Raw genomic sequence first — 72,089 nt, 5'->3', positions numbered from 1 at the left:
AGGACTGCATTGTTCTTTTGAAACTCCCATTCTTGCTCCGTCAGACTCTCACCCATTCTTAGTTCCTTCAAAAGACCTGTGCGTTCCATCAAAAGACCTGTGCGTTCAACTCATCTTATTGCAAATGTTCATCTGTTAGTCCACCTATTCTACAGCGCTGTAGAATCTGTTGGTGCTTTATAAATAATAATAATACTGGTTTATTCTATAGTTTCATAAAAAAATCTTAGGTTTTATTTTATTCTGGCTAAGTGACGGGACAGGAAAAATGTATGCTTGGAAGTATGTTGAAAATAGTCTTTTTCTGCTCTCAAATTGGTGTTTAATATCACAAATTGGATTATGCATAACTACCATGTTTCCCCAAAACACACACAAGGGCTTATTTTAGGGGATGTTTAAGTTTTAATGTATGGTACAACAATAAATGTACAACAAAACATTTATGCAAAAACAATCATGTCATCTTCTAGAACATCATCATAGCTCTCCAAACCCTGAATTCCAGCCTGAGTTCCTTGCGACTCCATTTCCTGTAGAAGCGTTGACCCCAATCTCTCATGTTCAGCTATATAGCTCTCCTTCTTGTCCATATAGCCTGCCCTTAGTGCATTGGCAACACAGCTGTCGGTGATTTTATTCCATGAATTCCACAACCTCTTGCAGACTAGGCTTCACAAAGTTTCCACGCTGATTTCTCTCCATTCTTTTTTCAATGTATTGATTTCCATGCGCAAATGTCTCTTGAATGGCTTGTTTATTGCAATATCAAGAGTCTGGAGATGCCAGTCATTCCTGCAGGAGTCATTACTTGATCTATTCTTTTCTCTGCAAGGAAGTTCTTCATATCTTTAGCATGGTGAGTGCTGGCTGAATCCGAGACTGGTAGACCTCTTTGGCCACCTCGCAAAACAAGTGGCAACATTAAATCGACCCACTTCCTTATAACTGCTTGTGTGCACCAGGCTTTTTCGGTTTCAAGAATATAAATTGCCTGAAACACGTTCAATCATCTCTTTCTTGCCCTTAGTGATGAGTAGAGGTGGGGCTTTCTTTCCATCCAGACGAATTGCCAAAATGCAGGTAACACATGCACTTTTGTAAGCAGTGGAGGGAATGTAGATTGACGAGGCATCCCTCTGAACAATTGTCATATGAGATCCTTGACCCCTAAACACTGCAGTTTCATCCATAGCAATCATGTTGAAGAGCTGGTACTTAGAAAAGTCGATGCGATCAGCAAAAGACTTGAATGCAAGTGCACGTTTAATAATTTCAGTATCTTCCAGCCTGAACAGTGTTGTCAATCTTCTTAGCGACAGTTCATGTCATCCAGCCAATGTCATCCAGCCAGTGTTGTGATGCTTTGGAATCTTCTGTGGATAATTCAAACTGTGGTGCCATTGCAAGGGCAAATGCTTGAATGTCAGACATGTGCACAACAAAAGCCTTTGCTCTCCTGTCAGCAATCCATTCACAGATCATGTGACCGTTTTGAAACGTTTAAATTTATACTTTCCCACCCTCGTTTTTGATTTATATTAATTAGAATCATGTTGCTATATTATAAACAAAGCTTTTATTAAGTTATTAACGTATTTTAAGTTTTAAACGTGCTTTTAATTCTGATTGGATGGACCAAGTTTTGGCGCCAAAATTCAAATAATTATGTTCCTATATAATATCTACCTGCCAGGTTAAACATGTTATTCCATTTGAAAAAGTCCTTGTGTGACGAAACGCGTTATGGATATTTAAAAATATTGTGTTTTATATATTAAAGTATTTTTTGGTCATTTGCTTGTGCCAATTATCTTTTTTATAGACACATAACTTCTATTTTACCCTGGCTTTTTATTGTTATTTTTATCATTTTTTACTGGTTTTATAAGAAACCTTGAACACTCCTGGAAGTTTCCTGTACCCAAAGAAATCCTTAGGTGGGGATCAATCCACCCAAGCTGTCATCAAAGAGCAGTGTGTCTGCTCTTATTTTGTAAGTACATTTTTTTATTATTCTTATTTATATTGCCATACAGTGAGCACTATTGGCTGTTTCTTCTCTTTATCCCGAGAATTGAAAACCATTCACGGAGAGGAACCTGCTTTATATCCCATAAGCGGGGATTAAACCGCTGTACGCACTTCACTCCAGAGCTGGACATTAGCTCTGGTAAATGTGAGTTTTATACTATTATTTTTCACGCCTATATCTGAATTTTACGTACTACACCATTGGTTGTTCCTTGTTCCTTTTTATCTTTCATATTAAGTGATACCACTACACAAGTAGAAGACCTCAACATCCAAGGACACTTGTAAGGACATAATAGCTGGACTTATTCTCTCCTTTTTTGTTTAACCATTGGATTTTATATTTGTGCGCAGCCTTTTTTATTGTATTCATTCACAGATGATGCCTTCCAGCTCAGGAAATAATGGTTGCAAACTTGATCCACACTTGTGCTTCTTCTTCATCTCTTTGCAGAAAGCCATAGGATTCTTGCACTGGGACTCCTCCACGATTCCTTTCTTGTACGCAACGGAATATCTTTTTTCTTTTTGCACTCATTTTGTCTGGGTGTCAAAATATTACAGACTTCCATTTTTACAACACTGTCGGTAAGCGAGGATGCACTACTGTAGCAAGCATGTGCAAAAAAACAGGTCTACGTTCAGGGAAATTCAATAGTGCATGGAATCCCGCAAATCTATGTTCGGGGAAACTTTCCTGAACATAGATTAGCTTACTCGCGAATGGAATCCCGCAAACCTATCTTCGTGAGATGTCCCCGAACATAGATTAGTTTACACGCGAATGGAATCCCAGGAATCTATGTTCGGGAAACTTTCCCGAACATAGATTAGCTTACTCGCGAATTGAATCCCGCAAACCTATGTTCGTGAGACGTCCCCGAACATAGATTAGTTTACTTGCGAATGGAATCTTGGGAATCTATGTTCGGAGAAACTTTCCCGAACATAGATTTGCTTACTTGAGAATGGAATCCCGCAAATCTAAGTTCAGGGAAAATTCCCCGGACATAGATTGGCGAACGCCGACAACGGCTTATTTTCGGGGTAGAGCTTATATTACAAAAGTGAGTGCATTAAGGTCAGTCTTTTAGAAACGATTATTGTCAAATGCATTAAAATGCTTAACTAACTTCATATAATCATCCCATCTGCAAGCACTTAATTAATAGGGGGTCCTGTTCAATGATGGATGGCTGACGTTGCTGCAAGTGGTTTACAGATACATTACCCAGCTCATTAACTTGGATTTGGCTTTTCTCGGGAATGAAAGTCTAGTTTACTGTCTGATAGCAGCACTAGGTTTAGAACTCTTAATATGTAACGTAAGCAAACAAAAGGGACTTCAGTCTACAAGAAAACAAATATAGTTACATTTATGCTGATCTCTGTGAGTTCATGTTAGCTAAACAATGTAAGAAAAGGGATATGAGGTTGCGAGAAGAAGACCTGGCTCAGTGTGTGACATAACAGATGCGTTACAGAAAAGACAGTTTATTCATTAAACTCAAAAATTTTAGTAAATTAAATCTGAATGGTAAAAGATTGAAGACTAGACTAGAGACTAGAGTTAAGCTGAAAAATTTACCAGATCAGTTATTTTACCCAAATTTTGCAATTCAGATTTGATTTGCAAAAACATATTTAGTAAACAACAGTAATAATAATAATAATAATACTGCCCTACTTGATCAACTCATTTAGGACAGTATTATTAATGTTATTTATACCAAATTCCCCTGCACTGTATTATAATAATTAAGTATTTTAGATGCCCCTAAACATTGTTACATTTTAATGGGGTTAGTGTTAGACACAGTGTACGTAGTGCAGAGATTAAAAAGTCTTCTGCGTGACACGAACATTATTTTACTTTACAGATTAGTTTGCAGGTCAAAAGGTCAGGCTACATTGTGTTCAGTTTTTCATTTACCTATCCCCCACGGGGAAAGACATGCAAAACATATGAGAAATTGGTTTCTAAGAGCACCCTGTCTTCAGATTGATAACAAGGAAAGCAGAACCCATCTTTTAGCATTTTACACAGTAAGTATTTGTATAGGTTGTTTGAAACAGTTTTTAGGTACTGCAATAAATTTAAATGTTATACATTTCTCCCTTTTATGAACTGTTCAGTAAACAAACATGTTTGTCTGCTTTTATTAAAACACTCCAAATTGCATATTAATTATTCTATTATCTCTCTCTTTGTCTGTTTGTTGAGACCATGTATGGGGAGGGGTGGTGGTAATGTTTCAGTGGATAAAAGGCAGAGTTAACACAAAGGTGAGGCTGATGAGATAGTGATGTTCTTGAAGATCTGGTCATATCGGAGAGTGAAGGGTTGGTGTGAATGAGATACAGAGTAGGGTAGGAGGATGATGGAAAAGGAGACCTTAAAACCCTGGGATAAGAAGATTGATGCAATTGAAGGGGGTGTGGGGTTGTAACAATGAAGAGGTATGGGGAGGACGGGGGATTCATGCGGTTGAGCTTACTAAACAGTGAATTGAAAATCTAATGGCAAAATTTAGGCTAAATAACCAATTTGGTGTTTAGGGTGGATCCTCTGGGAGGTCTCAACATGTTTTCCTTTGGGGTACAGCCCAAGGTAATATTGGCTCCTAATAATGGCCCTTGTGTCCTCCTGATGTTTTGTTTTTGTCTTCTTTTTTTTAATCTTTTTTATTTATGATGGCTATTAGTATCCATAATAGCATAATATGGGTGTATGCAAAAGCATTAGTTAGTGGTAGGAAACTAACCATCCCCTCATTACTGTCCACGAGCAGGGCTATCATTAAATAAAGCACACTGAAAACAGACATTTTTTACTGTTCATATTTTTATTGGACTGTACTTGTATTTATGGTTTTTATGCAGTTATTTTTACTATTGTGTTATTCATCAGGAAAATAACAAAAATATAAGTTTGCTTCCGAACCCCTGCTGCTCCCTCTTTCATTTTAATATGTTTTGCTTATTGGTTGAGCATTGCATCTATATCATGTTGGAGAAAATTGTTATTATCAACAAGAAACTGACAAGGAATTGAAAAGGTAAATTGGAAATCAGAGATTAAAGGATAGGAGTTGAGGGGAAGTGGGAGATGGAAAGTTATGTGAGAACGGTTCAGTTGTGTCCTGCTGTGGCTAAAGAAAATTTACTGTTTCCACATCGAATTCCAAGCCAGAAAAGAATTTGACATTTATATATCTGGAAACCTCTTGTCTGTTCTCCAAGACTGAGCCTGTTTGCAATTATAGAACAAGGAGGCAAGACATTGCAAACTAGAAAAAAGACATGAGGAGGAAATGTGCTGAGGGCATATGTTGGATATTCTCTACAGAGCAGAGAGAAATATTAAAATTCTACAGACAAGTAGAGTATGATAAATGTGGAGAAGAGTTCTCTTAGGTTAATTTAAGAAGATATGAATATGGTATAACATGATATACTGACATGAGGGTTATGCCCCCTTAAATATCCATCAAGGACATAGCTACGTGTTGACAATGTGGCAAACTCAAAAGATATTGAGGGCAATTATAATATTTTTATGATATGGGAAAAGGTGTCCTTATAGGATATGTCAGATCTCTTTCACCATTTATCAATGAGCAAAGTGAAATGTTATAATGATATTACGGTGTGTGGTTGCAGCCCTGTCTCTCGCCCCTCTCCTCCACCACTCAGTACACGTGAGCAAGTTCTTTTCCCATATCTAGCACTGTTAAAGGACCACGTCAAGCCTCATAACAACTCCGTCTTAATGAAGGCATGAGGTTTGGAGGTCTAGGGCCTTTATCGAATGTTTTAAATCCAAATTTGCCTTGACAGTGCCCTCTGAACAACTTTTCTGTCCCCTTCTTTGGCCCCTGCACCAATGCGAAAGATTTTACCTTGGGCACCAGTGATACTTTGAGAGCCTCAGCTAACACTCTTAGCCTATCACTGGACACCCATTGAGATAAATGCTTTAGAAAGGTACAGCAGAGGGGCAGAGCAGACAGGCAGAACAAAACAATGTTGGGTTAAACCATTCAAACATATTTTAACCTCCTCAGGTAAGATGCTGTCCCAGACCTCCAGACTCCATAACAACTCAGTGGAGATGAACTTGTTATGGAGCCTAGAGTGGTCCTTTAAGAGAAAGACAGCATAAAAGACAAGAATATTTAGTAGCTTTATATTTCTTTCTTTATTTAGTAACCTGATTGCCAGATGAGTGCAACATTCAGCCCATGCAGACTGATTAATGGGGAGGCTTTGCTTTTCTGATTGAATGGAGACAAGAGCTTTTTTTTAACAGCTGCCACCATGACTGGGGAGTGAGTGTTCAGAAGGATAATGTTTGTACTAGGCTAACTTCTGAAACATAGGATGACACATTGAAAATGAACTGGTAAATGTGCTTCTGTGGATTCCTTATGTATAAGGTTTTTAATTTTTTTTATATTTTTGTTTTTATTGTTGCAATATTGATATTTTTGCTGTATGTTTGTTTCGTAATCATTTTCCTCTGTCATTATACATGTCCATGAACAAATGTGTTGAGGATGCTAATTTAGTAAATATGTATACGAAAATATGCAGTGTGACAGGATAATACGCCTAAGACGTCTCAGTATTGATCACTTTACTTTATAGAATTTGAGCTTTAGGAAGTGATAAAGGTTCCTAAAACTCCCCTGGAGATCTGTTGTCAAAGCCAAGAGCTGCAGAAACCAGAACACCTTTGGAAACATGGTGCCCCAGGAGACCCAAAGGTGCAGCCAGGTCTGTAAAGGGAAAGAGGAAAATTCAAAGTGTCAATTCAAGCAATTTCATGTAATAACATGGTTAATCCAATCTGATGGTCAGGGCATGCAGCAACAATTCATAAACGGGTAGTTAAATCCAAGTACAAAAATCAGGGAATCCAATTTTGAAGAAGGAAAGACAGATAGAAAAACACATAAAACAGAAGTAGGACACATGATTTTGTTGACTGGTGAATTCCTGGAGCAGGAGTGTAATGGTATTTATTAATTAATGACGTTACAGCATAAAGAAAGCATAGTTAGTGTAATGCTTTGGAGACACCACTAGGGGCAGTGTGTAGGAAGACATGTGCTTCTGGCAGTGACATCACAGGCCAGCCTACTTAGGAATACACGGAATAAAAAACAGATGTAGGAGGAAATCTGTCTCTTTATGGTTTTTTTTACCGGACTGAAGATGTAGTACCAGCTCTGCCTTAACCCCAGCCAAAGGGCTGGGGCCTTGTAAGTAATATGAATCCATTGTAACATTTAGCAACTGTTATAGCCTTTTGTAAGTGATATGTTGTAGTTTTGTATTGTATAATTATTGTAGTAAATTGACATTCTGCTAGCATCTGTTTATTTATTATAGTTATATTAAATATACATTTAATATTGCACCATTTTGTGTATTTTCTATCCACATATTCGACCATAATACCACGAGCTATAAAAAAATATTAATGTTGTTCCTTGTTGCTTAATTATTATATATTAAAAGATTAATATTCATATTTAAGTCACGACCACAACAAGGAGCCAGAACATAACTGATTTATATAAAGACTAGAACAAGTAAGTATGGCGCTAAACATTATTTCACTAATATTGCTATACAAAACTGCACCTTACAATGTGTAAAAGCTCAAAACACACATAGTAATAAAAAATAAAAAATAAAGCATGCTGGGTCTTTAAACTATTAATGTATATCAGCTGTAGCATCAACCATATGCAAGTGCATATATGCTACAAACAAAAGTGCATCACATAAAGTGACATATACTCAAACTTCTATTAAAATGCATTGTGTCCAATTCAAACTTATAATGTGCAACACTGCAAAATACATGAAATAATAAAGTGCTACCAATATTGTGCAAAAATACAGTTTAGAAATTTACTTTCATATATATATTTTCCCAGATATTAGCTATACTATTCCATACAGCACATAATAGTGTAAACATAGGAATATCACTCACAAGTATAGAGCAGTTGAAGTCTGCTCTAACTGTAAAAGCTTCCACCTTATATTCAATAAAGGTGTAGAGACTGCAATACATTTGTGGAAAACCTTATTAACTTATCAAGCTGATTAAAAACTGCAGCAGGTAGGTAAACCCTCTCTAGGCTCTGTACCCCTCCGGTTCAGCTTCCCTTATGGTCCTCTTGTTAAAAGCCGTCTTCTGATGAACCAGGAAACGTAGCGTGCAGTGATGTGTTTTGCCGACACCTCAGCTTCCTCAGATCTGAGTACATAGCCTATGGAGAGAGTGCCAGCACTGAGGCTTTGGTTCTTGGCATCAATAGAATCAAAGGCATACAGTGCCAATGTTTAACATCAATGGAGACATTTAGGCTGCATCCCTGGCTTTTGGCACCAAAAAAGCTGTGTTCTGCAGCTGACCTAACCAAATCAGGGCCTGTATACTTGGCATTAGTAGTCAAATAAAAAACAATGAGAACACTGTATAAAACTATATTTTCATTCAATTCATGCTAAAATGTATTATTTATGAAAATACACAATATCAATACTAGGAACATGATAATAAAATACATTACCGACACTTAATGGAATATAGGCAATTTGTGCAGAAATCTGATCATTGTGATAAATGATTAAATAGGTTAGAACATTAATATATCAAGCCATGAAATTGATAAACATCACAGATAACACACCAAAAAGTATTGGCAAAGTCAGTGTAAGAGAAGAAAAGACGAACACCAACAATTCACCCCCCCCCCCCCCCCCCGACCCCCAACGTTTCGACTGTGAGCCTTTCTCAAGGGCTCAGATAGTAACTTAAGAGGAATGAGCTCAAGAGCCAAACAAACGTAGCACAGATTTAAACTATTAATCTTTGGTTAGAACATTGTCTATGGTTGTGTTCAAATCCCAACCCGCTACTTTCACAGCAGCAAAATACATAAGTCATAATAAAGATAAGACCCACTTTGCTCTAAATTAGTGCATTTTTATATTGTTAATATTTTAAGATGGTGATACAATTACTATCAAAAGTGCCTTATATTTCAAAGCTATGATACATCCAATCTGACAACCAGCTATTTTTCTTAATAAAGCCCCAGAGTCAAATTAATAATTTATTACAACATTATAATTAGCTCAATTGAGTTCTAATTGGGATTCTACCATTAAATGTGTGTTATCAAACCACATTTCTAACCATTACTCAGAGCACTAAAATATTGGTTTCATATCAAATTTCAGATTAGAGTACTGAATATCTAATGACTACAATTGTTTTTGAGATTGGTGTCTCCCTCCCAACAGTCCCATTTGTTTTTAAAGGGTTTGCAACAGGTTCAGTATGGTCAATTTAAAAGCAGTAAACAATAAAAAACATTTAAACACATTCATTTATGTCTTGGGCAAATCAGACAGTGAAGTTTCACATCATTACACACAGAAGAACACCGAAAGAAGACTATAAGTAATATTCCCCCATCTTCTGTATTAGATACGTAAATATACTACATATATTGACATCTAGTTAAATTCTTCTGCTATCTTCTACTGAATTTATTTGCACTCTTTCTATTTTAGAAAACATATTAAATAACATATGACCACAGTGTTTGATGGAATGATAAATTAATGACTAATGAATTAATAAACAAACGTTGCATGAGCAATCTTTAATGTTTTATTAGATGTTATTGGTTCCATGACATGACAAATTGTCAATAACGTAACACTAAACTGTGATGCTTACCTTATATCATAAAAAAGTATATATGAAATGCTTTGGATACTCCCTAAATTGGGACAAATAAATTATGTGTAATATTTTTATTTAGAAAGCTAATTGTTTACCCATCATAATGAAAAAAAAACAGATGTAATTTTTTCTTAAACAATGTTTTTATTAAGACTGTAACCAGTGCTTGCACATTGTGGGGGCCCAATGGCCATTGCACTTGCCACCCACTGGGTGTTATTGCTGAACAAGGACCCGATTGGGTGCTGGGACCATTAAGAGTACAACTGGTATCGCCCAACTGTCCTCCCAGCTTAAATAGAGAGTGCCACCCAGGAGGTAGAAGGTAGCATGGGGAAGAGAAGCAGGAGTTCGCTGCAGTAGACCCTCACACTTGCTCTCATCAGCCTCAGCCAGCAGCAGCAGGACCTCAAGCAAGCCCCAAAAAGGTATGCTAACAGGGGTGGCTGCAGAAAACTATGACATGTATATGTTTATGTATGTCAAATTGTGTGTGTGTATCTGTGTCAAGGTGTGTATATGTATCAGTGTGTATCTGAGTGTGTGTGTGTGTGTGTGTGTGTGTGCATCTGTGTGTCAAGTGTGTGTCAATACACATTTTCTCTCATTGTTTTGCTCTACATTAACTCCTATTTTTGCAGTGATTACACATTAATTAGTTTTACCTCTTATTCTCCTGCCTCCATCAGGTTTATTGAATTTACCCTGCACCTTCCTCTATGCCCAAAATGTAACCTTTGTGTATGCCTTGTTCCCAGAAATGTTCCCTTGTGTATGGGCTGTAAGGGCAAAGACAACTCGAGCAGTTCATCAATCACATCTTTGTATGTACCAGGTATATTTGTTCTGTGGAGTGCTATGGTGGTTCAGGACAGGGGGGTGGCCTGGGCATACATTGATGAAGTGGTGTGTTTCTCTGAAAGGTTAGTTTACTTCTAACACTTGCATTGTGTTTTTCCCATTTTATTTCTAATATTTTCAGCCAATTATGCAAATACAGATTTCAATACACAAATTAAAAATAAACAATTAAACTCGGTGTGGAAAACAAATATAAGTATATGGTGGTCATGATAGCCTACGCAAATTCTGAAGCGCTCAACTGACAGATGAGTGTTTGATATTTAATCATCGACTGAAATAAAAATGATGCCAGAAACTCATATGATATATGTCTCCTTTATGGAGTAGTTTCTTCAGAATGAAGTCACATCCACCTGTCCCTTGGTGAGCTTGGTGAGCTTTCTATTATTCTGTAAATCAGCCAGCTTGCTTTCTCTTACCCTGTCTATCAGCATAGGGAGCTGGATGAACTGAGGAAGGGAAAGTGCGACCTTAGGTTTATAAGAATGGGGGAAATATGTTACTAAAAAGGCAGGGTAACCAAAATGGAACTAATAGGAAACAAGATGGATAGAGGCAAAAATGGAGTGAACATAAATTATGGGGAGGGTGAGAAACATTATTTATATGGGTGATGGAGGGAAAGTGGGGTGTGAAAAAAGACGGAATGGGTGTAACATATGTGAAATCAAGCCTTATTTTAACAAGTCATACCAAGAAACCTCTGAAGTCAAGTTTTTTAAGATGTATAGATATACAACTGCAAGTGATAATCAAAAAGATTGAATCATTATTTAGTACTGAAAAAAATATTTACTATAAAACATAAATATGTGAATATAAATCTGGCATTCGATAATGTTGAACTGAGTACAATAATTGAACTAATAACAAACTGATTATGAAATAATGGCAATTTCAGAGATTGAAACTATGTTTTTCTTTTTTTTTTCTTTTCTGAATCAATAGAGTCAATAGAATGCCAATTGTAAAAGTCTGCGTTTCTCTCGATTTCTCGATCATGTGCTCTTGTGTACTTACCTCCTGAAATGCATTTCACCCAATCACATGGGCCTCATCTGACGTCAGCTCTCCATCCCTGTTCTCATTATAAGGCTGCAGTTCTCCATCAGCGCGTCTTCAGTCTGTTCCTAGTTGGGCAAATCCCGATGTACAATTATTAATCCCTCACTGGCTTTCAACCATTACATTCTCTCAACTAGAATGTAATACTAGACACTAGACAGGTAATATTGTACTTGCTCCATTTATAACATATTCTGCAAGGAAAATACAATGGATGCTTTATGCAAATGACTATTAAAAGCAGTCTATCAGACCTACATCAGAGATCTTTCAGGTTTATCAAACCCACATCAGAGATCTTTCAGGTTTATCAAGCCCACATCAGAGATCTTTCAGGTTTATCAAACCCACATCAGAGATCTTTCAGGTTTATCAAACCCACATCAGAGATCTTTCAGTGGTATTAACAGGATTCTGATAATCCTATTGTTCCTGTAACAATCTGTAATTGTCTCATTTAATTTAAATGTTAAATTTCCCCCTTTATAATATTGTAAAATTCTGCGGAATGCGTTGGCGCTATATAAATGCCAATAATAATAATAATAATTAAAAAAAAAAACAATAAAGTACAGAAGGCTGATTTTCCATGAATCTGCATGAAATGAAAACACAATGTCCAAAAATAAAACAACACCACAGTTGTGTGCTGCTCTTGCTCTCTTGTAAATGGAAGACATTTGTGTGCGCTAGCATTGCTGATTGGGGAAACATAAATATTTAGCACACCTTGTTACTCCATTGCACCAGGGCCTCGAGCATTTTTCATTTGCACCTTTGTAAATGGAAATCTATCAAACACATTATCCCTTCTCTGAGACTCTCTCCCAGCGTGGCTGAGGAATGTCACCTTTTCTGTTTAAATCAATATGCATGTGTTGTATATAAACTAGTTGTTTTCAGCCTTAAACTGTCTGTTTACAATAAGGGGTGTGATTGATGCATAATAGGGTGGACGAAAAGCACATTTTTTTCAGTATTCAATCATATTGTGCAAGGCATTTCTTTTTTCTTTTTGGTAGTTATTATAAAGTGAGGATAATATATACTGTCTGACATTGCTGATGAAAAGGAATGTGTGAATGTCTGTGCAAGGATGTAATGGTGTGTTATAAGCTAAAGGCCATTGATAAATCAATGCAGGCTGTTTGAGAAACTATATGGCAGCCAAACGTAATTAAAATAAATGAAATACTTCTGAAGCAGTTTCCAAAATAAATAATCTCGACTTCCACGGCTGAATAGTGACTTGAACACAGCGTAACACAAGATGGTTTTAATTTACAATTCATAATCTTCATTAAGAGTGAGTAAGGATCTGATTAACATGTAATGACAGTGTTACAAGCCATTTAGGTCATTCAGGTTTATGGTACAGGTCCATGAGTGGCTGATAATCACACCATAAATAAATAGAAACATTCCCTGATTAGTTAGAACCCATGAGAGGTGTGATTGGCTGCTTTCGACCCCTGTATTGTGTAATGGGTGGTGTGATAGGTTGGGAGTGGTCAGCTTACACTCTTAGCCTATCGGTGCAGCCAATCACTGCTCAGGCTAAAACAAAAACATTAGTCCAAGCAGCAAGAAGTGTTTCACTATGCAAAAACAATTAGACACTTTAACATTCTCTGTTAGCTATGGTTGCATTTTGGCTACTCTTAAATTTGAAATACATACTTTAGTAAATAACCCTGTAAATGGTTATAGTGCCTAGAGTGTCCCTTTAAGTAATTTAAACCTTACACAGGTATTCATTCATAAATAGTGATGTCGCGAACATGAAATTTTCCGTTCGCAAACGCGAACTTCCGCAAATGTTCGCGAACGGGCGAACCCGGCGAACCGCCATAGACTTCAATAGGCAGGCGAATTTTAAAACCCACAGGGACTCTTTCTGGCCACAATAGTGATGGAAAAGTTGTTTCAAGGGGACTAACACCTGGACTGTGGCATGCCGGAGGGGGATCCATGGCAAAACTCCCATGGAAAATTACATAGTTGATGCAGAGTCTGGTTTTAATCCATAAAGGGCATAAATCACCTAACATTCCTAAATTGTTTGGAATAACGTGCTTTAAAACATCAGGTATGATGTTGTATCGATCAGGTAGTGTAAGGGTTACGCCCGCTTCACAGTGACAGACCAAACTCCCCGTTTAACGCACCGCAAACAACCGCAAACAGTCCGTTTGCACAACCGCAAACTCCCCATTTCCTTGTCCTCACTGATGTCATTGAAGGTCTCTTCCTCCACCCAGACACGTACAACACCAAGGGTCCCCGAAAGGTGACAACAAGCCCCCTGTGTTTTTTTTTTAAATGTACACTACTGTTACACCAGATAATGTATAATAAACACAGGTTACTGGCTATGGAGGGATAATGTATAATAAACACAGGTTACTGGCTATGGGGAGGATAATGTATAATAAACACAGGTTACTGGCTATGGGATGATAATGTATAATAAACACAGGTTACTGGCTATGGGGGGATAATGTATAATAAACACAGGTTATTGGCTATGGGGGGATAATGTATAATAAACACAGGTTACTGGCTATGGAGGATAATGTATAATAAACACAGGTTACTGGCTATGGGGGATAATGTATAATAAACACAGGTTACTGGCTATGGGGGGATAATGTGTAATAAACACAGGTTACTGGCTATGGGGGGGATAATGTATAATAAACACAGGTTACTGGCTATGGAGGATAATGTATAATAAACACAGGTTACTGGTTATGGGGGATAATGTATTATAAACACAGGTTACTGGCTATGGAGGATAATGTATAATAAACACAAAAAAAAAGACAAAAAAAAAAAAGACAAAAAAAAAAAAGAATGCAGCTTCAGAATTAACCTAAATTGTATGCTGTCTAGGAGGTGGGAGGGTCTGGGAGGGAGAGTCTGCTGCTGATTGGCTGGGATGTGTCTGCTGACTGTGTGGTACAGGGTCAAAGTTTACTCAATGATGACGAATAGTGAGCGGACCGAACATCGCATATGTTCGCCATCCGTGGCGAACGCGAACATGCGATGTTCGCCAGGAACTATTCACCAGCGAACCGTTCGGGACATCACTATTCATAAATATGGGTTAATAAGAATGTATTTCTTGTAAAAAGTAATTAATATTACTTTTTTTTTCAGTAGGGTGCGCATGCATTTCCACAAAACGCTCAAGCACATAGACAGGGACATTTGATAATATAAAAAACATAAATTAAGGTGGGAGCATCCATGAAAATTCAATTCTGCAAATGTTTCCTTTTTTGTCAATGTCAATTGACACAGTGAAATAGTACAAATGATGCTGGTTTACTAATACAGTCAAGTGCTATTTTGAAACCTATTGTCCATCTATAGTGGTGAAGTTTATTTCATTCCGTGATGGGTTATCCCTGGCCATGTGTGTAGGTATCATAGGGGATGGAGATGATATGTTTTATTGTTTAAGACAGATAAGAAAGACAAAACATGGTAGAAGAGTTGGTTATCCCATACCACTATTAGACTCCCTAGTTATAATATATAATTTTGTCTTGTATAAACTGCATGCTTTAATTAATGCTCCCTAAGTGGTGCTGGGATTAAAAAAAAGGCTGCATCCTCAGGCTCTTTTTTTTGGTTCCTGTACCAATGTCTCTGACACATATCATTGATAACTAGGCACGATAAAATAATATGTAAAGTGGTCAGAATAAGACATTTGTATAACGGAGACTTTTATCATGACTATACGGTGGCTTGCATACATGTAATCTGGAGCTCTTTACCAGCATTGAATATGGACTAGCAGAATACACGTCCTTCTCTATCAATCTAATAGAGATCTCATTTTACTTAAGCCTAAAGTGGAGAGCTATGCTAACCAAAGGTTAAATTGTTGAGTGTTTTGGCGGTGACTAGACTTTTACACAGAGAAAACATTTTTGTTAGGCCATACAAAATTTGGCTATGTGGTGTTTTTGTTTGAATGCATTTTAACCATGCAATCATTTAAGGAAAACGATTCGAACAAACCAAAGGGGTAGGAAATGGGCCTATCAATGTACTGCAAAAAAAAGAATATTATGTATGTATTTTGTGGTACACTGTTGCATTTGAATGTCATTTGGTACATAGATCAAAAAAGAAGTAAGTAACCAATATAGGTAAGAAGGTGGAGCCGTAAAAAAATTACCCTATATTTATATACGATATATTTATTAAATATATACTTTATAAATATAGATTTTCTTTAAGGTTGCTATTTTCCCCCCCACTCTTGGTCACATGATCTGTGAATACAATCAGTCACTTTTTTTTCCCCGTCAGATGTCTCTTTTTTGGCACCATGGGCGGAAATCTGAATCACGAATCAAACAGATTTGTCTATTGTCCACTTTGGTTGTTTAATGATATGTCCAAATGGTGAGTTAGAGTTACGGAATTCGGACTTCAAATACATTCACTATCCATCATGTACAGTGTGTTCAGGCTGCAGTAACATTTCTGTAGTATTTCCATAGTTTACCAAATGCTGTGGTTGTCAAACATAAATTCACTGACTTGTCAAACATGCTTTTAAGAGAGTGGAATTGTTGCCGATCATGCTGTATATTTGTACAAGCCTGCTGTAGATTCTCTAATAGATTATTTTAACAATGTAATATGCTTAGTAAAATGAACAAGAGCATGTTTTTTTGCTGTTAAGAAATAGAGTAAATATATATTTGTACCCTGCGTAATATAGACAAGCGGATTTGTGATAGAGCTCTGATCATACCTGCCAATGTTAATGAGACTCCTCGAAACAGACATGACATAGACAGAATAGGCTGGCAGGTTCATGACTTTGGGGGATCAGAATGTCTCCATAATTGTTAATGGTGCTTATTAAAGTGCTGACTTTATCTCTTAATCAGGAATTTATGGGCAAAGCAGATGTTTTTGGAAGTTGCATTTATTAGTTGCAGTTATTGGATAAATCATGTCATTATGAGCTGTCAGGTTTTCTCATCATCATTGTTACATTGGACATTGCCTCTTCAAGGGTCAGGTTTTGGCATCATCATTGTTTGATGCCCCTTCGGCTCTCAATTATGACATCATAGTCTAGGCCTTAAAAAGGAAGCCTCTCCTCTGGTCCTTTGCCTGTTCGTGGTCCTTTCTATGATGCTTATTTGGTGCACGTTTGGCTCATCCTGTGTTCTTGTACTTTTGATATTGACCATCCCTGCTTGCTGCCTGTCCTGACCTTGGATTGCATGACCACCTAATGTCCAGAATCCTGTATTTGGCACATTTACTGTTTTGTCTAATTAGTTTATACCTTGTTGGTGCCTTTTTTCTTGTCAAGCGAAGCCACTGGAAGATTTGGTAATACATTTCTAATCCTGTTCTATATCTGCAGCTAGGGATCCTCTTTGGAACTGACAGAAACCGATAGGAGACTGGGATCCAAGTACATTAGCCAGTAAGAATGAAATGTCATAGCATGGGGACAGATGAGGCCAGGATAAGAAGAATGTGGCAAAATACTTTTTATTGATTTTTTGCAAAAATGAAGGAAAATTGAGCATGCAAAAAATACACCTAATTATTTAAATGTGATTAACTGTACTGCTCTGTGTCACATAGCACTATAAACCAAAGCCTGACACTGCTTTAGTTATATTAACAAGAGGGTCTCAGTCTGGATAATGGCGACTCTTGTGTCCTTTATTAGCCCCCAATATTTTACGGGTTACATAAGTGGGGGAAGGAGTAGGAGGATTAGCAACACTCCTCACTCATTTCTTATTATGCTTCCTATTTTGGCAAACATGTGCAAAATTCCCTTTAAATTTATAAACTCCTGTGTGTATATCTGTATGTGTGTGTACAGCATTATGGCTTGACTGTGAATGATCCAGTGCATTTGGAATTTGAGTAAAATCAATGTTAATCCCAATCTATCATTTACACGGTGAGATATTCTGGATGTTGATGTGATTTTGTGCTTTTAGTTTGTATGTTACAATTCATAGGTGTAAATGAGCAAGTATGTAAAAATACAAAGCGTGTTTATGTGTGTGTCTACAGTCTGTAAATGCGGAGTATATTTGTGCAGTGTGGGAGTGTTTATGATGTCAGGAGTATATTTGTTTGTAGTGTCAGAGTGTTCTTATTTTTCATTTTTTTCCAATACAGGGTTGTATTAGCTAGTCATTGTGATTTTTTTTTTCAAACTTTTATGTGTCTCCCTTATCCCTGGTTTTCTTTGTCTCTCTATATTCTCTCCCCCCTCCCCCCCCCATTATTTGTGTATTTGTCCCCTCCTGTTGTGGACCTTCTTGTTTGTACCTGTCCCATTGTTTTTGTGGTTTCTTTATTTCTGCTGGGTCTGAGTGTACCTGCCTCCTTAATGTTGTGGACTCTCTTTGTGCCTCAAGTGTACCTACCCCTTCAGACTTGTGACCTTTCCATCCCCCAATTTTGTGTGTACTTATCCTCTCAATACTGTGGTATTTCTCATACTCCCATGTCCCAATTGTGTTTACATCTCTCCTTACCGCATTTTCTTGCATCACTGGTTTCCTAGTTTTGTGTCTTTGTTACCTTCCCTCCCTAACCCCTCTTTCAATACTCTTACCTGTATTTTGTTCACTCGCATCACTAATGCGCCTTAGTTCCAGGATTCCTCTATGAGAATCCAGTTATTTCCCCGTGACTAAGCAAGGCCATCCTGGGCCACGTTCATTGGTTGAGAGTGCCAGTTGAGCAATCCCAACCAATGAGAATGGTCCGGTAATGAATATACTTAGCTCTATGGAGACTTCAACTTTCTCCTACAGGAGAAGACTGAATGCAGAACAATAGGTAAGTCATCAACCATTTTAAATGGCGATCAGCAGCAACAGTGTGTGAAAATATGATCATATGTTTTGTATGCGGTAGGGACAAAAATGTAGACAAGAAAACTAAGTGGTTGGCAGTTTTTTCGCCCGCTGCGTACAAATAGCAATATATGCACAGCCGAGAAAACTAACATTAGCTGTTAAATTGAGAAATGTAATGTTACGTTTGTTGGCTGCACATATGTTTCTGTTTTTACCCAGTGGACAGGAAACTATGGCAGGATGGTTGCATAGTTGGAGGGGTCTGTCATTGCACTCTATCACCCTCCCCCCCACTGAATTATCTGTTATGATCCATTATCCTTGTCTCTCCACGCTTTAAACATATACTATTTGAAATATCAGAATGATATGTGTCTTCATTTAAACACATCTTTTTATTCTTCCTTTTGTAGAAATTAAGAAGTTTTTATTACGCTTTAAAGCATCTGTAATATTTTTTTCCCCAAACTTTTTTTAATTAATTAACATTTGCTTAAGCATATGTTCTAATGACTCCAATCTGTGCAATTATACTGAAACGAACAGGAGAAATTCTCAAAATCTGTTTGAAGACATGTTGATAATGATATATATTTGAATTCCCACCACTGTGCTATTTTAACATGCTACAGATGCTAGATTGAAAATGAACATATCTAAATTCCCTATAAGTTAGTTGTCCCTGTAACTGTTTACGGCAGCAGCTTTGCCTTGGAGATCGTTCTGACCCTGGGAAGAGTCCAATGAAGGTACTTTGCAGAATGTATTTAATTAAATATTCTATTACAAATGAAGAGTGGGAAACTGAGCTAATTTTATTGAAGTATAGATTGCTAAGAGGTTTAAGAAACACTGTTTTTGTCAGAATAACCTTTCCTATACTGGTCCCACCTAAAAAAATGAAGAAAAAAATAAAAAAAATAACTAAAACTAACCTCTGTTCCAGGGCTGAGGCCACGTTCTGTCTATCACCGAATCCACCTGGGCTGATGTCACTTCTCCTTGGGGGGGGGAGGGGGAGAGAAGTCAGGAAGGCGGGTTGAGGGGAGGACACAGGGACATGCCACCATTGACTGTCTGGCGTCAGCACTTTTTAAGGGCTGGCTAATGACAACCCAGTAACCAGTGGCGTACACATAACCCATGGGGCCCCGGTGCGAAAATTGATCCGTGGGGCCCCCCCCCCTCGCGCTTACTCTGCGCGGGCCGGGGCAGCAGCACATGGCGGCGGGCACCTGGTCGCAGGGGTTGCAGGGCTGCGATCGCGGTATGTACGCCAGTGCATGCAGATGCACACACACTTAAAGGACCACTACAGACACCCAGATCACATCAGCTCAATTAAGTGGTCTGGGTGTCAGGTCCCTCTAGTTTTAACCCTGCAGCTGAAAGCATAGCAGTTTCAGAGAAACTGTTATGTTTCACTGAGGGTTAATCCAGCATCTAGTGGCTGTCTCACTGACAGCCGCTAGAGGCACTTCCGCCATTTTAAGACACTGAATGTCCATAGGAAAGCATTGAGTAATGCTTTCCTATGGGCGGTTTGAATGCGTGCGCGGCTCTTGCCGTGCATGCGCATTCGGAGCTGAGAGGCGGAGGGATCCCCAGCGCCATGGGAGTCCGGCGCTGGAGAAAGGTAAGTGCTGAAGACACATACACACATACACACTCTCACGAACAAATGCATACACACTAGCTAACAGACACACACATTTACTGACAGAGACACACTCAGCGGCAGACATACATACACACTCACTTACAAAACATACACTCTCACTGACAAACACACACTCACTAACAGACATCAAACAGACTCACTAACATACACACACACTCACTGACACTCACTAGCAGACACACACACTCTAACACAAACACCAACACTCACACTAACACACACACACACACACACACACACTCACACTCACACTCACACTCCCACTCACACACACTCACACTCACACTCACACACACTCACACTCACACACACTCACACTCACTCACACTAACACTCACACTCACTCACACTCACTCACACACTCACACACACTCACACTCACACACACTCACTCACACACACTCACTCACACACACTCACTCACACACACTCACTCACACTCACTCACTCACACACACTCACTCACACACACTCACACACACACACTCACTCACACACACTCACTCACACACACTCACACACACTCACTCACACACACTCACTCACACACACTCACTAACACTCACTCACACACACACTCACTAACACTCACTCACACACACTAACACTCACTCACACACACTAACACTCACTCACACACACTAACACTCACTCACACACACTAACACTCACTAAAACTCACTCACACACACTAACACTCACACACACTAACACTCACACACACTAACACTCACACACACTAACACCCACACACACTAACACTCACACACACTAACACTCACACACACTAACACTCACACACACTAACACTCACACACACTAACACTCACACACACTCACACACACTAACACTCACACACACACACTAACACTCACACACACACACTAACACTCACACACACTCACTCACACACACTAACACTCACACTAACACACACTCACTCACACACACTAACACTCACACACACTAACACTCACACACACTAACACTCACACACACTAATACACACACACTAACACACACACTAACACTCACACACACACACACACACAAACACTCACACACACACACTAACACTCACACACACTAACACTCACACACACACTCACTCACACACACTAACACTCACACTAACACACACACTCACTCACACTCACACTAACTCACACACACACACACACTAACACTCACTCACACACACACTAACACTCACACACACTCACTCACACACACTAACACTCACTCACACTAACACACACTAACACTCACACACACACACACTAACACTCACACACACACACACTCACTCACACACACTAACACACACACACACACACACACACACTCACTCACACACACTAACACTCACACACACACACTAACACTCACACACACACACACACACTAACACCCACTAACACTCACACACACTAACACTCACACACACTAACACTCACACACACTAACACTCACACACACTCACACACACTAACACTCACACACACACACTAACACTCACACACACACACTAACACTCACACACACTCACTCACACACACTAACACTCACACTAACACACACTCACTCACACACACTAACACTCACACACACTAACACTCACACACACTAACACTCACACACACTAACACACACACACTAACACACACACACTAACACTCACACACACACACACACACTAACACTCACACACACACACTAACACTCACACACACACTCACTCACACACACTAACACTCACACTAACACACACACTCACTCACACTCACACTAACTCACACACACACACACACACTAACACTCACTCACACACACACTAACACTCACACACACTCACTCACACACACTAACACTCACTCACACTAACACACACTAACACTCACACACACACACACTAACACTCACACACACACTCACTCACACACACTAACACACACACACACACACACACACTCACTCACTCACACACACTAACACTCACACACACACACTAACACTCACACACACACACACACTAACACTCACACACACTAACACTCACACACACTAACACTCACACACACTAACACTCACACACACTAACACTAACACTCTCACACACACACTAACACTCTCACACACACACTAACACACACACTAACACTCACTCACACACACTCACACTCACTCACACACACACACTAACACTCACACACACACACACACACACTAACACTCACTAACACTCACTAACACTCACTAACACTCACACACACACACTAACACTCACACACACACACACTAACACTCACTCACACACACTCACTCACACACACTAACACTCACTCACACACACTCACACACACACTAACACTCACACACACACATGTTTTTTTTTTTTAAATTTAATCCCCCCAGCCTCCCTACCTTTTGGAGTGCTGAGGGGATTCCCTGGGGTCCAGTGGTGCTGCTGGGCTCCTGGGGGGCGGTCACCGGGCGGGCAGTCAGGCTGGCCGGTGCGCGAGGGAGCACTCTCCCCTGAGTGCTTCCTCTTCAGCTCCCTCGCGCGCCGCGTAGGGATGCCGGCGCCGGAAGATGACGTCATCTTCCGGCTCCGGTATCAGTGCAGTGCGCGAGGGAGCTGAAGAGGAAGCACTCAGGGGAGAGTGCTCCCTCGCGCACCGGCCAGCCTGCCTGCCTGCCCGCCGGGTGTAAGCAGGGCCAGCCTCTGGGGGGCCCGGAGGTGGCCGGCTTCAGGGCCCCCCAGGAGAAGAGGCTGGCCCAGAGCGTACATACAGGGTCGCAGGGCGGCCGGGCCCCCTGGTGGGCCGGGCCCGGTCGCAGCCGCGACCCCTGCGACCCTGGTATGTACGCAACTGCCAGTAACCTCGGGTACCATAGAAGTGTTCATGGTGCTTGGAGTAGCCATTTAATACTAAGTATGTAATTTGGGATCACGCAAAAAAAAAAAGAATGAACTAATTGGTTAATATTGAAGCACAAATTTTATTTTTATTTTTTTAACAAGATATATAATGAGGCTATAAATAATTAAAGTCACACAATAACATAAACTAATAGGGAGACCAATTAGACACTTAGAGGATAGAAAATGTTCTTTTCACTTACAACTGAATTTTTCTTGTCGCATATGTTGGAAATATGAACAATCAATAGAACATTTTACATATCTGTTGAAATTGTGATTTAATTAAAACAATTATTGCAAAAATAAACACATTTTGATCCTCAGTGTGTGTCTTGCTGCAGAAGTTCTTTTTTTCTATTGATAAGTGGCAAAGCTCAAAAAATTCTATAGTTTCACGATTCTAAGTATAGCGACATTTTCATTTCAACTACATAGACAGCCAAAACCCTAACAACATTCAAAACATGAATATATTCATTTACGATTTCTTTATAATATTATAACATTTTCTTTTGCATAATTAATATTTAACCCATTACCTGTTTTTTTCTAACTGTAGAAAGAAGTACCTGACAAACACATAACTGTGTCCAAAGTGCTGTACAACTGCATGCTCCTTTTCTCCATAAAGGTCTATGTCAGTCTATGTCTATGTCTATGTCTATATGTAGGTGATGGAAGTGCACTCAATCCTTCGTCTGGAATTCAGGGTGCTCTAGTGGACAAGTCTCAGTACCAAAAAAGGACCAATTGAAGCATTTAAATATAAAGAATAATCCAGGCACTCCAGCATATTCCAAAATGTAGGCAATTTTTATTGGAACAAGGAACCAAAAGGCAACGTTTCGACCCCTTAGCTTGACAAAGGCCCTAAGGGGTCAAAACGTTGCCTTTTGGTTCCTTGTTCCAATAAAAATTGCCTACATTTTGGAATATGCTGGAGTGCCCGGATTATTCTTTATACAGGGAGTGCAGAATTATTAGGCAAGTTGTATTTTTGAGGATTAATTTTATTATTGAACAACAATCATGTTCTCAATGAACCCAAAAAACTCATTAATATCAAAGCTGAATATTTTTGGAAGTAGTTTTTAGTTTGTTTTTAGTTATAGCTATTTTAGGGGAATATCTGTGTGTGCAGGTGACTATTACTGTGCATAATTATTAGGCAACTTAACAAAAAAACAAATATATACCCATTTCAATTATTTATTTTTACCAGTGAAACCAATATAACATCTCAACATTCACAAATATACATTTCTGACATTCAAAAACATAACAAAAACAAATCAGTGACCAGTATAGCCACCTTTCTTTGCAAGGACACTCAAAAGCCTGCCATCCATGGATTCTGTCAGTGTTTTGATCTGTTCACCATCAACATTGCGTGCAGCAGCAACCACAGCCTCCCAGACACTGTTCAGAGAGGTGTGCTGTTTTCCCTCCTTGTAAATCTCACATTTGATGATGGACCACAGGTTCTCAATGGGGTTCAGATCAGGTGAACAAGGAGGCCATGTCATTAGATTTTCTTCTTTTATACCCTTTCTTGCCAGCCACGCTGTGGAGTACTTGGACGCGTGTGATGGAGCATTGTCCTGCATGAAAATCATGTTTTTCTTGAAGGATGCAGACTTCTTCCTGTACCACTGCTTGAAGAAGGTGTCTTCCAGAAACTGGCAGTAGGACTGGGAGTTGAGCTTGACTCCATCCTCAACCCGAAAAGGCCCCACAAGCTCATCTTTGTTGATACCAGCCCAAACCAGTACTCCACCTCCACCTTGTGGCGTCTGAGTCAGACTGGAGCTCTCTGCCCTTTACCAATCCATCCATCTGGCCCATCAAGACTCACTCTCATTTCATCAGTCCATAAAACCTTAGAAAAATCAGTCTTGAGATATTTCTTGGCCCAGTCTTGATGTTTCAGCTTGTGTGTCTTGTTCAGTGGTGGTCGTCTTTCAGCCTTTCTTACCTTGGCCATGTCTCTGAGTATTGCACACCTTGTGCTTTTGGGCACTCCAGTGATGTTGCAGCTCTGAAATATGGCCAAACTGGTGGCAAGTGGCATCTTGGCAGCTGCACGCTTGACTTTTCTCAGTTCATGGGCAGTTATTTTGTGCCTTGGTTTCTCCACACGCTTCTTGCGACCCTGTTGACTATTTTGAATGAAACGCTTGATTGTTCGATGATCACGCTTCAGAAGCTTTGCAATTTTAAGAGTGCTGCATCCCTCTGCAAGATATCTCACTATTTTTGACTTTTCTGAGCTGTCTTCTTCTTTTGACCCATTTTGCCAAAGGAAAGGAAGTTGCCTAATAATTATGCACACCTGATATAGGGTGTTGATGTCATTAGACCACACCCCTTCTCATTACAGAGATGCACATCACCTAATATGCTTAATTGGTAGTAGGCTTTCGAGCCTATACAGCTTGGAGTAAGACAACATGCATAAAGAGGATGATGTGGTCAAAATACTCATTTGCCTAATAATTCTGCACTCCCTGTATTTATATGTCTATGTCTATGTCACTTTAACAGAGAACCCCACACTGCATTATGTGTGTCAAGGCTATTTACATCACATGCCACACTATATATATATATATATAATATAATATAATGTAATTTAAATAAATAAGAAAAAAATGGCACAAGCTATGCAAAACTGTTGCACTTTAAGCGTTATATCTAAGACATTTGAGATTCAGAAAAGTTCCATTTTATGACCCCTTTCAATTTTTTTAGAGAAATTCAGGACATTCTGAACATAGTTCGTGGTCGTGGAATTAACAGGCCAAATTAGCTTCTTAATAATTATTTTTGTGGTGTCTTAGTGATTTTAGCTTAATATGTTTATAAGTACTCTATGTGGACAGTAATTGCTTTATGGACAGTGCAGTACAAGTGCTCATCTATCACCAGTTTAAAGTGCTGGGAAATGTTATTCACAGAATTTGTTTGTTTCTTTTTTTTTTCCATTGTTCTTTTACTATTATTTTTCAATTAACTACTTCACGACTAAGCCATTTTAATATATATATAAAAAAAGAAAAACAATTATTTTTGGAAACCAGCATGAGTAAGTAGGACAATAATAAAATGCAAAGCTTCAGCATAAAAAAAAAAATGTAGATATTTTGTGAGGTGAGGTTATCGCTGTTTGGGAAGGCCAGTCCCTATTTTTGGACCAAAATCCCTCTGTCTCTCGATGTTATCCTAATGTTCCTCTTTGCTAAGAGGTGTTTGTTGGTGTATCTGAATGTAAAACAGAGCTTTGCAGCAATAATACTCATAATAATGTGTCTGTAAACTACAATAAATGTGTTTAGAAATCAATCTGTACATAACATACATTGTTCTTGTTCTAAATTATATTTTAGTTCCATATATTAGTAGATCACCTAAAATTTCTTAGAGCAGTCCCACCCCTGGCCACATTTTATTTCTTTGACAGTGCACACTTTTTGCATCTTCCAGTCAGGGGTGAGCCAAGGGTCTGTTACTCCAGGAGGCAAGATTTTTTTGATCTACCTTGAGAGGGTAGTCTGTCAGTCAGCCACCCTAACCACACTATGTAGGTGCAGACTAGCCCCTTTCACAGACGTCTTGTCCCTTGCACTGTGCATTGTGCAACCTGGTCACTTGCCTGCCCACCTCGGTCAGGAATGCTGGTGTGCAGACTGGCAATTTTAGGGCAGCCCACTGGGACTCTAATGACAATGCCCCTTGTTTGCCAGTTTGTGAACCAGAACATATTGGGGAAGTTTTTGTGTTACCGACACTTTTACAGACCACTGTAAATCTGTCTATAAAATCGGACCTTCAGCACAAACTGGCATAATTTACTATAAAGCAATCCTTCATCTCTTAGCTCCATTTTATAAGAAGATCACTTCTTTAAACATTTTGTCAGATTGTTCTCCCTCTCTTGGTTATTGCATCATAAGGAAGTAATGTCAGGCAGGCTGTGTGCATATCGAAAACATGACTGGTACCTATTCCCTCCTGGTACCATGTATAAGAGAGGGGCCTACTGAGGAATGTACAGGGATATGAAGTTATAAACCTGACTTTTCCCTCACTGGGCTCCCTTCTACACACTTCTAAGTGGATACCTGGGAAGCTGGTCTGTACCCAAAAAGATGAGCATAAGTCAGCACCCTCCCTGCAATAGTGCCACTAAACCACCAAGTGTAGGGTGTTTAAAAGACTGAAGGACTGTGGATGATGAAAATTCTTAAATTAACACTTTAGGTACTATAAGCACTTCAACAGATTAACATGGTTATGGAGCCTGCAGTCTAATGGCGCCAGGTCCCGCATTACTACTAAACGGTTTACCCATGCATTATCACTAAATGGTTTACTTACCATTTAGTAGAAATTATCAGTCCTCGGCAGCCTGAAGATTGGCCTCCAATAACGAGGTGCGCCATACCAATTCATACCAGGGATTTTGGCAGATATCGGCTCAGAGTTCTGCTGATGTTCACAAGATATCACTGCCCCGCTAGGCTTGGTATAGGGTCAAATGGAGCACAGCTCAAGAGAACATTTTAGCCTTCACTAGGTCTCATCAGTGAACCGGCAGCTGATACTCCTCTAAACACAGTGAGCAATGGTTGACACTTTTGACTATAGAGACCCTAGCTATATGTAAAGAGCCAGGAGAAAATTAATGAGAGAACTGAGAAAAGAGAAAAAAAATCTCCAACTATATTTTTATAAATATAAAGTTTGGTGCATATACTGAAGTTAACGGGTTACTTCAAACCTTTTAAAGGGGGACAGTATCCTGTATAAATTGCCTTATTGAGCACCATGGAAAGCCCCCCCCCCCCAACCCCTTCCTGATTTACAATAAACCTACAATAAAAAAAGATTTACTTACCTGGAATCCAGCGCAGGGGGAAGCTCCCAGCGCTGACTTCTGCACTTCCTCCGATGTAACAGGGGGGCTGTGATTGGACAAATTTGCCGGCTCAGTGCACATGCGCGCGCTCCTTGACGGCAAGGGTAGGGGGGAATTGGGAAGAGGGATGGAGGTGTGCCCACAGAGAGTGATGGTGGGAGGGGAGAGCTAGTTCTGTCTGCAAAAGGAACATTTTCGAGTCTGCCGTGTGCGCTGACGCCAGACATTTTTTATGTACAGAATTTACATTGACATCTCGAAAACAGAGTTCTGGGCTGCCATTGTCAAGCATGCTGGGGTGCAACTAACCCCCGGCACACAATTTCTAATACCTCTGCAGAAACACTGCACATATATATTCCTACCACCATTACAATTTCAAATCATTGAAGTGGTCGTGGTAGTTGGAGTAACCCTTTAAGTATTTTCTCTGTTACAATCCACTTAATATACAAGAACTGATCATTTATAAATTGCAATCTTTGATGCATGTAAATATAAATGTTTGTTTCACTACAGTTTTACAGCAGAGGCAATACAGGAGTTAATAGTTTGACTAACAGATTCCATCAATGCCCACAAACCACTCTTATCTCAGCAAGAAAATGATAATTAATTTGTGAGAAGCATAATGTTTATTAGAGCAACAATTAGGGTTTGTTTGTTTCAGTGGCACCAGCTACACCCTTAATACCTCAATAAAGACGATTAGAACGCTAAAAAACACACATTAATCCTAATATGCGGTAAAGTGAGGAGCCAATATACCAGTGATCTTCTTCATTTATTTAAATCAATTTGATATGAAAAGGAGGTACATTTTATAAAATCAGAACATTTCCACCTACTGATTCTTTCCAGTTCTTGTATTTTAAATTACACTCTAAAGGGCTTTTACATGCTAACATAATAACTCTATTAAAGCCAGGGAAAGTTTTGTAATGTGAAATTAAATTCCCCTTATCAATACAGACCCCAAAATGCACGCTAAAATGCTAAAACCATCTTGCCGTGGTGACAGGACCACCCTTAGCATTTGCTGGTCCCGGGGCATGATAATTTTGTTTGCATCCATCACACATCCACACAAATGCACACATGATTTGCAGCACTTACGTTACTAGCAAAAAAACAAGTGTGAGGAAGGCTGAACTTGATGAACACATGTCTCTTTTCAGCCTATATAACTATGTCATATATGTATGTAACTAGTCACACATGCATACATAACCTAAAACGTACACCAACTAACAACACATTCACATATCTGTACAGACACATCAGTGTCCAGCCAAACAGTAGAAAATCTACAGATTCATAGCAGCATGCAATAATTTATAGGTACACACACACACTTACAGAATTAGCAAATTGTCAGAATGTATAAACTGAGCACACACAATCCGAGACAGTGCAGTGGAAGAAAGGATGGAGTGTATTACCAGTCCTTAGAGGTTGGTAGATGAAAACAAACCTGAAGATAGGTGTAGAAAAGTCAGGTAGACGGCGAAGTCAGGGATACTTGAGAAATGACAGACAGATAAACAAAGATAAGGTCAGGAGTAAAGACAAATGCTTGGAACAACAATAACATTTAAGATGCACTCTCAGGCCCTAGAAACATCAAAAGGGCCTCAATGAGAGTGTGGAAGTAACTTAGAAAGGTAAAGGCAGGATCCTACAGGCCCAAATCGAAACTAGCTCTAAATATAGCTCCCGACTGATTCTTCTCTTGCAACTGTCACTAGTCTAATACTATCCTTACCTTTTGTGTCACTTTACCCTACTCCCTCTAGCATGTAAGCTCATTGAGCAGGGCCCTCAACCCCTCTGTTCCTGTGTGTCTAACTTGGTTACAATTACATGTCTGTTCGTACACCCACTGTAAAGTGCTGCGTAATTTGTTGGTGCTATATAAATAATAACATAATAATAATAATAATTATAGAATGACGCACAGCAGTGATATAAGAGAATATAGTCCATCTGAATTGACGCACGGCCAGACAATGCAAATGCTGAGGGGGAGCAACAGGGGCAGGTATTGTGGCACATGTACACACACTATCACATAAACATAGACAAACACTAACACATACAAGCCAAACTCTCACACACATAGGTACATAGTTACATAGTGACATAGTTACATAGTTACATAGTTACATAGCTGAAAAGAGACTTGCGTCCATCAAGTTCAGCCTTCCTCACATTTGTTTTTGCTGTTGATCCAAAACAAGGTAAAAAAACAAAACAGTTTGAAGCACTTCCAATTTTTCAACAAACTAGAAAAAAAATTCCTTCTTGACCCCAGAATGGCAGTCAGATTAATCCTTGGATCAAGCAGCTATTACCCTACATTGAAAGATTATATCCTTGAATATTCTGTTTTTGCAAGTTTGCATCTAGTTGCTGTTTGAACATCTGTATGGACTCTGATAAAACACACATCCATAGATACAATCTAACATACATACAAACATGCTAAATGACATGCAAGTTTCCAGGTCTGACACACGTGAGCTGATAGGCAAGTCTCCAGGCAACCAGACCTGTACGTGTGCAGTGCTGCGGAATTTGTTGGCGCTTTATAAATGCCAATAATAAATTTAAAAAAAAATCCGCAAATAACTGAAAATCTCGCTGTTTGGATTCAGCAATTTATTACACATGCACAGACAATGTAACACATTGCACAAGGAAAGTAAAATACTTATAAAATACTTATAGCTTGCTTGTTAATTTTGGATACAACAAGGAAGGGACTAGAAGTTCATGGCCAGTAAAGTATAGGATAGATGATACTTTCATTAAGTGTGTGACACAATCCACCATGTTTTTAAAATAGACCTAGATAACCTTGGACAAAATCATAGCAAAGCAACAGAAATCCAGTGTGTAAACCTGGGTGTATTATTGCAAGCACACCAGGTAAAGTGAGCACTAACAAGAGGGCACATATTGGCTATGACTGAAATTACCAAAATATTCAAACACTAGAACTAAACATTGAGTAATGTTTTTCACACGTAAACCGAAAGTACAGGCACAAAACTATGATGCTGAACAAAGTGAATATTGCCGATATGGAGAATTACAAAGGGAAATTAGGAATTTATATTGTCTTGGGGTAGATAGGTAAATGTCATATTCTCAGGTGAGACATGAAAGTATTTAGAAAACTGGGTAGACTAGATGGGCCGAATGGTTCTTATCTGCCGTCACATTCTATGTTTCTATGTTTCTATGTTTCTCAGCGATGAGACTGGTAAGTAGCCAACGACCATGTTGACAAGCGAAAAAATGATCATATGATCCAATAAACTGTTACATTTTATTATGCAGAATTTTTATCGTCCAGATTCCTAATGCATTAGCTTATATCAGCATTATTTTTTTCCCCTTGTCTTAATAACTCAACACAAAAATATCGAGGGCTCTGGATTACCTGAGAAGAATAACATTTTACTCTGGTTATTAAATAGCAATAACTCCATTTCAAGTCAATGACAAATTTGCTATTTAGTAATCAGAGAAAATCCTTACTTGGAATTCAGCTCCTAATCTGGGAATCAACATACATGTTTAGTCATAAAATTAGTATGAATTAATTTAAAACTCTAAATTGTTTGGTCTTATGGATTGCAGCAAACATTTTATTGTCATATTTTCTTACAAAGGACAAAATAATGGTGGCACAGAGATCAATAAATATATCAAATTAAAGTGTAGTTTCCTTCAAATGTGTTTTTGGAGCTTGAGAAAGCAGAATATGCTGTGAACATGGAAAAACGAGACGTAAACAAAAATAATAAAGAAATAAATGCAAATACTCCAGAGGCTAATTTTATTTCGGAGCTACTGTAAGAACAGAAAAATCATCGGTCGCTGTTGAATCAAACTACCCACAGTCAACTGATACAGAAAGGCTATCACCAGCCAGGAAAAATATTCTAGAAAGGGACATCACTCAATAGCAATAGTATTCAATGTCGGGTCTCTTACAATATCGCCATCTAACTAAAATATATTATAGCAACACTGTAAGGAGCCTGAAATTCAGATGCAGAGTGCAACATGTAATAAAAACACAGAAACGCTGTTTTGGTTTTTAATCCTAATTTAAAGCAGTTGTGGTGCATTTATATTTGAAATGGTAATTACTGGAATTTTTGTGACTCCCTTGATCTTTTAAATTGGGAGAATGGTTTCCTTCATTAGGGTCAGCTAATTTTTTTTTCTGTAGTCTACGCATACTGTAGGGATTGAGCTAGGGTTTCTTGACAGGTTTCTGAGAGGTCCTTGGCACGGACAAGGCATTGGCAGCATGACAAAGCTTCTGACTGTTTTGCGCAAGCTGGAATAAATGATAGTCTGTGCATGAAGTGTGTCTTTCAGGCGTGCTAGGAGGAAAGCAGGCGCACTATGATGCACCACGGGAAACCTTGCGTTAGAGATGAACTTAAGTCTTGCTGAATCAAAATTGCTAAGAAAAATAACAGTTTATAGATTTTTGGTGTATTTATTTGCACTGCACAGGTTTTGGAACTGTCAAAAAAGTCAAGCTTTCTGGTTTGCAGAAGTTTTGAAAATTGGCTAGCATTTGGTGTATAGTGTGCTTCCAGTCAGACATGGTCATCGGTATGTGGATGATGGAGGTTCCTCTGTGATATTGAGACTTTTAAGGACACCTCATGTAGAATGTGGATCTCTAGCCTTGAATCAGGATTTTCCGTGCTATGTAGAAAATAGACTTTCAGATTTGGTTTGGTCTGAAATGAATTTCGATAGAATTTTGACCAATTCTGTATCCTTTCGAACTTCACCTGAATTAAGAATCAACCAAATACGCAATAACAAAGCTGTTTCAGTTAATTCTGAACTCAATATTAGCTTCGCAGTTAGGCAATTCTGTTCTTTTTGAATGTCTAAATTTCAAACTGAACTTCGCCCAAATTCAGAATCAACCAAATAACGCAATAGCAAAGCTGTTTCAGTTGATTCTGAGTTCAGTAGTAGTTTTGCGGTGAAAGGGAATCAGCCTAGGCATATATACAGCAACTCCACCGCTGTCAGGCACCTGTCAGGTGCTCAACCCCCTAAGGACCAAACTTCTGGAATAAAAGGGAATCATGACATGTCACACATGTAATGTGTCCTTAAGGGGTTAAAGGACCACTATTGGCACCCAGACCACTTCAGCTTAATGAAGTGGTCTGGGTGCCAGGTCCATCTAGGATTAACCCTGCCTGCTGTAAACATAGCAGTTTCATAGAAACTGCTATGTTTACATATTGGTTAATCCAGCCTCTAGTGGCTGTCTCATTGACAGCCGCTTGAGGCGCTTCCGCGCTTCTCACTGTGATTTTCACAGTGAGAAGACGCCAGCGCGCATTCAGCCGATGAAGACGGAAGGAGGAGGAGAGTCCCCAGCGCCGAGGGAGCCCGGCGCTGGAGAAATGTAAGAATTTAACCCCTTCCTCCCACTTCAGCCTGGCAGGAGGGGGGCAATGAGGGTGGGGGGGGGACCTATTAACACTATAGTGCCAGGAAAACAAGTTACTTTTCCTGGCACTATAGCGGTCCTTTAAGAAGGCAGTAGTTTCACTGTAGTACGGTATTATCTGCATGCTGGAATGATAGTTTACACTTTAGATTACCAGCCTGCTTGCTATACAGACTATATCGTAGCTATTCAGTAAACTTGCAGTTCTGGAGATTTGACTAAGGAATTATAAATTTGGGGCAGAAAGTCTTGAACCCAGCTACTGTGGCCTTAACATTCTTCTTCCTTTGTCAGTCCTCCACAATAAACATGTGTGATTTGCCATTAGCTGCTCTGTTGTCCTTTTGAATGAAAAGTTCTGGTTGAACAAAGCTCAAGGTGTGTTTTTTTTTTTTTTTACATGTGCTGCATCTTTATACCATGAGGATGAAAGTTCTGCCAGGCCATAGCATTTTAACACTGGCAAAAATCCAGATTCTGAAGTGAGCTATCATACTGGAGATACCTTCATTATCAAAACATCACTGAGACATTGAGTAGAACTCTTCAGAGGAGCCCATGTTACATTGAATACCGTAAGTGCAGGGCAGTTACCTACTGTGGGTTGAGTCACTGGTTTACTACAAACGGATTTGAAAATCAATTAACATTAGCCTAACAGCTGGTAAAAGTACACATCTGGCAAACTGGAATAATGGGCAATTGTTCTGAGTTGGAACTGGCAGCCTTCCAAGATAAGGATTAAAAGACGTCTGAAACTGGTGCTTGCTTAAAGGAACACTATAGTGCCAAAAAAGTTGTTTTCATGGTACTATAGCTCCGTATAGAGCTCCCTTCCTTGCCCCCCTCCGCCCCACTGTGATTAAAAACCCCATCAGTCACAAACCTGATTTCAGAATGCCCTGAAAACTGTATTTAACAAAAACTTCACCCTAGGCATGACTTCTGCCCTTTTTAGAGGATTCAGGGCTTCAGGGGTATTGTCATATGTATGAGGTTGTTCCTTAATCAATTATAGCCAACTCATCTCTAGAGCATCCCTTACTAATCAAGTTCAAGTATTTTGCTTTTTGCAGGTGAAAGGCTTTCATTAGTGTGACCACTTAAGCTCAATTGTAGTTTTTTGGAAAACTTTGCCTCCAGGAATCAATTTAATTTCTACCACATATAATGCTCTTACTTCTACTTTAGATTGGAAGGAACGGAGCTATGTTGAATCTGTGGATTGGTTAGGCACCTGGGAAAATACCATTACTGTACATCATGTGTATGTGTAGCATTAGAAGAAGAGAGTATTTAACCCTTGTGCAGTAATTACACTACATGTGTGGTGGATTTATTGATATATTGATTTATTGATGTATTGATATATACACATTTTGGTGGCAATTTGCATAATTTGTATACTATAGTGCTTGGTAAACCTATTTCCCAGGATCTGTGGTTTTATCTGTTATCTAAACCTTCACTTTACTTACATTTATAAAATAGAATTGTTTCCTACAAAGGTTCTGGATGCTTGGTGAGTCTTGGCAGAATCATGGCTTCAAACGTAACCTGCCACGCTCCAGTCATAGCATCTCATCCATATTTTCTAAGGTGTGGGGCGCATGGCTCATTAATGGGGAGTAAGCTTGTGGCTCACTTGTTGTGATAAATCGCTGTTGATGTTTGGTTGATTGTGACCCTATGTTGGAGAAACACCCCTTTTTATTCTTCTTTTTCCCATCATTCTCCATTTGATCCCTTTTTATTACTCTGCAGTTCAAATTACCTTTGGTATTATTATACTATGTTGTGGTTATATGAAATGTATCTTAACTGACTGACTTAAATGAACATTTATATAATGAGAGTCTATGAAAATGGAAGTCCACGCCACAGTCAAAGTACGAGGAGTCAATCCTAAAAAAACATAGCTTTGGAGAGAGCTAGATGCTGGAGACGATCCGGCTATAGTAACTGAGTATGACTGAATAACCAGCAGGGTGAACCTACATCATCTGTACATGATGTCTAATTTTTTGCTTTAGAAGAATTTAGCATAGTGAGCAAGGTATGACACATTTATCACAAAACACTATTGTGGTTTTGTCACGATTACTGTGTGAACCAACACGCAAAACTATTTTAACACAAACAACATGTTAAGACTGGACCTTAGAATGGCCGGACTTAACGTAAAAGAGAATGGTCAAATAACAAGCCAAAGTCGGAGATACAGAATGAGACAATACGAAAAAACTAGCCAAGGATCAGGATAGCAGAAGTAGGGAAAGTCAAAAACAATAGCCAAAGTCAATAACCAGAAAATATACCAAGAACGCGTTCTCTGACAACCAACAAGTGGAACCCACGACAGGGCACTGAGAAAAGGCATTACAGGGTTTAAATATGCCTCTCAGTGATGTGATTGGTTAGTATATGGCCTCTGAACCCAAAACGTGCGTGTGCGTCGATATCGTGATGTCACACACACGCCGGCGCAATCTTTAATGTGCACAATGCGCCCTTTAACAGTAAAAACGGGAATGCAGCGGCCGGCGTCCTTTAAAACGCCGCACCAGTCGGGACCTGTCTTCTGGGACGATCAGGCGGCAATCTGGCGCGATCCTTTTTCAGTGCGACTGCCCTGCTCATGTGCGGCTGCGCCGATCAGGGACTTACTTTTATCTGAAGTATCGGCCTAGTTGCACTGATCAGCCGCGGCCTCGTCCATACAAACCCCCCTGTGACAGATTTCCAGCAAGTAAAAGAGTAAAATGTTCTGAATAAACAGTATCAGCCAACCAAGGGACAAGTGACCTGGCAATTTTTGGGCACAAGCTAGACCTATAGCCCTATTCAAGGTTAAGTATGTAGGGGTTTATAAAACACCCCTTCCTGTCTCATTAGAGATGTTTACACTTTGTCTGATAATCAGCAAAGTTTATTGTATGTGTAAAAGCCCTATAAAGGGTTAAATGTGAATGGGTTTATAAAATACCTTCCTGTCTTACTGGAGATTCTTGGCTGATATCAGCATATCTAATGGCTAGTGTAGGAACTCACCTATTGAGGCTTGCCTTGACGTGGCTGGTGAGCTTATATCCAATTGGAATAAAACTAAAGAGCCTCCATTTTGTTTAAATGTACATGGGGATTTAGGCCAGAGCGCAGGTAACGTTCTCTTTGTTTTTACAAGCTAGACCTTGACTATAGTCAAACTTTAGTCAACAATGACAAAAGATACAGCAACAGCAAGCTACAACGACAAACCGTGTCTTAAATATCAAAATACACAAATACATTCATTTTCACTGTGACACACAAAATGTGAAGTTAATTTCCATTCCCTTTAAGTTAATTATTAGGAAATCAATTGCATATTTTGTTTGTTGCACTGTTAATTAACGTACTTGTGTTTTATGGACATGACTATTTGGAGTTGACCAAGGCTTAACAGACTTGACAGTTGGAGCCAAAACAGTGCCAGGTCAATGATGCTCGCTGCAATAAAGTGAGATAAAAAATATAATGGCAGCAGATATTGTTTATTTATACGTGTGTGTGTCACAGATGTGTGTACTGTCTGCATAAAGGCTACAATGAAGACATAACTGGATATACCCTTTTATTAGAGCTATTTACACAATTTGTCATTTTAGAATTTGAAAGTCAGTTCAAGACACATTTTAAATATCAGGCCAAAATAGATAATTTGGGAAATTATCTAAGTTAGTTATGTTTCATTTTTTTTTTTTTACTATTTGGGCTTAAAATGGAAAATTAACTTTGAATTCACTTCAGTAAATAACCTTGTAAAGTTCTCTTTGACTCCGACCTCTCCTTCAAGCCTCATGTTCAATCTATCGCCAGATCCTGTCATTTCCAAAACATTGCGCGCATCCACCCCTACTTAACGCCAGATGCGACTAAGGTGTTGGTCCATTCCACTGTCCTTTCTCGCCTTGACTACTGTAATCCGCTTCTCAGTGGTCTTACGTGCTCCCAACTTGCGCTGTTACAGTCCATAATGAATGCGGCGGCGAGGCTCATCTTCCTGTCCGCCCGCACCTCCCATGCCTCACCCTTCTGTCAGTCCCTACATTGGCTTCCTATAAAATATAGAGCTTAATTTAAAATCCTGGTTCTTCTGTCTGTACTCCCACCTCTGATGCTCACCTTCAAGATTTCTCGAGGGCTGCACCGTTCCTGTGGAACTCGCTTCCCTCCTCCGTTAGATGCTCACCCAGTCTCCACTCCTTCAAAAAATCGTTAAAAACCCACTACTTCATAAAAGCGTATCAATTAAACTTTTAATAGCTCCCAACTGATACCTCTTCTGCAACTGTCACTAGTCTAATACTATCCTTACCTTTTTGTGTCATTTTACCCGACTCCCTCTAGCATGTAAGCTCATTGACCAGGGCCCTCAACCCCTCTGTTCTTGTGTGTCCAACTTGTCTGGTTACAACTACATGTCTGTTCATCCACCCATTGTAAAGCGCTGCGGAATTTGACGGCGCTCTATAAATATCATCATAATAATAATAATAACATAGAAAAAAACAAACATTGCATATTGATATTTAGATTTTTTTTCTTTCCATCATTTTTATATAACCTAAAACATATACTTGCCATTGAGCTTTTATATTGGGCATTTGCTCACTCTGATCTTTTTTTTATTAAATATTAAAGTAATCATTTTCAAATGTTTTAATATCTGATTTAATTTCAATATTTTTTCCAAAAACAATTACGAACAATAAGCACATTCCTCGTGCATGTCACATAATCTATTAAAATAAAACACATATACAAATAATAAACAATTTAAGTGTGTTATTTTTCTTTACGTTTGTAAGCAGAAGGAGTTAAACACATATCATATGTAGTTGCCTTAAATTTGTATTCCTCTTAAAACAAGAAAACACAATTTTGTATCGGAATCGATCACAGGTAGAGAGAACTGGTCCTTCTGCTCGTTTTGTGGAACTCAGAATCCCAGACGTTGTGTATGTTATTGGATGCCCAGCTGACAAAACGTCAATGCTTTAATTTAACGAATGCTTTCAACAAGCTCCCCCGAGTGTAACTTTCGTGTTACTTTGCTTTCATTGGTAGTTTTATCTATGATTTGCAGAAGCAGTGTCCCATTATATTGCTCTAGCCTTAAGGGTCAAATACAGGACAACCGCCACTCAAATAAATGGCGTGGAACTGTCACCTTTTCTAGAACGATAAACATTTGGCAGCTGCCTGCACACTGAAATGGATATGCATATAGTTGCCAATTTACTAAAAACATAAATGTATTACAAGCGAGGCACAGTAATGCAAAACAAGTGATTTTCAGTTAATACGTTGCCAGCACAGAAAAGGTTTGTACGCCATGATGCAATACAACTTGTTAGGGATACCTAATTAAACCTATTGCTTTTAAAATGAAGCATTTTTAATGCCGCTTCTTTTTGGGCAGTTATGTTTAACAACACAATAACTGTAAAATAACATACCAACAAAATAATAAATGCATTCTATTTATTCGTACTGAGGCCAGCAAAGCAGAATGTTGTAATCGGTCTAAAAGTAGGTAATGTTTGACTATTGTCTATATGGAAATTCATAAACTATTAGCAAATGGGGCAAGATAACTTGACGAACATTATTGAGAATGGCTTAAATAAGCCAATCTACACACTGAAATGCTATAGAAATGCCTTACTACGTGGCTAGTATGTATTATCATTATTTAACCCTAATACAATAATATATAGTTCCCATTAATCTATGGGATCTTGCTAAAAGGCTAGAGCCCTGTTATACGTATGTATATGTGTAGATCTCACATGTATTATGTAAAGTGACACATGTATTCCCTTGTAAAACTAGAGGTATTTTCCATTTATGAGCATTTAAATCTATGGCCCTTTTAAAAACACTCGCCTTTTCTTTATGATTAGAAGTCTGGTGTCTCCTAGTCAATAGATACACTAAGCAACAAAAGGCTAATCATTCTCCGTCTCACACTATCTTGTCAGCAGCCGATCATTACAATTAACTAAATCCCAAGACATACCCTTATGATGGGTTAGGACAATTAAGGTTTTAAAAGATTACGTGATTATATTTTAAGTATGTAACCATAAATTGTTTTCTGATAATGCATTGTGCTGGTTTATTTACTGTTATTGAGATGTACTCACAGAATATTTTGTGTTAAAAAAAATATACATATATATAAAATTTAAAACAATCTAAGCACTTTAACCACACGGCTTATTTGTGTAATTTATAAGATCCAATTTCACCTTTTCTTTTCAATATATTTTAAACTTCTCTGCAGATTTAAGGTCGATCCCACAAATTATACACGTTATACAAGGCATGAATAAAGCTGAAATCATGTCATGAACTACATATCCCACAATCCATGCTGAACATCCCAAATAAGCACGATGGAAGGGCTTGGGCCGAGAGACTTCCTATTCTTGGTAGAACATTTTAATAGACTAGTTATGACTAATTATGCTTCCCATTTAAATCATTAACAAATACGGATACATTGATCAAATATGATGTAAAATATTTTAAAACACATTTTTTTTTTTGTAAATATGATTTTTATTTCAAAGATAAAAGAGTCATTCCGAGACGTGCAAGTCTCCATGTACAGTTATTAGCAATATTCAGAACACAACGTGTGTCCAACCATAGAGAAACAATAGAGCACAAATATAAACTTGTGGGCGCGCAGGCCCCATGGAGCAGTGGACTCGCAGGTCCTCGTCAGTGATCAAAACTTCTCCGCTATGCTTCACATAACCATATTATCAGATGATAGCTGTCTCGTGGTAGATTGAATCTGGGGTCACATAAAGTCGTAATAGGCACTGTATATTCAATCACGCCTAAGATTCAGGACATGCCGTGTGTCCCTTTGGGAGAAAACAAAAGAACAAAAACACATTCTTGTGGGCGCGCAGGCCCTATGAAGCTCAGAGCTCGCAGGTCTTCTTCAGAAGTCTACAAGCAACATTTTGTCTGACTAGATCTGTAGCTATCATGAGTTTGATCTGGTGATATATAGGATCGTAATGGGCACTGCGAGTTCGGCTACCGACCAGGTCTTCAGATGTATAGGTCGGTTAGGCCGATGGGCAGAGTTGTGTACATTAGCCGTCAGTGCCCAGTGCTCATGATCATTCAGCCTAGTGTGTCTGCTTGCTCTTGGTTACGGGTCTCCGTCTCTCTAGTCGGTGCGAAGTAAGTGAGTCAGGGAAAAAGGGGGGTAGGGTTCAGGTAGGGGAGGGGGGATAGGGTTAGTCTACTGTCTCTGCATTTGTTGGTCTTGGGGTATCGGTCGTGTGGTCCGTTAGCATGGACTGGAATTCCGGTTTCGTTGTCATCAGTATCCACTGCGTCCATATGTCTAGGTAAGTCTGCTGTTGTTTTTGCGGGCCAGCCGCGTACATGATAAGTTCCTCAACTGCTCTGAGGTCCTCCATTTGGGCAAACCACTGGGATAAGGGCGGGGCCGTTTTTTTCTTCCAAAACTGTGGGATTAATTGTTTTGCTAGATTAATGATCCGGATCGTGAGTGTCTTTTTATATTTGGATGTGGGGGTGGGTGTGTGGGGGAGCAGCATAGCTGCTGGTTCAAGAGGTGGGGGATTATCTGAGAAGCGGGCTATGACTTGATGGATAGTGTGCCAGAACGGTTGGATCAGTTCACAGTTCCACCAAATGTGTAAGAGTGTGCCTATCTCCTTCTCACACCTCCAGCATAGGCGGGAGTCTTGAGTGTTTATGTGGTGCGCTGTAGCTGGTGTGTGGTACCATCTCGTGAGTAGTTTATAAGCTGTCTCCTGACTTTTGCTAAATGTTGAGCAGTGGTGGACATTGTTACAAATCTTCTCCCATTCTGTGGCGCTAAACGTCTTATTTAGGGATTCCTCCCATTTCCCCATAAAGTTAGGTGTCTCTACTGGGGTTTGCATTTGGAGAAGGGAGTAGAGGTGCGAAATTCCATGCAATAGTGGGTCAGGGGCTGAGCACAGTCTCTCAAAGGTTGTGAGATCTCTGCCCAAGGCCTTTCCCTGTGGGAGAAGTTTTATGTAGTTGCGTACCTGTGCATAGCGAAAGCGTGTCAGGAAGGGCTGAGGGGTCATCCCACGTAACTCTGTCAGGTCTTTCAGTCCCCGGCTGGAGCAGACATGTCGCAGTTGGGGTAGGGGGTCGTCTACCAAAGTTTGTAAGGCTTTCGGGTCAAGGCCCGGTTGGAAGTCCGGATTATGGGTGAGAGGTAGTAAGGGGGAGGGGTACGTACTAAGAGCATGATGCCCCATACTCCTCCTCCATACCGTCAGAGTCGCTCTTGTGTAGGGTGTGTAACGGGCTTCCCTCCCTGATCCTCCAACTGGGAGCCACGGGAGTAAGGCGGTGGGGACACCCGCTGCGTGTTCCTCTAAGGACTTCCACAGCTTGTGTACCCCTAGTTTGGACCATTCCACTACTCGTTGTAGGTGACACGCTTTGTAGTATAGTAGAAAGTCAGGGAGGGCTAGTCCTCCTTTGTCTTTGGGCCGTGTGAGCAGTGAGTGTTTCAGTCTGGGTCTCCTTCCGTTCCATACATAGGACCCCAGTGCTCCCCGGAGTGTCGTGAAGAAGGATGTTGGGATCAGGATAGGCAGGGCCTGGAAGAGGTACAGCAGTCGTGGCAAAAAATTCATCTTCACCACTTGCACCCTACCCAACCAGGATATGTGGGGGAAGGCCCATTCCCTCATCTCTTTCCGAAATTGGGTCAGTAATGGGGTAAAGTTTGTCGCATACAGGTTGGTTACGCTCACTGTCAGCCAGGTACCCATTTAAAACACATTTTATACAACATTAAACAATAAAAAAGAACATTTGATACTGTATGAAATGTCAGGGCCTTGTCTAATAACTCAATATACATCTGAAGGTAGGTATGACTACAGATCAGAAGTGTGTATAAGGTCAACTCATTTCATAGAGAAACTCAAGAGAAAACTGGGTGGGGGGGGCGAGTATATCAATCTCTGTAATGCGACATTAAGATAAAATGAAAGCATAATGACCAGTGCAGGTCCCAACAGTTTTAAGAAAAAAAAATAAACTGTATATAAAGAATAAAAAGATAATCTTCATAAAAAATAAGATAATTTTAATAAACAGTAAGATTAATGGCAAACAAAGCAGTAATGGGTCTTTATTGACGCAATAATACTGCCAACAACAATTTGAGAATGTCGAAATTAAGATTTTAGAGGCACCATATGCAATGAAGTAATTCATTATTCATGGAGAAAAAAAAAACACTTTGGGGCAGTAGGCAAGTCGTAAGAGCAGTCTATCTTTAGCAGCAATAACTGATCCACATTTGGAGATACTCACCTGTAAGGTGAGTATTTGTAATGACTGATAGCGATTGTGTCATTTTAAGGTTGGCCGATACAGATGCATAATCATGACCCCGATCTTGTCAGTGTGGGACTGAAATGGCAACAAAACATCTTGATGGGGCTGATGCAGAGACTCTAGCAGGTTTAGGCAGGGAGAATATTGCTCACTGTCTAGAGTATCCACCATACCTTGCACCCTAAGGAAGTGACAACTATTAGTACCACCCAAAACATCAGTTTGGATTTGTGGAGTTGTTATCAAAGTATTTATAAAGTGGTCCATTGAAAGGTTTCCTCAAGGAGTTAGGGATAAAATGCAGTTTAGCTTCCACTGACTTGGGTCACTTGTAGTAATGTTTGGAAGTGGATACAAAATGACAAGTTAAAATTGGAATGTGAAGGAGCATGTGAACGATGCACCAGGCTACATAAACATTATGTAGCACTTCTTTTTTCATTTTAGTCATTTATTTGGTGTTTTTTTGTTCTTCCTTCTACATCCAGCAGATGCTGTTGCCAAATAAATAAAATAAAATAATCTGAAATGTACTTATCTGATAGTCCTTAAACAGAAATGACATGATAAGTTATAATTCCAAGTTGTGCTATCTTTCTTGCATACCTGTGACGTTTGAAAGTGATATTATGCCTTTTTGCCATAACACTAATACAACATTTAGGATAGCTTTATCCCCTTAAGGACACATGACGGAAATATACCGTCACAATTCCCTTTTATTTTAGAAGTTGTGTCCTTAAGGGGTTAAATAAAATGCAGTAAAATGCAGATTCAATAGTAATTCTGTGTATAGATATGAGCTATCCTTACATATTACTTTTATTTTTTATTTTTATTTTACACGGAGTGTACTGTATGCAGTCAGTTAAAGGTGAACTGGCACTTTTTAATTTCATGGATTTCTAATATTATTTTTTAATAATCCCATTCCTTATAATTAACAAATATGTATTTGTTCTGTGTGAAAATAAATGTACAAATCCACATGTCTTTACCATACAACTGGACACCTCAATCTTAGATCCCTGTCAATCATTGTCATAAGCAATGTCTCTTGCATCTAGCAGTCAGCAAAGAGAAAACATGCAAAGATGTGGAGAATTAAAAAAAAAGATGTATTTTTCTCCTCATTTGCAATGTATGCCCTGGCTGTGCCTTGTCTGAACTAGAATGTGATATAATTTGCTGAATTGATAATAAAAATTTAGATAACAGATCATCTAATGCAAACAAGCAAACTGTTAACATGCGGATGAAACCCTATAACCAATGCCAGACCCATTTCTCCTCCATCACACCGCTATGTCAACACCGGCCTATAAAAGATCGGTGATTCCACGGCTCCTCAACGCCACGAAAGCAACCATCCCCATATACTGGAGACAACCACGCAATTTGGTAAGTTTATCCAAAAATATTAAATCGAGGCCAAATTGTTTTAGTGGGAATGTAACACCCCACTTTTTGAATTCTCCTCTTTTTGAGCATTCTAATACTTTTCATTTTTCCATTGCGGATGAGCATTTCTAAGCTCTTAAAGTGGTGAGCAGAACTTTCTGACCATCCAAGCTCTCAAACTTTAATCCTGTTCAAACAGGAATGCACTTTTAGCCAAGACCAAGCTCAGAAGATTGTAAAAACAGAATCATTTTTATCTCATCACATTTCTTTAGAAGTCTGGTATACACAGTGCTGCCTCCCTTATCTCGTTTAGTGATCAATGTTATATTCTCATTGTCTAAACTTTCAGAGACTCATAAGTGATGTAACCCAGTCTTACAATTTATATAACTTTCACAAGATCATAACCTCTTTGTTAAACGTAATTTTTTAAATAAAATACCTGTGTAGACTTCAAATATGGTTTTCATTTAAAATAAAAAAAATTATATTTTTAGTACTTTTAATACTTTCTGTAACTTTGATATAGTTTTCACAGATATGATATTTATGTTCTACTAATGTTTGCAATGCAAAAAATATTACTCAAAGCCAACACCTCTTGAGCTTTACTAAAAATAAGCTAGGTGACGAAAAACATATGCAGTTGATAACGAACAGATTTAAATTTCCCTTATAAAAATTTTCTCCACATAGTGGCAACAGAAACAGGTACAAGAGAATTGGTGCAATAACAATATTGTGCATGAAAGTTAAAAACAAATTAAATGAAGTTCAAGGTTGTTAAGGGGGGACTGTCATTTCTCTCAAAATTATGAGAATGTGTGTTGATGTTTTTTTGTGCCTTGATTTTTTTTTATGTCATGTTCCATGTTCTTTTGAATTTCTCTGTGTTTTTTTGAATTTTCTCAATCACAATCCAGTTTAGTTTAGGCACAGGCAAGGCACACGTTGGAAACGAAAACAAGAAATAGAAACATTGTTTTATCTCCTCTGACTTCCAGGTGCAAATTACAGAGCTTTTTAACAATGATTGACAAGGAAGCTAAGATGGAGCAACCCAGTTACAGAGCAAAGAGTGGATTTCCACATTTAATTTCATTTTTCGTACCTCTCAAATGCATATTTGCTAAATGTAAGGGATTAGTAAATGCAATATGAATAATCATGTGCCAGAGTCAACTCCTCTTTAATATAGAAATGTATATGAACATTCACAAATATATTGTTTTATCGTAGTCTGTGGTATGGCCTACATGGCTAAAGATACACAATCAAAAGTCCATAATAATGGCATCTATACCATTCGAGCCAAAACTATGCAGATGGTTCATTCTTCTCCAGGGGGAATAGGTTTATTTTCTCAGCATCCCCCTCATGTGTTCATCTCCACCTTTCCTTAATTATGACCTGTCTCCATAACCCTCCCTTTCTCCAACAGTTAGCCTCATCGTGTTCCATTTCCCTCACTTGAGAAGGAGAAAGAGGTATTCTCTTTCTTGTCTAAGTACTCTACTGCTTTACCATCAACAATACCGAGTCCAGCATGATCGCCCCTCTCAAATATGCCACCCTGAGGTCGTGGCCTTGGCTGGCTTATGGGAAAACTGGCCCTGAATACCGTCTAAAACTTGAGAAAACAAAATGTTACTGACCTGCTCAGAGCTAAACCTGATTCCAACTGCCTGCTTCCGATCTTTGACCCTGTCACATTTCACAAAGTCAGGCGTGTACTTTTACACATACTATTTTTTTCCGTGCTGTGACATCATTGATGTGACATTAAACTTCTCTAAATGTACAAATCTATGTAAAATGTATTTAAAATCGTCAAAGATGAAACAAATATAACGCCCATGACTATCAATGAGAGGTGTGTGATATAACAGAGCATCAAAGGTGCCTGGCGGAGACGTTGAATGCATAAATACACTTTTGGGATTGTGGTCTTTGGAATAAGCTGTGAACCTTGAAGAATACAGGAAAGGTGAGTCCACTCAATATGTAGTTGAGCCTCTCTTTCTGTTTAATGATACACGCTGCTATAGTCAGTATAATTTCTAGGACATAACAAAAGGTTGCTGGGTATACCTACATAAAGAACATTGCAGAGATTAACTTTGCTGGTGTGAGCCGACTCTTTACTCTTGTCACTGAGATCTATCATTCTTACCTTGTTTTTGTGGCTTAGTCGCCAATAGATTTTTTAAATCTAACACTTATCCTTTAATTAAAGTTTAACCTTCTGCCTCAACTCTAAAGCTCTCTACAACTGAGCTTTGTTGGATTCCTTGCATTACTTCATTCCTCTTTTTTAAGGCAGTTACTAAATCCTGCACTTTAACCCCTTAAGGACCAAACTTCTGGAATAAGAGGGAATCATGACATGTCACACATGTCATGTGTCCTTAAGGGGTTAAAGAACACTGCTCAAATTCACCTTCCTCCCAAACATGATACTGCAGCAATGTTAGTATGTTCATTCTCGTACATAATCTCCTGTCTCAATAGCAGCAACTCCCTTCTCACAGGCATCCCTTTCAACTGACTCTGCCCAATATATCATGAACACTTTTCCAAAATAATACCTCTCTCCGCAGTCATTACTAGGTGTTTCATTTTATTATCCTGTGAACTCACACCATAGTACTAGAAATATAAATTTAATGGGCTGCTCCCTCATCATTTTCACGTATTCACATGTCTCCAAATGCAGCCCTAATTCTTCTGTGTGATCTTTGTCAGGCCTATATCTCTCTTACTAATCCCTAACACATCTGTCTATTTGTGTAAAACTCACTCCAATGGAACCTGGTTTCATATATCATTAGACTTTTGCTAAGATTCCAAAGCGTTACTAGAACACTCCAAGCACCATAACCACTACAGATGAAGTAGTTATGGTACTTGTAATGTTCCATTAAGCAAAACATCACTCACAAGCTACTCCTCTGACACACTCAATTATTTTTACCTGCAGATATAGAATGTTCATTCTTTCTCTACCGTTGTTTTCTCTTAGTGCACCCCTTAATACTGTTTAGTACTTTTTAGATTACATTTAAGAAAACACACTATCATATTGACCTTGTATGGTTTAGTTCCCCTTATCTACTATACTGACTAATATCTGGCCTGGTTAACTGGAACAGTGGCTAGCACTGGGATAGATCAAATGTGTCTAAAAGTTCCAAATTCTGCAAAGCCCTCTAAAATATTATAGCAATCATAGGGGAAAATAGAGGCGTGCAGCATCTGCTGTGAGCTGTATGCTATGGTGACAGATTATACATACTTTTCAAATTTTCGGAACAAATAGCCTCATTTAGTTTTCTTTTTTTTTTTTATTTCTCCAACCCTGAAATCACATGTCAAAAAATGTATGAAATTATAAACCAGGTCTGGACCGATCCGTCATCAGTTTTCTAGAATTCTCCAGCATTTAGAAAAGGTGAGATGCATGTGTTTGGCACACCAACCTTATGTTTACTCACATATTCCACTGAAAATGACTTACTGAAACAGGATATTGAAGCTTAGTTTGAAGGGAAAAAATGCAGTAACACAAACCTTGCCAATAACGGCTAAGCTCACAAATTCTATATAAAAACTGCATTCTGACAGTCATCTTAACGTTACAGTGTAGTAGTCCGCAGAACTACCTGTATAATCTAAGAGTTCAATAATAGGCCATTGTTTTCTAAAAAAAAAGTATAAATCCAGATAGACATGCTTTTCATATTAGCCATGTTAAACAGTCTAAAAAAAAGATCAGGAAAACTTTTATTTAATATCAAAAAACAGAATTATGAATTTAATAATGAACTTTAGAACACGCATACTGTTGTAATTTTCAACGTGTAGTATCACAGCCGAAGAGGGTACTTGTAGATAAAAAGTCAGACAGATGTGGTAAAGATATAAATGTGTTGCTAACCTTAATATTTACTTGTTAATTTCTTCTGTAATCAAGATTTGGCTATATGCATTAAAAAGTATCTATTCATTAATGTGAGAATTCAAGGTGAATTCAGTAAGAATTAAAAAAATTAAGTTGAAAAAATCTTAACTGGAAAAATTCAGTCAGCAATGTCTTCCATTCAGCTGCTATGGTCTTAAATTTAAAATTCATTCTCAATTAACTTTGAATTCTCACATTAGTAAATAGTCCTGTATGTTGCTCCCTAATTTAAAGTCCTTAATTTCCCTCATAGGTTTTAAAGTTTTAAGAAGTGTCTGCCAGTCTGTTGGAGTTAAAATCTTTAAAGATAGAAGGGAAATAGGTGCATACCTAAAATTTAGCAAAAAGTGAGAAGGAAAGGCCTCGCAAAATGTTCCCTTGTTTATTGTATTTGTCATATTAAGGAGGCTTGAAAGAGCATACAAGGAATATTAATAAGAAAAAAATATCTTATATTTTAAATAGGTAAATGTTGGGTCCGTTTTAGACATTTTAGTCGGCCGCCTTAGGGCGCACCGGCTCTGGGGTTGAAAGATTCCAGTGACCAGCAGGAGGGAAGCGCTCCCTCCTACCAGGCCACTTTCTGGACCCCTCCGGCGTGTAGCTGAATTGGCATCCGAGGCAGCGAGGGACCTCTGATCTCCCTGCTCTGCTCCCTCGTGCGCCGTTTGCTGATGCAGCGGGAGCAGGAATATGACGTCAAACCAGCTCCCGGAATCAGTAGACAGCGCGCGAGGCGTGAGGGAACAGAGCAGGGAGATCAGAGCTCCCTCACCGCCTTGGATGCCAGTTCAGCCGCACGCCTCACAGCAGCTCCACTGGACCCCCAAAGAGAGACACACGCCAGCTCTCCAGATAGGGAGGCTGGGTGGAATTTTTTTAATTATAATAATATTAATAATTAGTGAGTGTGTATGTGTGTGTGTGTCTATGAGTGTATGTGTGTGTATGTTTGTGTCTGTGAGTGTATGTGTGTGTGTGTCTGTAAGTGAGTGTGTCTGTAACTGTGTGTGTGTTTGTGTGTGTTTGTGTCTGTGAGTGTATGTGTGTGCATGTGAGTGTATGAGTGTGTCTGTCAATGTGTGTGTGTCTATTAATAAAAGAATGGTGGGCATACCCAATTGTTAACCATATGCAATTGATTAAGGCAATTAATACAGATAAGGGTGCTCACTCAAAAAGCCCTATTTCCAAAAGGCTACTGATACAATAACTTGATACTGAAAAGAGGAGCACATCCAGCTAAAATACAAAACATTTTATTGTACAGGAACACACATAACCGGTATCAACACTGTCAAATTAAAGTATCAATATAGTCAAACATATACAGAGAATATGCAAGCACTGACTAAGACCAGAGGAAGAGATCAGGAAAAATCAATCCGAAAAACACGAACTGAGTGGTATAACCACAAATATAGAAAACCAATTCTTATGATACCTGTATAAGAGTGTGAACCAAAAAAAGGACATACCAAAAATAGAACATGTTAATGCACATGAGAAGAGGGTGAAGATGTCAAAAAAATAATAGCCCCCAACTTCTCGTCGCTATCTGCCTTTATCATGCTCCCTTGTCAGTGCTTGCATATTCTCTGTATATGTTTGACTATATTGATACTTTAATTTGACAGTGTTGATACCTGTTATGTGTGTTCCTGTACAATAAAAAATGTTTTGTATTTTAGCTGGGTGTGCTCCTCTTTTTAGTATCAATGTGTGTGTGTGTCAGTGTTTGTTTGTGAGTATCTGTCAAATCAGTGAGAGTCTGTTTGTCATTGAGTCTGTGTGTGACTACCAGGGTTTATCTGTCAATGAGTATGTCAGTGTTTGTGTGTCTGTCAGTGTGTATGTCTGTCAGTGTGTGTGTGTGTCTATCAGTGACGTATGTGTGTTTGTTATTGAGTGCATGTGTGTGTGACTGTCAGTGCGTATCTGCCAGTGTGTGTCTGTTGGGGAATGTGTGTGTGTCAAATCAGTGAGTCTGTGTCTGTCAGTGTGTATGTCTGTCAGTGTGTGTGTGTGTCTATTAGTGATGTCTGTGTGTTTGTCATTGAGTGTATGTGTGTGTGTGTGTGTGTGACTGTCAGTGCGTATCTGCCAGTGTGTGTCTGTTGGGGAATGTGTGTGTGTCAAATCAGTGAGCCTGTGTCTGTCAGTGACGTCTGTGTGTTTGCCATTAAGTGTGTGTGTACACCCCTGAGTGTAGCGTGGTCGAGTGGAGCGGACCGCAGTACAGGAGCTTCTTTTTCCTATACCCGGACTGACAGAAAGTGCTCAGAGAGCTGAGAGAGCACTTCCTGTCAGTCCGGCCGGGTACAGAAAAAGCTCCTGTACCGGAATCCACTCCTCTCGGCCATGCTACAAGAGAGGTAGGAGGCACACCAGGAAGGGGGGCACCAAGGACAGGGAGGGGAGGGGAGAGAAACACTAAGGGACAGGGAAAGGATGGGGGGAGGGGAGAGGAACACTAAGGGACAGGGAAGGGAGAGCGGCTAGATATGAAAGAAACACACAGTGGGGCTTGAGAAGGGGGAAAAAAGAGACACACAGAGGGTCTGGGGGGAGACAGATGGGCTGGGGTGAAAGAGACACAGACAAAGGAGCTGGAAGAGTAAAATACACAAAGGGGCTGGGAGAGAAGGAGTCACACAAAGGGGCTGGGAGGAGTAAGACACAAAATGTGGGAGGATGTAAGAGTCATACAAAGATGGGAGATAAGAGAGATATAAGGGAGGTGTAAGACATGCAATGGGGGAAAAATAGGAGATAAGATACAATAAAGGGAGTAAGACAGTTAAAAGAGGGGATAAGAGGCACAAAGGTGAAGATATTATTTTTTGGGGGGAGGGGAGGGCAGGAAAATGCATCTTCACCTATGTACTTAAAAATCCTTGCACTGGCCCTGTGAATGACTAAGAGAAATTGGCCTATTTGTTACCTAATATTTATACCTCTGTGAAACAGGAAATTATGGTAGAGCAATTTCCTGTTCCTAGTCACTCATGTGTACTAAAAAAAAGTAATGAATAAAGGAGAATATACTTCATATATATGTTTCTCATATGAATTCATAGGGGTGCCAGTAATTATGCCACACATCTATTTCACAAAGTATTTTTTTTTTTTATAAACCTGTGTTGTATTTGCAATTGTTTGATATCCATGAGAGCAGAGTATTTGTGTGTATTTTTTTTTTAACAAAAGATCAAAAGGTTAAACATTAAAGGTAATTTTTCACAGTCTTCTTTGCCCATATTTACCGAGTGTGCCAATATTAATGGGGGCACTGTATAGAGAATAATTTTAGACATGTTGTTTAAATGTTATAAGGACACATTCATTTTAGGACTCTAATTAAGTCTAATTACGTTATTTTCTTAAATATATTTTCTTAATCTAAAAGTGCATGGTTGAGCAATTTCTGAGATGTTCGTGAGCCCCCCTGATAGAAACATCATTGATAGAATCACCACCAATTGATCTCTGTCACAAACAAATTTCAACTGGTCATGATTCCAATTCTTTTACTAGGAATATTTTTCTACATTCTAAGATTATTTGCTAAGGTCTCAATATGAGTTTAATTGAATTCTGTTCTAGATCTTTGCTAATTTAGGATCCGGAATCAAGGTCATAAAGAATTGTCTATGTTTAGGTGGTTTTCAAGCACATTAGAATGGTAGTGTATGGTAGCTTACTGATCCCAGATAAATATTGATACCATCTGGACATCCTGTGTACAGACCAGGCCATGTCACACAATCATTAAATAATGTACTTGTCTTAATATAGCATGCACACTTTATTGAGAAACAGTGGATGTACAGATACCTGTCTATCCCTAGGTTTTAAAGCTACAAGTATTTTGATATTTCAAATTAATAACCATTAAAATAAGCCATAAACCACATTCAATCAATACGAGAACTAAAATACATACTGAATACATTGCATATTAGTTTCATATATCTGTATTTTGATCAATGACTGATACCCTTTACTCAGCACTTGGTTGGGTGATAACCATGTAATATTCAGATAAGGTGTGTGATCTCTGACAGGACATGTCTTCTAAAAATTCAGTTTTCCCCATAGCCCAGCACACAGAATCTCTAGTGAGTGACTGATGAAGTATCAGTCATCGACTGGCAGGAAATTGTGTTTTCGTGAACGAGAATGTGGTTTAGCTAACTTCCAGCATTTCCGCACCTTGTACAATTACACATATTCACCTCTGATTATGGTTTGTAAAAGCTATAATTCTTTTGGGAACTCGTCATCACAATAGTTAATCCTAAAATTACTTGCGGAGTCATGATGAAACTTGAATCTCTGTTTGCAAAACATGAAATTCCGAATTGCAATAATTATCTTACTTTCTCGTACGGCTGTCAAATAAAGCTTCTTGTCATGTTTTATCAGATGGATGTTTTGTCATGGCCTTGTAAAGAGATAATTGCTGCATGGATCGAAGAATAAACTGCCACACACAGTGAGATATTGAGCATATCTTTTACATTTGTACTTAACAGTTTCAGTACCGGGGAGATGGATGATGCAGTGTTTTATTAGTTACCTTGAACCGAAAGAGTCCAGATATCTATGATGCAAATTTATTTATTATTTTATTTATTTATAAAATAATTTTACAAGGAAAGATACATTGAGATTTCTCTCGTTTTCAAGTGTGCCCTTGGGTCCACAAAACCTTGCATTGATACAATAGGGTACAATAAAATACAAAAACAATATTAATACACAATATATACTAAATTTAACATAGAACAGGTAGGAAATATATATAATCAACCATGACATTCCGCTTTGAGGTACGTAGAGTGGGATCTCTTAAAGGACTTTAGGCTTGGGGAAGAATTGAAAGTGTGCGGGAGGTTGTTCCATAATTGCGGTGCTCTGTAGGAAAAGGACGATCAGGCTGCTTTCTTTTTGTATTGAGGTAGACTAAATAAGTGCTGGTACTGGATCGGAGGTTATAGGAGGTGGGAGCTTCCCAGAAAAGCTCTTAAACACAAGGCTGGAAAGATGAAGGAATGGTATACTATAATAGAGAACAGATCTCAACTTCAAATTATTTATTGATTTATCTGGTGAAATGAAGTATAGTATTGAAATATAAGTATAGAATTAAAATATATATTTATATTTTTTTCATTTTTTTATTGTAGATATAGAAGAAGAATAAAAATAGTAAAATGCATATGCGGATTACTAAAAGCATCACCAGAAAATAAAAACAATGTCTGCATGCGAATATGATTTCCAAATACAGTAAGTAGAGTTGCCTGGCTAAATCCAAGCTTCTGTATTATGGAAGTCCAAAAGCACTGTAGTTTTTAATCATGATAGTTTTTAATCATCATAGTTGGAACGGTGGCCTTTGACAGACTGATCCCTACCAGAAAAAAAATTAAAATCTTTCTGTGTTTGTTGAAGACTGGCTCAAGAGTAAAGAGTAAGTTAAATTGTGTGTAGTATAGAAACATCGGTTTAATGAAGGAATGCTCAAAAAGAATCTGGAGTAGTTACCGCTTTATTGATATATATATATGTATGGTAGACACTAGTAACTTCACCAAAGGGGAAGCCAATACCTCAGGAAAGTTGAATTGGGCTTTATTTAAAAGCTCTCATTTTGTTTTATGTAATGCGAAATAACAGCATGCCTAAGCAGTGGTAGATTTCAGAATTGTACACCCTTTCTGCATATGTTCTAAGTAGGAACTGAACGTCTTCCTTAACTTATGGAGAGTAAAAAATGGGTCGCAAGAGAATACTGAGAACGGGCAGCAACTGAATAGCCTGCCCTTCGGCCGGTCACCGCTCAGTTCTCAAGCTGTTTTTTGCTCATCTTGTGCCATTACAGAGAGAACTTCTCTGAAACATATCAGACTGGTCCCACCCATACGGGCAGTCCAGATCCGAAATGCCAGCAAGTTCCCTCTGCACGAGAGACACAGCAACCCCAGACGATCGTTTCAGCCTTGTAAGGCATCATCAGTGAGGCATAGCTGATATCTCCCTAGGCACCGTGAGCAAGGGGTCCACGTCTGGATTATCCCTTAAACTTGTGGAGAGTAAAAAATGGGTCGCAAGAGAATACTGAGAACGGGCAGCAACTGAAATAGCCTGCCCTTCGGCCGGTCACCGCTCAGTTCTCAAGCTGTTTTTTGCTCATCTTGTGCCATTACAGAGAGAACTTCTCTGAAACATATCAGACTGGTCCCACCCATACGGGCAGTCCAGATCCGAAATGCCAGCAAGTTCCCTCTGCACGAGAGACACAGCAACCCCAGACGATCGTTTCAGCCTTGTAAGGCATCATCAGTGAGGCATAGCTGATATCTCCCTAGGCACCGTGAGCAAGGGGTCCACGTCTGGATTATCCCTTAAACTTGTGGAGAGTAAAAAATGGGTCGCAAGAGAATACTGAGAACGGGCAGCAACTGAAATAGCCTGCCCTTCGGCCGGTCACCGCTCAGTTCTCAAGCTGTTTTTTGCTCATCTTGTGCCATTACAGAGAGAACTTCTCTGAAACATATCAGACTGGTCCCACCCATACGGGCAGTCCAGATCCGAAATGCCAGCAAGTTCCCTCTGCACGAGAGACACAGCAACCCCAGACGATCGTTTCAGCCTTGTAAGGCATCATCAGTGAGGCATAGCTGATATCTCCCTAGGCACCGTGAGCAAGGGGTCCACGTCTGGATTATCCCTTAAACTTGTGGAGAGTAAAAAATGGGTCGCAAGAGAATACTGAGAACGGGCAGCAACTGAAATAGCCTGCCCTTCGGCCGGTCACCGCTCAGTTCTCAAGCTGTTTTTTGCTCATCTTGTGCCATTACAGAGAGAACTTCTCTGAAACATATCAGACTGGTCCCACCCATACGGGTGCCTAGGGAGATATCAGCTATGCCTCACTGATGATGCCTTACAAGGCTGAAACGATCGTCTGGGGTTGCTGTGTCTCTCGTGCAGAGGGAACTTGCTGGCATTTCAGATCTGGACTGCCCGTATGGGTGGGACCAGTCTGATATGTTTCAGAGAAGTTCTCTCTGTAATGGCACAAGATGAGCAAAAAACAGCTTGAGAACTGAGCGGTGACCGACCGAAGGGCAGGCTATTTCAGTTGCTGCCCGTTCTCAGTATTCTCTTGCGACCCATTTTTTACTCTTCCTTAACTTACGTTTCTTTAGAAGCTATATGTTTCTGGATTTCCACTGGGGAACTTTCCATATTTTCTGTTAACATGTCTTGGATCATCTGCTTGTTCATGTATAGAACAGGTTTTACATTCATTTAACAATACGGAATATGATATATTATTAAGTCATACTTTACATTTTCTCTGAATTATGCTGCTTCAACAATATTCTCCAAACCCATTGAAAGAATAATATAACAATCAGCCTGATTCTTGGTTTCATTTTTGAGTCATTATTTCAAAATGTGTTTGCCAAATATATTCTCTGGGATATTCATGAAAATAAGAGAAATATAATTGTAACCTTCCCAGTAAAAGATATTTTATCAACAACAAAAAGACACATATACAGGTTTATTTACTAAAGTGAGAATTTAAAGTGAATTCAATGTGAATTTCAAATTTAAGATCAGTGGGCAAACTGAAAGGATAGCTAACTTTAATTTTTCTTTTATTATTTTTTTTAATTCTTTATTTTTGTTGTGCATGTTATACATAGCAATGACATACGCCACAACAGCGTGTCTGAGAATATACTTTGGTTGAACAGTGGCATGAGGAATCGCACAGTTTTATATAATTATAACAATCATCAGCTTGGCAAAGCAGTGAGGTCTTGAGATTAAAGTGGAAAGGTCAGCGCTTAACAGTGCTAGGCTAGTTATGCTAAAATATTTGGAAACTGCACATTTTTAATTATGTTGAAACTTGCTAGTCACAATTTTTAAGTATATAATGTAAAGAGAACACGATAAACATATGTTGCTAAACAACGAGACAACCGTCTAAGCTTTAAGTACTCTGACAGCATATGAGTGATTAGCCAAGGTGAGTATCCAATACGTAAGCAGGGTTGCAGTTATCGCTTGCAGGTCATTAAGTATTCTGCAACGGGCATTTTGATGTGCACGAGATTTACAGGTTATCAACAGACGCCACCACAGCGCATTTTAAGATTCACCAGCATTAAACCGTGGCACTAAACAGTTATTTCATCAGAGTGAGGTTTAGATAAAATAAAATAAAATAAAGATGCTCGGTGCCAAACACCGCTAGATCAGCTATGCTAGTATAGGTATACTGCGTTAACACGTTTTGTAGTGTATCGATAGTCGAGTACAAAGTGATGCACAGATACTTTGTGCTGTGAGAGTTTAGGCTAGGAGGCATTAGAAACATAGGCTAGTAACACAATAATGGTACCTAGACATTCTGAGTGCTGTGTGTGACAGTTATAAGGCAATTACAGTGTGGGTTAAAGTGTGTATAAAGCATTTGTCAGTAAGGTACTAAAGGAAATCACTTATAACTTTGCTTATCTGCAGGAGAAAGAGTCCTTGGCAGTTCAGTTTTAGGTATGTCAGCCATGCAGGTAGAAGCAACAGGCGTCCCGGTGAAGCGTAAAGCAGGTGTGGGACACATGCAGCCAGTCCACTCCCGACCCTTAACCTATAACAGATCTCGAGGCTCGTCGCCTGGCGGCAAGGTTCTGTTCGGCAATAAGGTGTATCCAGCCGTCTTGCGGGAAGCAGGATGTCATGGTGGCAGCGGGGTCGGAGCTCCATTCCAGGGAGGTGGGCCCGGCAGCAAGGGGCAGTCTGCGTAAGGAGGTGTACCGCAGACCGCGGTACTGAGGTCCAGGCAGGTGAGTTGTATTTCTCGTTAAGCCTGGAGTGCTGCACTGTACCTCTGATCGACGCAGCACTCCAGTCCGAGGTTGCGGGTAGGGTGGCTTCTTAGCCGCCTTCTGTTGGAGTGATGCGCGGCGTCTGACCCTCTGGCGTGCCGCCCCCCTCAGAGTCATCAGAGCTGGCGGTCTGCGATGCAGGGTTAGGCGGTGCTGCTGGTCCCGTGTGCACAGTTGTTTTGCTGCGGCCATTTTGCAGCCGCCACGTGGGTGCCGCGAAGGCCGGGCGCCATGTCTTGCTGCAGCGTTTTGTTGCATTTGCTTTTCCAGTTTGTGCCAGAATGCTATAAAGATAGCGTCCAGCCGTGCCGCATAGTCAGAGCAGTCTGCTTGGCTGTCAGTAGGTTTTTCGGAGCTCTCTCCGGGTTCCTTAGGTATTCCCATAGTGGAGGTCCCAGGGGCGCTCCGAGTCTGCTGGGTTTCAAGCTGTGTTGCGGGGGTAATCGTCCCTAGCAAGGACTGGGATATCCCCCGCCGGTCCAGAGGGTGGGGCAGCAGGGCTGTGGTGAGTACACTCATGTGTGCTTGTCCTGTGCCGGGAGATCAGCCGCCTCCCCCAGGCCCCAGGCTCCGCTCTTGATTAGGCCGCATGGCCGGTGTCGGCTTTTCCGCTGTGTTTTGGTGCCAGACAGGTATTATTCTGTTCCTTGTTTTCTCTAGTGTCAGTCTCCGGTCACCGTGTGCCGCTGGCACTGTTTGTTTGGTCGATATTGGCATAATTATGCCCTCTGTTACCCTCTGTGTGTGCGACCGGCCATCTTGGCTGTCAGGCCCCGTCCCCCAACTTTAATTATTTTTAATGGATTTTTTTTCCAGCTATTTTAGCTTTAAATTTGACATTTTATTTGAATTCACTTAGAATCTTCACTTTAGTGAATTAGCCTGACAGTCTGCAAAGATCTTCGTGCAAAATGTAAATTAAAAAAAATAAAATAAATCAGCTTTTTTTGTACAACACTATCTAAAGTGTTTGTGCATTATAAATCATAACAATAATAATGATAACGCACCCCAACTCAAGCGTTTATTCACGAAACATAGAATTGTAAAGAATTAAAAACTAAATTGCAAAATTCCAGGAAAAAAAAGCTGACCTTTAATTTTGCATTTAGGGACTCAATTCACCTCAATTTACTGTTTAGAGGATAAACCCTCACAGTTTAGTGAAAAGATCCCCAAGTCTTGTGTTACACAAAACATAGTGTATTCTTTATTATTCATGCATAGACTGGGATATACATTTGCCTTTACACTAAAATGAATCTTCTCGAGGATTTGCAAGCTAGTCTCTTTGATCAGAATTGAACCCATTGAAGATTTTGTTCTTTAAATGCATATGTTCCACCATACTCACGTCATGCCTATTGAACATGCCTCTGCCTTTTGTACACATGCTTGTCTATTCAAGAAAATGTGCACATGCTTTCATTACCAGTCAAGGAGAGGTGATTGCCAAGTGTGGTTTCACATCGAACATGACTGGGCTCATGCACAGAGGAATCTATGAAAAGTAATTGTTGAAACAAGAAGTAGCCAGTCCCCAGAATGTTAGATAAAACCAAAGTGTTGAATGACAGCTGTACTCATAATCTTTGTAAATCGACAACTAGCAGACGTTTCTGACAAACGGTCATGAGCAAAGCTTGAAATACCTGCAGGTGTCGTCAAGCAAATATTGCTGTATAATCAAGTAAGAATAGCTTGCAGAAATGTAAAAGACACTCACATGATATGTTGAGATGAAGTTGAAACATTTATATAAAGCTTCACTGATTGAAAGAAACATTTTATGCAATAGTTTAGCATTTTTATCTTGTTTACTGTGTGGAATATTTACACTTCAAGTCGTGCATTTTTCTTAATTCTTCAAGTATCATTTTAAATAAAGCCTATACAAATGAATTTGGACTAAGCTAACAAATGGGATTTAAATAAACAGTATGTGTTTTTTTGCAAAGGGCCACCATGTTCTTTAGAGAGGAACTGTCACATCTCTGGAATTTCTATCTTTGCATAAAACATTGGAAATCACTTATAACGTGTGTTAACCATCCAATTCAGACAAGGCAAAGCCAGGGCAAATATTGCAAATGAAGAGGAGAAATAGAAACATTGTTTCATTTTTTATCTTCACTGTTTGCCTTTTTTCTATGCTGATTGACAGGTGCAAGGGATAGAGCTTATAATAATGATTGACAGGGAGCTAAGGTGGAGGTGCCCAGTTGCAGAATAAAAAGGTGTGGATTTCAACATTTTGTTTTATTTTTCACACATTACATCATTTCAAAAATCGAGGGAAGTAATAGTTTTCCTTTAGTTATACATGGAAAACATTTGCCCGATAATTAAAAAAATATATATTTATTTTCACACACAGAAAAACGTTTTGTATTATGTGAAATACAGTGTAATTGTGAAAAATATGCAACAACAAAAAAATGCACACGAACAGAAATATAACACATGGGAAATGATGGCTGCAATGATATATACATGTATTTCTACATGTTACTAATGCTAATTTATAAAATGTTAAATCATTTTTAATTTAAGTGTAACCTCTTGGAACCTGCAGGTACTCTGACATTGTGAAGCAAGTTTATTTATTTTGTTAGGAAAAAATAAGAATTTGTGTCGATTTTCACCCAGTGCTTAGAAAATGCTACATTGAATGCTTTGTATTTCAGATGAGAAATGTAGTAGATTTGTCAAATCAAAAACACAATAACAAATACATCAGTCATTGTATTTTAAAATGCTAATCTATTAATTTTATTAATCTAATGCTTAAATCAAAATCCCAACTATATATAAGTATACATTCACCACAACATCATAAAAAGAAAATGACTTTATAGTCATTTTAAATTTGTTATGATTTATATAGCTTTAAAGTATCATAACTGGCATGGAAGAACATATATTTTGAAACATTATATAGATCAGGGGTAGGCAACCTACGGCACTAGTGCCATGCACGGCACTCGAGGTGTCTTTCCACGGCACTCAAGGCTGCTAGAGCCAAACAGGGTCTGGCCTATCAGGAGTCTCAGTGAAACTTCAGAGATCTGCTAATACAAAGAGGTAGTGAAGGACAATCCTCAATTTATGCATTGCAGCGCTTAGAGGAAGTGATCTCAGATCACTTCCTCCCAGCACTTGTGAATGGAAATCCACACTGTAGTAGAGCAGCCCACAGCTGATGTTGCAGCTCCTGTCCTTGACCTGTACCTGCCCAGGCTGGTCCCCACTGGAACCCAGGGAAGCCACCCACACTGCTAGATAAACACAGATCTGCAGAATAAGCCTCCCCTCATACAAATAATACGAACAGCCCACACACAAACATACACACAATCCCCACAAACGCAACTCCACTAACAATCGACATACATGCACACAATCCCACATGCAGCCTCTCACATGCAAAACCCCAAACAGCCCCCATCCACTACCTAACACACAATGTGACATATCCACCCACACACAATTCCACAAGCAGCCCTCATACACAGCCCACATCATATGTATCATTCACGATACCATAAACTACTAATGAACATATACAATATAATAGCTCATATACGCACAAATACAACGATACAAACCAATTACAGTATAAATAACACAAGCAGAAAACGGCAGCACACACACCTCAATTTAAAAAAATAGGATCGGCAGGGCCGTTTGAAGGAATTTGGGGGCCCCAAGCAAAATGAACATGGAGGCGCTCATCATCTCCCCTTCTCCTCACCCCCCCTCCCTGTGTTCTCCTCATCTCCCCTTCTCCTCACCCCCCCTCCCTGTGTTCTCCTCATCTCCCCTTCTCCTCACCCCCCCTCCCTGTGTTCTCCTCATCTCCCCTTCTCCTCACCCCCCCTCCCTGTGTTCTCCTCACCCCCTCCCTGTGTTCTCCTCATCTCCCCTTCTCCACCCCCCCTCCCTGTGTTCTCCTCATCTCCCCTTCTCCACCCCCCCTCCCTGTGTTCTCCTCATCTATCCTTCTCCTCACCCCCTGTGTTCTCCTCATCTATCCTTCTCCTCACCCCCCCGTGTTCTCCTCATCTCCCCTTCTCCTCACCCCCTCCCTGTGTTCTCCTAATCTCCTCACCCCCCTGTATTCTTCTTACCCCTCCCCCTCCCTGTGTTCTTCCTACTCCTTCCCCCTCCCTATGTTCTTCTTACTACTCTCCCCCCTCCCCATGTTCTTCTTACTCCCCTCCCTATGTCCTTCTTACTCCCCTCCCACCCCCGTGTCCTTCTTACTCCTCTCCCACCCTCCCTGTGTACTTCTTATTCCCCTCCCCCTGTGTGCTTCTTACTCCCCTCCCCTGTGTCCTTTTTACTCCCCTCCCCTGTGTCCTTTTTACTCCCCTGTGTCCTTTTTACTCCCCTCCCCCGTGTCCTTTTTACTCCCCTCCCCCGTATCCTTTTTACTCCCCTCCCCCCGTATCCTTTTTACTCCCCTCCCCCCGTATCTTTCTTACTCCCCTCCCCCCGTATCCTTCTTACTCCCCTCCCCCCGTATCCTTCTTACTCCCCCTCCCTATGTTCTTCTCACCTCCCCTTCCCTGTAGCGTGGCCAAGCTCAGGGTGCACTTCCTGTCAGTCCGGCCGGGAACAGGAAACTGAATCTTCTGTACCGTGTGGTACCCGGCCGGACTGACAGGGAAGGGGAGGTGACGAGAGAGGCAGTGCTGCAGCCGCCTGAGGCTCTCTATAGAGCACTCAGGCGGATGAAGCCTTATAGGAAGCGCCGGCCCTGCTTGGGGGCCCAGGCCAGCTCGTGGCCCCAAGCAATTGCTTGGTTAGCTTGCCTGGTAGCGACGGGCCTAAGGATCGGCACGCTACGGGACATCACAATCCTATATCGGCACAGTGCTGCTAAAAGGTTGCCTACCCCTGATATAGATAGTGCATTAAAATAAAAAACAAAAAAGCAAATAAAAAATTACTCCATGATAGTGAATTTTTATTATTAATGCCAGTTATTGTTAATTGCACTGATAACAAGCAATAGGTAGGAGGAGCTTGGAGGAGCTATGTTATAGGTATGTCTCGGTCTTGGTGTGTGGGACAATCCCTTAGGCACCAAACCATAAGCAAGAACAAATCTGGTCACGTAAAAGTTAACAAAAATAATGAAGCCTAAAAGCAAAATAAAATGTGAACTGTAGTAATTTGACAGTACCACAGGATTCCCTCCCTCCACCCTACACCCATAAACGTAGTGTGTGTATGTATGAGTAATTGATGTCTCAAGAAGTATTTTGTAAAAGGTCACAACCCACTACCACCTCAGCTGAGAACCATGCCGTGTACACCAGGGTTGCCCTAATCCTAGACTAGGGGTAGGCAACCTTTTATTAGTACTGTGCCAATTTTTTTAAATTGAGATGTGTATGTTGCCGTATTCTTTTTGTGTTATTTGTGGGTGCTGTAGTTCCTACGTTGCATTGTATGTGAGCATTTTTAGGCTGTTATATTGTTCATGAGTAGTTTGTAGTATTGTGTATGATACATATCAATGTGGACAGCGTATGGGGGCTGCTTCTAGAAATGTGCGTGTGGATGATATGTCACATTGTGTGTTTGGTGATGTGTATGTGTGGGGCTGCTAGTGGTATTGCATGTGAGAGACTACTAGTGGGGTTGCGTACATGTGGATTATCAGTAGTGTTGTGTTTGTAGTGACTGTCTGTGTGTTTGTGTGAGGGCTGTTTGTATTATTTGTATGAGGGGTATTTATTCTGCAGCTCTGTGTATATCTAGCAGTGAGACCTTTACCTGGCCATCCCTGGGGTCCAGTGAGGACTGGGATGGCTAGGTACAGGATAAGGGAAGGAGCTGCGATTTCTGCTGGCTGCTCTCCTCCAGTGTGGTTTCCTGTTCACAAGTGCTAGGAGTAAGTTATCTGAGATGCATAAATTGAGGATTGTCCCTCACCACATTTTTGCACTAGCAGATATCTCCTAATAGGCCTGAGTGCCGTGCTAACGCACCTTGAGTTGCCTACCCCTGTCCAAGAGCGAAATGAATTGTCCAGGGTAAAGATGTACGATTTTCATGTGTGTAGGAATTTGGGGCCCCTGTAACAACTTACCAGGTTTGAAAGACCAAGGGGGCATGCTATTAGTGTCTAGGTACTATTTTAGTTCCTTCCAAAATGACTTAATTAGGGCACACTCCCAAAGACAGTGATATAGGTCCCACATTTGTATATGTGCGTTATAAACAAGTCCCTGAATCCCTTCTAGCCATAAGATGGAGGTGGTGAGGACTGTAATAAGTCTAATGAGTTTTTAAGAACATGTCTCTGCAGGGCAGCTAGAACGTCATATACAGACTGGTTTACAGTTTCTGAAAATAATAGAAAGCAATTAATATCTAGTTGTATTCATTATTTTTAATATTATTATTACCATGAAATATTTTTTTTGCTTAACTTAAAGTTTCCCAATCTGTGCACTACTACTCGTGTGAACATGTAGATTTGGTGAATACTTTGTTGATTAATGCAACATTTTTCAAGATGATAGGTCCACTTAAAATGATTCCATGTTTCACTAACTCGGACTGCATACATGCTGTTAAAACCAATGTGCAAACATACTTTGAAATAGCTGTTGAACTAAAACACAGGTATAATATTTCCTCAGACTGTGCTAAGCATTTGACATTTCAGATTGTTTAAATTGCCATCATTACAGCAATTCCTCTGAGATTTACAAACGTTTTATTTTTCTCGAGTGTTCTCCAATGCCAGAAAAAAAAAAGTTTGGATATCCGTCAAGTAAAAAAAAAAATCAAAAAAAATCACATGGGCTCAACCTGCTGGTAATGGCGGTTGTAGTGAGATCCAGCTGAGGCTGCCACAGGTTAAAGTTTAAAATGAATAGATTTTCTATAGTCTGTTCAGCTCCCCAGCCCGTGTTACTGCAATTCTGCAATCTGCACAGCCAGTGTACCTATTGTTCTAAATATATCAAACGAGTTCCTGTTTTTTGGTATTTTGGCTCGATTTCTGTTTATATATTTTCTGCCTGACTTGTTTTGCTTTAAGTAGATATCATGCATTTTCAAACCATTTCATTTTTAGACCCCCACAGGTCTGATATAGGGTGCTTGAGGTCAAGGCCCGCATATGGGCGTGTCCATGACACAATACGCATCACAAACCGAATGTCATCCCATTGTGCATGCACGCCAGGCAACCAATCACGGTTGCCCTTACCCTGAACATTGCTTTAGCGCTTGTGTATGGACATAAAATACCCTGAAATTAACTCTAAGTGCTCGGTGAATGCAGTTAAACAGGAGCTCACGGTGTAGTTTCCCTCAGTCTTCCTAACATTTAGTGACAGTGTAGGGAATGCTGGGTGATCAGTAGGACTGAGAGAAATCTGGTGTCACAAGTCATGTTTTCCTAGTGCTTGTCTAATTATCTGAAACAATGGTAATCCCTTGCCCCAGAATTTATTTTATGTAATCCATCAAAGGCTTAGGTACTATCTTCCTCAGTACACGAGTCTCAAATCCACAACATTTTTGTAGCGCGTGTGGTATACAGGCTAAAACAGGAGGGATACGACAGGATGCTGATGATATCATAAACAGGGTTGTTCACTAATGTGGGAAATCAAAATGAATTCAAAGTGAGTTTTCAGCTGGGCTACTTTGGTCTTACATTTGAAATCTCCTTTATATTTTCAATTTAGTTATTAGCCCTGTGAATAGAAAGTGTTATGGTGGGCAATGTGATGAAAGGAAAAGTTTTTTTTTCATAGATACATTAAGCACCATAACCACTGCAGCTTGGAGGTGTAGTCTCTCCAGTTTTTGTCAAACCATTTTCAAGGGGTTTGTAAAAAAACAGGGGTCTTCCAGGATCAAAGCCCACCACTGAGAGTTTGCTGTATTGTTTCTTAATTTATATATTTTTTTACAAATGCAGTTTATGTTCAGTGGAAAATTGTAGGTAAGCTCTGCTTAATCTAAATAACACAAATTATTCTAACATCTCTGTGGGATTTCTGGCTTTAATACCGTTTGTACACATATAATTATATTGCTTCATCCATTAGCCTCAAAATACGATAAGTGTAATTATTAGCAAGGGTTGTTTGTTTATATGACAATAAAACGTAAGCATGGCTGGCATTAAAATCATAGTAAATATGAAATATGTCTTCACCACAAAACGCATAATATCAGCAAACAGTTGCACAGATGATACTGGAGAAATTATGGCATAACTAGAAATTTCGAATACTGGATTGAAATTAGTTTTCTCCTGAAATCTCATTGAGCTTGTATTCCAAATGGCGGTGTGAAATATGCTCGGCTGTTTGAACAATAATTACTATGCCTATAAAAATCTCAGTGATATTGAGAAATGCAGGTGAAAAGGTCATCGCTCAGATTAAATCTTACTTTTGGTTTAAGCGTATACAATAATTCTGACCATACAGGAATATATATTAAAGCTTCAGGAGCGACAAGTATTTAATATTCCAAGATCCAGCCTCTTTGCTATAATATGCAAAGGTGAAGATATTAGAAGTAAAGACTGATAATACTATATTTTGGAAATATCATATATCACTCAATGTGTCAAGATCACAAATTATTACCATGGAAAATAACAAAATTTGGATGTTTAAGGGATGAGAAAGTGTATTTTTATGTGATTTGTTTTGTATAGACAAATAAACTTTGAATTCAAAATGTATAAAGGTTTGCATTAAAGGGACACTGTAGTCACCAGAACAACTACAGCTTAATGTAGTTGCTCTGGTGAGTATAGTATGTCTCTGCAGACATATTAATGTTTATGTTGCTGCCTAAGGACACCCCTAGTAGCAGTCACTTAGACGGTCAGTATAGGTGCATGTTGAGTCAATGTGCAGCAGTGACCCAAAATGAATGTTACTCATAGTATGCAGTGCTGCATTTTGGCATGCATTGGCAATAGGATGGGAAAGCATTGGATTGGCATTGGATTATCAATTTCCATTATCTCAGCCTAGGAGGTGGAGCGGGGTGGAGCCAGCCACAGCGAATTTGCATGGCGCTGGAATAAAGGTAAGTTTTAACCTTTCTTAACCGAGCAAGGAGGGGGAAAGGTGGGAGAAGCTGCCAACTAAATATTGTTTTTAACACTGTAGTGCCAGGAATACACATTTGTATTCCTGGCACTATAGTGTTCCTTTAAGGAAAGAAATTACATAAGGAAGTTTTAATATTGGATATATATGTCGGTAATGGTCATTCACTATTGATCAATGTTTCATTTAAAGTCTTGCATGTTCTATTTTCAAAATAGGATGTGTTGACTAACAAGGTTATTCAATAAAGTGAGGATTGCCCTAGAATTCACAGTGAATCCAGAGTTCATAGTGCCTGGAGTCTATATGTACAATGTTGTCAACGTCGCCTTGAAACACTGCACATACTGGGTTTAACCCCTTGACAACAAAGGGGATAACCCCACCTATGGTAGTGTCACTGGGGCGTCATTAGCCAGCCCGGAACAAGATGTCCATGCTGGCTTATGTCAATTATGTGCAAATATTTTTGCTCAGTGTGCCATTCATTGGCTGAGGGTGGTGATCTGGCACTCTCAGCCAGTGAAGAAGCAGGAGCTGGAAGTGCATCACTGAGGAGCAGAAATAGCCTAGTAGCCAGGCTGGCAATATGCTACTAAACTGTTTGCCCCGTTACTGGGCAACCGGGCCAGAGGTAAAATGCACTTATCTTGGCAGGATTGTCATGCTCTTTGCAGCTTCATAGCTTTTAAAAACCTCTCTAAAATAGCGGACACAAAATGTGGGGAAGACGTTAAAAGACTATTTGCACCATTACCAAATATATAATAAACATATGTCGAGTGTCCCTTTAAATATCAATAATGAAATTAAAAGTAATAATAAAAAAGTAATAATTCAGGAATAAAAAGTCTGTGAATTTTGGTCATCTACTATATTTGCTTCCAAATGGAGTTATGTACCTATTCTCCTGTTTCTCTTTGGAGAAAGATACCCATTAATCACATAAACTCTTCAGTAAATGGCTATTTTATTTCTTAACGTTAAACATATACTAGCGTTTAATAACTGTTGTATTAAAAATACCCATTCATTCAGGAATTAGCTGAGACTGATGGGATTCGTAGTCCTGTGACCTGCGTACTCATGCATATCTTTGCTTTCAATAATGAGTAATTCTATTCTGTCCTTGCAATAATCTCTAATAACACTATTGTCTTTACGTATATTGTTCACCTGATACTTCATTAATATTTTGTCCAACTTATATTGCATATTTTATTGCATATCAGTTAATTCAACACAATTTGAATTTATAAATGTAGATTTGTTCTTTCATCCAAATACCTATCTAATGCAATTTTGTTATAAAGTCCTTCTAATTGCACATAGATCATCTTCCATCATCCATACATTACTTGAGCACATTTTTCCAAACATAATATTTTTAAAAGACAATTATTTTCATTATAGTGTCAGATCATTTGGAAAGTAAAATGTTAACTAGTGCTGACACCTGGTGGACATTTAAAGATAAGGCTGTTTGTCCATGGAAAAATGCCCCCTGGTGGCTGATTTTAATAGATACAGTGCACTGCTCTCTATATTATTATTATTATTATTAATATTAATATATATATATCTGCAGCACTCCATAATTATACAGTGAACTTATTTAACAACATACAACTGACATACATAAATAAAAACACATTGATAGACACATTGTATGTATATATTTATACAAAAACAACACATACAAAGCAGTACCCTACTTACTGTATTTACTCAAATCTAATGTGCACCTTTATTGGCAAAATAAAGTTTCCAAAATTTGAATGCACATTAGACTCGATGGCGCATCAGATTTGAGTACGAATGGAGAAATTCTAAATTCACCCTGGGCGAAATTTGCCTATCCCCGTTCGTACTCAAATTTAATGCGCCATAATCCATTGCATTTTATAATTTTTCAATTGCAAAACCTATGCCAACATAGAGTGGGCATCAAATTTACTTTACTTAAAAAAAAACAAAACAGCAATACAGAATATGTACCTAATGCCACAGCAAAGCAGATAAAAAATTAGAAGCTGAATATTGCATACTTTCAAGTATATTTAAGAAGGCCGTGCTTGAGGGTACCTGTAAATCTCCAGTAAATATCAAGTCTGAAAACATTGCTTGCTGATCTCTGCTGGATTCCTTCTAAGAATTTGTAGTAATCTCTATAGTGGCGATACCTTAATTTATTACTGAACATTTGCAGGCTAAGGTATTATGAAACTGTACATGAACCTTCCCCTTAAAATTATTTTATTTTCCTCGCCAGAACGAAATCCAAAATTTGCTGGGGTGAAATCTGCATTTGCATCGCTGCGACAGGGATGTGAGACTTGGTTTCTGTGTACAGTATCTTCCTGTACAAATGCTAGTTACATTCAACAGTAAAAAAAAATGTCCGCTTCCAGGCTTCAAAAATGAAAGTGCGCATTAGATTCAATGGTGCATTAGATTTGAGGAAATATGGTAATTTATAAAAAAAAATGAATGCCATTAAGGAGTTCAGGAAACATAACAAAGGAAACTTTCTTACCCTCTTTAACTCACATGCAGCCTTTGGCAGGAGACGCAATAAATGCTAACACACTAACAGTTCTACAAAGTTAAATACAATAACACAGTTACTTATATTCACACCTAAATTCTACTAATGCCCATACATACTTTGATGGATATAAATAACTATTGTAATAATTTTTTACTTTTTCCCTTTTACATTTGGTAAATAACAAGTCATGCAAGATTTTTGGTACTTTTACCATCAGTTTAATACATTTATTATTATTATTATTATTATTATTATTATTATTATTATTATTATCACCATTTATATAGCGCCAACAGATTCCGTAGCGCTTTACAATATTATGAGAGGGGGGATTTAACTATAAATAGGACAATTACAAGAAAACATACAGAAACGATAGTTTGAAGAGGACCCTGCTCAAACGAGCTTACAGTCTATTTACTATATTAATTGTCTCCAGATTCTGCACATTTCATTACGAGTGTAAGCTCTTTGGTATTGTAGGATCATCTATGTGCATATATGTTTTATGACAGAAATATTTTATCCAGATTCTGTATTATATGCCTAAATTCTCCTTCAATTTTCAATATTTTATAAACATTTTGCAACTACTTGCCACCAGGTGGCGTCCTACATGAGTCTCTATAATTGTTTTAGTAATACAGTGACATTTACTTCTTGGTCAGTTTCAAGGGGGAAAAAAATAAAGATGAATGCTCCAGGATCCCAAGGTTGAAGGGGACTCTGTTATTTGATTGCCGCTTTAAAATATGTATTCTAAATGTGCATCCTGACAGCTAGATTGTATTGTTTGAATACCTATGTTTGAAGACATAGTTGAAAACAAGGCAAATGTACAACAAGGTATGTAATTTTCCTGGTAAAACACTGTATGTAAATGAAATGATCGTCACATTAGTAATATTGATTGTTAATTCTTAGATAATTATATTAAGCACTTGGACACCAGAAACCTTTTATTCAGCATAGACAACACATTAAAATTTAAAAAAATGTTTTTTTTTGGTTGTTTTTTATTCTATTCTTCTATGTGAACAGAATAAATACCTGTAAATATAATGCTGCATAACAATGTCAATGATATGTCTCACTAACCTACCACCATTCTTTGTCTTATACTGAACCCCAAAAAATCTAAATAAAGAATGTAAAAAAAAATAATCCTGTAAATGTTACAAAGAAGACAACATTAGTTTAAAAATGTAACCTTACCACTTATTATTTTATTATTTACACTTATCACCAGCTTTTGATGTAAAATACACTAGGCCCAATTCACGGTTGTCATGCAGCATACATTTTTACTGTAAAGTATAGGCCTCAAGTTCTATATGTGAACAGATATTTTTTGGCTTCCAATAAGCCTTTAATGCTTTAATTTAATTTGCTGTAATTAAATCATTCCAAACCAGTAAATGTTTTACTGGGAGACGAAAAACTGCCAACATGGGCCTCGATTTAATATACTTGGATACGTTTTTCAAATGATTTAATATTTTTTGGATAAACTTAAAATAACTTAAAATATCTAAATATTTATTGTAAATAAAAAATATTTCATATAAAAAATATATATAAATCTATCAAAAAATACAAAATGTATACAATATTTTTTTAATATAACAAATCATTTTAAAAGTTTATCCCAAAATATTAAATAATTTGAAAAGCTTATCCAAAAATAATAAATTGAGGCCATAATTAGTGTCCACTTAGCTCTTCAACATCCCAGCTCTTTCGTATTCTATGACACTCACCTGTTGATCTTATCCCCCAAGTAGCTCTCCCTCTTGTGCTACCACCATTCTTTGTCTTGTACTGAACCCCCAAAAAATCATGTGTGATTGTCCATTATGTTGTGGACGGCTTGTTGTAGTACTGAGCCGGGCAGCTGCAGGAAGAAGCTTCCAGCTCTCCAGTGTTGCGGCAGGTTTCCCGCCATGCAGGTAATGCTTGCCTCTTCCAGGTCGGCTCGCTGAGACACGTTGGCGGGGAGCAGTGCGCGGCCACCGCCGCGGCCCCTGTCTTACTCTCCTCGGCTTCAGGACGCGACGGCTGTGTGCCCCCTGCATCCGGTGCTTGGGTCTCCCGCTTTGTGATGTCCCATGCTGGCCACGTTTGCTTGTACCCGCCTCGTGGTGCTGGTCCGCGGACCCGAGCGGGGGGAGTTCGCCTGGGCTAGGAGGTAAAGTGGTGAGCGTACGTGAACTCAGCTTTGCCCAGAACTGGGCGCACAATCAGTCGAAGGCCTGCAGGAGCGGGTCAGCATAGGTAGTTGCTTGTGGGAAGGGCTGTGTAGTCTGCGGTACAGCAGCCATCTTGGGTAGCAGGTCACAGCCTCGTGTATCACTTAGGTGTTCAGGCGACCCATAGGGGTCCACAAGAATGTGCCAGTGGGGACCGGGATAACCCCCACCGGTCCAGAGGGGGGTGAACAGGGCTCAACAGCAGGGTCTCTTTAGTCTCGGGCAGAGGATCGTCCGCCTCCTCCGCCTTGAGTATGTCGGCAGGCCGCCGAAGTTATGCCCGCCAAGAAAGCCGGCAAAGTGGTTTTCTTGTTCGGTAGGGTGCTCCTTGGTATTAATGTGCAGGTTTATGCCAAAAGTTAAATGTTTGAGTCCAGGATCAGGCTATTTGGAAGCTTTGCATGAGGAGCTCCGGTATCATGCGTCCATCTTGGTCAGCCTTCAGGCCCCGCCTCGTATGCAATATTTTTTAATATAATAAATACGTTTTTCCCCAAATATTAAATAATTTCAAAAGCTTATCCAAGAATATTAAATCGAGGCCATGATCAAGGCCATACAAAGAACTGCTTCAATGTTTTGAAATGTAAGTATTCAGTGTTTGTGATAATACATGTTTTTCTTTTGTATATTTATTAGTAATGTTTTGTTATCTCTGTGTTTTCCACTCTAGTTCCAATTATGAAAAAAAAAAAAACGATTTATTTTGTGGTCTGAAGACTCTGTATGTCCAATGATTCAGCTTTCATGAAGTACGGTTCTGGTGGAGGAGGTAAACATAGGGAGCTCCTGAGTACGACAGTATTGTAGTACTCATGCCCTC

Source organism: Pelobates fuscus, chromosome 4, assembly GCF_036172605.1.
Source record: "Pelobates fuscus isolate aPelFus1 chromosome 4, aPelFus1.pri, whole genome shotgun sequence".
In the NCBI taxonomy this organism is placed as follows: domain Eukaryota; kingdom Metazoa; phylum Chordata; class Amphibia; order Anura; family Pelobatidae; genus Pelobates; species Pelobates fuscus.
The sequence above is the reverse complement of the archived record's forward strand: the minus strand, read 5'-3'. Positions refer to the sequence as shown.